This window comes from Lacerta agilis, chromosome 1 (genome assembly GCF_009819535.1).
Source record: "Lacerta agilis isolate rLacAgi1 chromosome 1, rLacAgi1.pri, whole genome shotgun sequence".
In the NCBI taxonomy this organism is placed as follows: Eukaryota; Metazoa; Chordata; class Lepidosauria; order Squamata; family Lacertidae; genus Lacerta; species Lacerta agilis.
In genome coordinates, this window is record NC_046312.1 from 53,000,178 (window position 1) to 53,072,266 (window position 72,089).

Genomic DNA, 72,089 nt, shown 5'->3' on the forward strand with positions numbered 1-72,089 from the left:
ATTATAAGGCAGCCAGTGTGGTGTAGTGGTTAAGAGCAGTGGATTCGTAATCTGGTGAACCGGGTTCGCTTCCCCGCTCCTCCACATGCAGCTGCTGGGTGACCTTGGGCTAGTCTCTCAGCCCAACTCACCTCACAGAGTGTTTGTTGTGGGAGAGGAAGGGAAAGGAGATTGTTAGCCTCTTTGAGACTCCTTTGGGTAGTGATAAAGCAGGATATCAAATCCAAACTCTTCTTCTCCCTATGTATCCAAGCTATTCCTTTCACAGAAGGACTTCTGCTTGCATTGGCATACTACTGAAAGAATGATTGGAATAAAGCAAACCCCTAGAGATATATCCTTCTGCTTAATGAAATATTGTCTTAACGTGTTTGCCTACATAGTGTTTTATTTTATTTGCTGCTAAGGAATTATCATTTTTTTATTTATATGTTATGCTATTTACTCCAGACAGATCTATTAGCCCGTGAGTTAAATAAGGAGCCTTTTTATTACACTATTTTGTTTTAATTCAAGAAATCTATATAATTTTTAGCTGCTTACCATTAGCTGGATTGAATGTTCTTGTGATGAAAGGCCCATTTAGATACAATGAACATCAACTGGTATCAAAGATGTTGTATCACATACAACATCTGTATGCATTGTTTAGAAAAGCCCTTGAGAATGGCTCCTTGACCAGAAACTGGCAGCATTTGAAGGAGATTTTCTTATATCACCTAGTGCTTGATATGAGGGAATAGCCTTGATGACAGGAGCTTAGTTGTTTATAAAATCAGAACTATTGAGAAACGAAGCCTTATTTGGCAAATATACACAGCTAAATAAATGACAGCATCATTTTAATTTCCTGTCACCCCGTCACAAAGGCAAGTCTTATTAGCAATGATTCTAAAGTTCTTTTAAAGACTCAGCATGTGGCAATATTGTTGTCTGCAGAAAATCACAGATCAAATGATAAAACAGATGGATCAAATCAGACAAATGCTCCGTTTCAAGAAAAAACTATTTTGGATTCTCTCACAAACACTGTTTCATCCTGGAAGCCACTAAGATCCGTGTGACAGATTGAACAAAGCATCTTCTATTGCTACATCAAATAGCTGTGTGTTTGTTTCTTAAAGGGCTCATCGGCATAGAGGCCAATATGAATGACAAATACTTTAATTTGCTTAACTGATGTTGTTACAAATCATTGCAGCTTTCTAAAGATGGTTTAAATAAATGCATCTAAAACCACAGTTCTCATGGGTGGGATCCAGACTTATACATGCTTAGAATAAACTCATTGAAATAAATGGGACTTAAGTTTGTCATGTGCGACTAAAGTTCCACTGATTTCAGTGGGTCTGCTCTAACTATGTCTAAGCTTGGATCCAACCTCACAGAGGTGGGGGATGAAGGCATCTGAAGGTTATCTAGCCCCTTACACTAGTTTATTTTAAACATTCTTTTCTCATGGAATCCTGTTCACTTCAGCTTGTCTATCAAGGGATATCTGCAAGTTGCAGATGATTAGGAGGACTGTGATTAGGAGGACACACCATCAATTTGAACATGACACTGACCATAATGGGGATGGTATATATCCTATCATTAACTAAACAAGTCTCAGTGCTCACACATTGCAAAGGGATGCAGGGGATGGCAGAAGTGGACAAGCTGTCTTTCTGGGAAGCTTGTCTGTCATTTTTATATCATATATGAAGGGTGAAAAAGTATGGCGCTGGCGGGTGGCAGAAGCAAAAACAGGAGGGAAAGGGAAGAGAAAGAGAGAGACTTAGAAATGCTCAGCAGTCTTACACCCCTTACTTCTGTTCTTGAAAGTCCCTTTGCAAAGCTTTGTTTATAGTCTACCTCAAGCAGAGAGCAAAAGTGATCAGTTAAAAGCAGAGGGACCAGGAAAAGAACAAATACATTTTATGGAGCATCTGTAGCTGGCTTAGGCAAGCGTCCAAGCCATGCATCATGCTGCATGGAAGACGGGATTGCTGTCAATCAATAAGGGGAAAGTCCTTCCTAACTAAACATGTAGCTATCAATTGAACTCCGAGGGAGGAATTCAACAAAATTGTCAGCAAAAGCTTTTCTCCTTCCTGATCGAATAATCTTCTCTCTCCTCCCCCTGCATGCTGTTCTGGGGGTTCTGAAGTCATTTTTGAGGGGTAAACAATGGGGAAAGCCCTGTTACTCTACCATAAGTCCTTGCATGGGCTTCCACTAGTGGGACTGGTTGGTTGAATATGTTTTCCTCAGGCTCCAGAATGTAGATGTCCTGCAGCAATCAGGAACAATCAGGGGGCAATGCGGTGATGGGATCCAGTTATCTGTCCTTCTTTTTCATTTGACCATACAATGTTACTTCTTACCCTCTTCTAGCTATGATGGGGAAGTGAAGCCAGACAAGAAGGTCAAAATGTTGAAGTGGTAAGAATAGTCATAGAAACAGTATTCATCATCCGCTGCTCTTTCGAAGCCTCATCCATCATGGCAATTACTGTCTTCAGAACTGCTACCATCTATTGATTCTGTGAATGCTCACAGGTTTGGAGGAAACTTCCTGAGGACCAGAAAATATTCTGGGACATACTGGATTGGATCCAGACTGGGTCAACTGAAATGAATAAGATTTAGGTGAGCCATGACCAAAGCTATGACCACAGTAGGCCATTCATGCAAAAGTAGATCACTCTTTCCAGGTGTGTGTTTGTGTGCCTTCACCCACACATGATAGATTTTTGGAGCCATAAAATAGAAAGCAATCTCAGTGTTTCCCACTGACTTTTGTAGGTGGTGCTTGATAGGATATATTCATCAAGTGCATTGTTGTCCCCTTCCCTCAATATGTACTGCCCCATCCAGTGCTTTCCTCCCCTAAAAATAATAATAATGTTTAGGTGTAACTCTCATTTTCCTACTCATATTGAAATACTGCCCCTCAATGGGGCCAAACTTAGATTCACAAAATGTTTAGGGGTATGCATACCCCTGTGTCCACCCAGAAAAAAGCACTGGCCCCACCCACCAAAAGCTCCTGAAACCTGGGACCCATTGTGAGCATGCATGTGCTACTTCTGAATGCATATGTCAACTGCATTGTGGGGCAGAGTGGTGGCCAGTGCTGGCCAATGCACGAGGCAAGGTAAAGTGACCACCTCAGGGTGGCTGTATTCAAAGGGGCAGCAGATCCATTTTCCAAGGAATGCACTACCCACTGGGGCTGCTGCAGCAGCCACAGTGCCAACAATGGCTATGGCTCACCCCCTAGAGGTTAGATCAGCCTTCTCCTTGGCAGGCCCCACCAATGCCGTCTCTAAGTGGTCTCTTGGCATATGGGAGGCGTTGCTGGTCTCCTTCCACCCTTATTCCCAATGTAGATATTCATGCCCCCTTCTTTTTGATGCAGATTCTCACTAACCCTTTCTTCTCTCTGGGAGGTGGGCATTCTGTGGTTTGCCTCAGGTGCCAAAATGTCTTAGCCCAGCCCTGGTGGTAAGCCCATAAAACACCAATCATCAAACCACTGCCCTGGTGTGTCTGTATACTACCCAATTCTAGATGCAAATACTCATGTATAACACTCAAAACAGCTTAGGGTCCAAGTATTTAAAGGACCACCTCTCCTTTTTTTTCCTTTTTTTTGCCAGCCTATGCTAGGGTTGCCATACACAACAGAATTTCCCAGACATATCCGGAACACTGCAGTTGGCAGTGTCTGGGCAGAAATCGGCAAAAAGGTCTGGGAAAATCCAGATGTATGGCAACCCATGTCGACAGAGACAACAAATCTGGCCAGAAATTTAAAAAAAAAAAATCAAGATCGTCTGTGGGATACTGTTGCATGCCAGTAGGTTACCCTGCATGATAAACAACCTCAATGGGTAAGCTCAATTATTACCCTCCTTGACTTTTAAGCATCATTAGGGTTGCCATATTTTAAACAGTGAAAATCCAGATAGAAAAGATTATTATTATTTTTTGCTAAGTTCTTGCTTCTCTTTATTCAAACCTTGGGAACATAGTTTGAGGAACTCATCCACCTAAAACTAACTGACAATTGCTCCATTTACATTGTTACGCCAGAACCTATAGACGTTTACTCAGTACTGAGTTCCACCATTTTGTTATGACTCACGTGCAACCAAGTCTATTTAAGGGTGAAACTTCAGATTTATGCATGAGTATCATAGTTGAAACCCACTATTTCCAGCAATGCATTTTGAAATTCTAAACATTTTATGCTTGCACTCAGCTCATATTCATATCAGGTTCTGCTTGCTGTTACAGGAATCAGTATGTGCCTTACCAGCACTGGTGAAAAGCAGAGCCTAAAATAACATCTTGAGGTTCCAAATTTGTTCTGTGAAAGTGCTATTTGCTCTTGTCAGTTTAATGGTGGTGCTAATTCAAGACAGCATATAAACAGACAGGGTGTGTCTTTCATCATATAGCATATGTTGGAATGGGGGCTTGTTCTGAAATGATATTGCTGTATTACTTATGCAATTTTTAGCATTTTGGATGCACCCCACGAACTGTAGGTCATGTACCCATCTTTAATGGGTACAAAAAGAGTCACCCTTCTAACCTTTGAGATGCCTGCAAGGTTGGATGATGCTGGTGTGTATCTGGACTTACATGTGTGCAACCAGCAGTCTTGTATGTTCATCTACACACTGTTGAAAAGCTCTCATAAAGAGGAATAAAAACAGCTTGGTTTATTACATGAAATAAATGTGACAGTGTATAAATGCTGCTTCAGACAGCAAAATTACATTTTAAGTTGGCAGCAATTCCTACAACACACATACACACACACACACACACACACACACACACACACACCTTGATCAGAAGAGTGAAAGATTTCCCAGCTATTTTTAAAAGCCTACAAAAATGTGAGTGTGGCAATTCAGCCAGCAGGACCAGTACAGTGGTACCTCAGGTTACGAACTTAATTCGTTCCGGAGGTCCGTTCGTAACCCGAAACCGTTCTTAACCTGAGGTGCGTTTTCGCTAATGGGGCCTCCCACAGCCGACACACTGCCAGCACGGGATTTCCATTCTCATCCTGGAGCAACGTTCTCAACCCAAGGTACTACTTCCAGGTTAGCGAAGTTTGTAACCCTAAGCATTTGTAACCCGAGGTACCAGTGTACTAAGAACAGAAAAATTGAAGGGGAGACTATAAGCTTCTCAGAGTGGCTGGGGAAACCCAGCCAAATGGACGGGATATAAATAATAATAATAATAATAATAATAATAATAATAATAATAATAATAATTTATTTTATTAGACCTGTCCTTAAACCTAAGCAAGCATGTGCTGTTCCTTGAGAGCATGGAGAAAGAGAGTTCCTTGTAGGTAGGATACCGGTAGGTGGCTGTGGGCTGTGAACTGAGTGATTTCTACTATTTCCATAGGTCTTCCAAGAATTTTCTGCCCAGTTCTCACCTCACCCATCTTGCTTAACAAAAGGTGAAAGACTGTAATCCTAGCAAAGCCATCAAGCAATCAACTGGACATGGCCATCTTTTTGTCAGCTATCTGCCTTCAAATTACCTAATCATTTTGTGAATGGGTCCCACTGAGGTGTTGAGTATTCCATATTTGGCAACCCAATTTGCATGTGTTAATATTTAGGTCAGGTGTGCCACACTGTGGGGGAGCTCAGGATATGCCTGAATGCCTTTCAGGAGGTGAGGCTGGAATCAGGCATGTACCAGGGTCACCAAAGTTCATCATGGAGGGTCTCATGTCATATTGGAGTTATGTCAACCATATTATTAATGCCATGATCTACAGTGTTATTCCATGGAAATAAGTTCAGATTGACACACACATATTACAGTGGGAAGCAGCTCCCCAATATGATCAATGGGTGAATTAGCCCCATGTCTCAGATTTCAACTGCATTCTATTTTTTGATGGAATGAGAATGATAGAGTTGTTTTAAAAGCACAGTGATAGTCAAAACGGTATCTAGAGCTCAACAGTCTCTCAAAGAAGTTTAATTCCAATGCTCTGTCCCTATTTTTAACGGTGTTATTACTGACAATTTTCAAGCTGTCAGTAAAACACTTGCTAAACCAAAATAATTGTTGTGCATAGCTTTTTTATCTTTGAATCAAGTAGTGATGTTCTAATTAACAAATGGAAATATGCAGAACTGACACATGTTAATTATCATCCTGTGCTTGCTATAGATAGTTTAACAGGGCATTTACTATTTCAGTAACAAGCTTGTATTTAGAGAAAGAGATGAGGAAAGTAGAAGGGAACAGAAGATAAACAGCATAGCATATCAATCAAAACAATTTAAATTTTTTAGTAAGGGTTTTATGAAATACAGTGATGGGTAAGGAAGAGAGAGGACATGACAGATGTGTATAAAATTATTTATAGCATGGAGACACTGAGTTTTTAATACTAGAATCAGGCATTATCTAAGAAAGCTGAACTTTGAAAGGAAAACTCAGCACAGACAAAAAGGAAGTACATACTCATATAACACAGAAGGGAGGGGAAAATACGGTATATTTCCCTAGCGGGTCAGATCTGTATCTGACCTACCGCTCACAGGCCAAAAATGTCTGCCCACCTGTCAATCACCTGATGTCACAATGACATCATCATGAGCCTCTTGGAAGCTGTGCTCTCTGTGCTCTTGAGCTGGAAAGAGCTTCAAATATCCACAAACAGTTATCAGGTATAACAATGGAAGAATCAATTGTCGGCTCTTTAATTTCTCTCTAATTTCCAAGTGGGATGGGAAGCTGAACAATCATGCTGGAGAGCCTCCATACAAATTGGAATATATTTTTCATTTTAAAAAAACAACCAACAGAAACAAGTTAAACATTTATGCTCTCAACGAGAAGCCAGTTCCCAGCCAGCAATCTCCTTCACTGTCATATTTTTCATTTTTTTATTCCTTTACTACAATGGTATCTATCTTAATATTGTGATTTTTTTTATACAGAAAGAATATTTTTCCCTGATAACACAGCAGGCTAATGGATTTCGCAAGAAAAATGTGTATAAAATGTCAACAATAGATAAATACTGGAAATATTCAAAGAGACAGTCTCAGCAGAGTCCCTGATATACATCTGTTAATATCTTGCACTGGATATGAAAGGCTGTTACTTTTAGGAAATCAGGTTATATGTGTGCTCAGTTGACAACACCACCCTGGCAGCTGGTTCTCTTTCTTTGAATAGGTTCATGCCATCTCCACTCCCATTGCAAATAGAAAATCTGAATCTCTTATTTTAGCAAATAAAATATTTTCACTTGGCTACATGATTAATTTCTGTTGGGAGCCACCCAGAGTGGCTGGGGTAACCCAGTCAGATGGGCAACATCTACATTTGTTGTTTGTTTAGTCATTTAGTCATGTCTGACTCTTCATGACCCCATGGACCAGAGCACGCCAGGCACTCCTGTCTTCCACTGCCTCCCGCAGTTTGGTCAGACTCATGTTGGTAGCTTCAAGAACACTTGTCCAACCACTTTGTCATCCCCTTCTTTTCATCATCTTTTCGAGGAAGTCTTCTCTTCTCATGAGGTGGCAAAAGTATTAGAGCCTAAGCTTCAGAATATATCCTTCCAGTGAACACTCATGGCTGATTTCCTTAAGAATCTTCATGCAGTGCATGGAATTCTCAAGAGTCTCCTCCAGCACCATAACTCAAAAGCATCAATTCTTTGCCAATCAGCCTTCTTTATGACCCAGCTCTCACTTCCATACATCACTACTGGGAAAACCATAGCTTTAACAATATGGACCTTTGTCAGCGAGGTGATGTCTCTGCTTTTTAAGATGCTGTCTAGGTTTGTCATTGCTTTCCTCCCAAGAAGCAGGAGTCTTTTAATTTTGTGACTGCTGTCACCATCTGCAGTGATCATGGAACCCAAGAAAATAAAATCTCTCACTGCCTCCATTTCTTCCCCTTCTATTTGCCAGCAGGTGATGGGACCAGTGGCCATGATCCTGGGTTGTTTGTTTTTTGTTTGTTTTTTGAGCTTCAGACCATATTTTGCGCTCTCCTCTTTCACCCTCATTAAGAGGTTCTTTAATTCCTCCTCACTTTCTGCCATCAAAGTTGTGTCATCTGCATATCTGAGGTTGTTGATATTTCTTCTGGCAATCTTAAGTATGTACTTAATACATTAAATAAATAAATAAATAAATAAATAAATAAATAAATAAGATTGAACATCACTGCTCTTTCCTGTAGCATGTCTGCCTTGGGGGTTAGGGCAGAGGAATGCACTGACATTGTTAGGATGGATAGTGTATGTATAGACACATAAACAATCCTTGAATAAACAACAACAACAACAACAACAACTTATACCCCACCCATCTGACTGGGTTGCCCCAACCACTCTGGGCAGCTTTCAACAGAACATAAAAACACAGTGAAACATCGTATATTAAAAACTTCCATTCTTCATTTCTTCTACTCCCCCATTAAAGTCAGTGGAGATAACCAGGGCTTAGCTTTATCAAATGAAATGTCAAGCCTAAAAAAAAAAAAGAGTTTTCCTGTGGCACTCAAAGCCACATTCTGTCCCACACATATTTCACAATTTATTTGAACTTAGAAAGCCTCATGAACAGGTAAAGTTCTATAACACCACCAAGTACTAACAGAAGTAGGACCCCATTTGTCTGAGTGGCCCCTTGCCTGGATCTCCCCACTTCACCACAGCCTGCAGTTCAGGGCTCACATACAAACACAATGCCCTGTAGGCTGATCACAAAAAGCACAACAGAGAGCTCAGAACCCTTTCCTAGGTGTGCAAGTTTTCTCGCTCCAGGGAGGTTGGCTCTCATTGGGGATCCCCAACCTATACAGAGTAGCTATGACTCATGATTCCCACCCTATTTAGTCTGCATCTGGCCAGTGTCAATCTAGGAAGGCTCCCCTGGTCTCATTGCACTCCCATTGATTGTGGGAGGCTACAGGACTGCATGGAGCAAGCTCTATAAGGCAGCAAGACCTGCATTCAATGAAATCACCTGCTGCTGGGCTGGACTGACCCCACCAGAGTGGAGCACCTTAAGTGCACTGTAAATGGCAGAAAAACTGAAGACTTCTTCTTAGAAGAAAATGCTTGAGAAAATGGAGGACAGGCAATGCCGGATTTACGTATTAGCTAAACAAGCTATAGCTTAGGGCCCCACTCTCTTGTGGCCCCCCAAAAAAAATTAAAGGAAAAAAAACCCTGGATGTACATTTCCAAAATATAAGATAAAAAACAATTGTAGAATTAATTGTATTTCAGTTCAATAATTACTTTGATAAAATACATATTTTGTTATGTGCAAATGGCTTTAGATACTGGTCCATAAATTACCATATAGCATATGTTCAACATAAAAACCAGCAACAATTTTTTTGTTGACAAAGGACAGCTGTCCATATAAAGGGCCCCATTACCTTCAGTAGCTTAGGGCCTCATCAAACCTAAATCCGGCCCTTAGGACAGGTGTCAGCACAGCATTAGTAGTCAAATTTTCCTTCCTCCGTTGTTGTAATAGATAGGCTGCTAAGCAAGATCCAGAAGGCTGAATGAATTTCAGCCTCGAATACATGTCTCATTTTCTTTGCCAGATATATGACTATAACCCAAGGCAGTTAGCTCATATTTTAAAAAGTAAAAAAAAATTAAAGAAACATCCGAACGGTTGAAATATAATTTTTAATACCATTACTCCTGTTGTCTCGGTTAACAAATTGTGTGGGCATTTTAGATGCCAGAGGAGATATGTCTACTTTCACTTTTCTGATTACTCAAGCCAAAGATTACAATTGAGTTGAGGGCTAATGTTAATGAAGGCAACCATTAGTAGAGTACTAAGGTTAAGAGTTGAGTACGAAGGCAGTACTAAGGTTAATGGGGGCAGTATACAGACATTAAAATATGTGGGAGATTTGCCATTCAGTGGGATATGTATTGCTCCCTAAAACAGCTTGGTTCCACTTTAACTTATCAAAACTCCCTGTCCAGCATCAACAATATTTTTTTATTTTAAAAAAAATCTGTAAAAATATTGCGTCTTATTGATTTAGATGAGAATTTCCACCCCTTCCATGCACATCTCTGAAAGTGAATCGCAACAATTAAAACCAATACCATCATAAAACCACAATATTAAGCAAAATAAAATAGGCAATATCCAACTAATTCCTACTGACAATAGACACATTAAAAACAATTAGTTTAAGTTGCTTAACCCCTTGATTTCAATGTGTCTACCTGTTTGAGCTTTAATGAAGCACAAACATAAGCATTATTTATACACATTTTCAAAGCTCGGCAACTATTTGCAATAATGTGAGTTCATCATGGGCTCTGGTTATAAATTCAAGATAGACATGAAGCACAAGCTACTGATACTGTTTGGGTGTCATTATACACAATGAAGCCACCCACAAATTTAAATCTCGGGTATTTATTCTTTAAATATCTCATGGGAATGCCTTCACCAAGGACCACTTCCCATATTAAAATCCTGGGTCACCTGAGTCAAAACTCCTACACTTAAAATGTTATTGCCAAAAAATTAATATAAATGCCCATTTTATATGTGGAGTTGACAGTGGTGTGCAGAACTTGTGACGGGCCCTTTCAGTGTCCCACCAAGAGCCCTCACAACTGTAAAACGTTTCCCCTGACTGTGTCTCTCCCTAGGGTTCACCGACGACTAAAATGAATCCCCACAATGATGTTATGAGAGAAGTCCTCGGGGTACCTCAGTTCTCCACGTTCTTAAAGTGAAACTCCTGCCACCTTGGGATTCTCCCACCCTGGGTTCCCAAACTGCTGCAGCTTGCCCTTTCTTTCTGGCAACTGCGTGGCACCTTTGGCTTCCCTGCCCAGTCCTCTGTGTGTTAGGGAAAATAAGCCACCCGTCCCCTTTCCTCAAGGAAACCTCTATGTGCTTTTCCCCTCAACCACACCTCTAAAGGTACTGACACACTGCCAGAGTCCACGAACGTTAAACAAAACAAAATATGTTTATTGAGGTAACATTTAAATCAAGGATGTTAAGGTAGAATGCGGTTACAATGTTTTTCTATTAGGTTCATAAGCTTGGTTACAACATGAAATCAGATAAAAACTTTCCTTTCCTAACCTAAGCCTAACCTCCAACCCGCTCTCCCTCTCACCCTCACTCCCTGACCCACAACCCACAACAACCCCCCAACTGCCATTCTCCCCTTTTAAAAGGTGGAAAAGACCCGCCTCTGCGATTGTGCTGCCAGTCATCTAGAGTGGGTGTTAACTCTTCGAGTGCTGGGCACCTGCTCACACCCAGGCACAGGGTTGGTCCGTTACAGAACTATCTTTAGATTCTTGGATGTTTGTGCCCAGCATACAAACGGTTATATCTATAGACCATTCTTGTGTTATACTGTGAAAGTACAAATACTGTGATATGAACCAAGCAGGTATCTGGAGAAAGGGGGATATCTTCTGTCCATAAATGGTTTAGGGATATCTGTGATGTTGAGATACATGTATATGCTTACAACCCAGTCTGGAGGGTATTGCCTGAAAATGTCATGCACTTCTGTGAAAAAGGGTGGGAGTCATAGCCATTTTTAGATTCCTCATTATAGTGAATGGAGGAAAGACTGAATGTTGTTTTTAACACCTCAAATTTGATTCCCAGATAACATGCTGAACAGGAAAAACCAGAACAGCTGCAAAACAAATCAGGCTGCTCCCCAAAGCTGCAGATAGGTCAGCAACAAAAAAAACAATAAATCACCCAATTTCTTATTTAAGGAAACAAACCACAGCTCATGCCTAGTGGTCTCAGCAACTCGTCCTAGGAGGTCTTGCCCCGAAGACACAGTTGCAAGGACTGAAGGTCTCCATCTTCCCACCCCCCTCTAAAGCTTGTACTCTCCCGGGTTTTTCTCAATGTGAGTCTGCCCACAACTAATCTCTTTTCTGCTCTTTTCATTTTTCTGTGCATTCTCAAAGACTGGAGGGGGGAGGGGAGTTAGTTGCAGCAGGAGGGGAAGACTCCCTGGATTCTTCAGCAGCCTCTTGACCCACACTCTGCTCCAGCCGCAGAGTCTGAGCTGCACTCTGCCACAGACTCTTCCTGTTCACTAAACCCTGTTGCCCCTCCAGCTTCCGACACCACCTCCCCTCAGTCTTCTCCCTCTGACCACTCGTTGTCATCCCACCACCAATCCCCTGGCTTTGAGCCTTCTTTCCCCGGGGGTTCCCTAGAGTTCCCTGGCTGTTGTCTTCCACCACTCCTCTGCACCTAGCCAGTTCATGACAGATACATATAGAAGTCAATCTTGTGTGCAGTCATTCCCACCACCACCACTACACGGTGACCCCCATGGTAGAAGTGTTGACAACAGTCTTGACAATTTGAATTCTCCCTCCACCAAACTCAAATTCACCTTCACTGTTGCCATTAGGAACAGTTATGACTTGAAGCAGTTGCTGTTTGGAAGAGGGGGTCAGGGAAGATGTTCAAGAGATGCACAAGGCAGGGACAGCAAAAGTGAGAAGTCCTCTTCTCACTCTCAGGCTCAATCCCTACCCCCCAACAAGATGCAATAGCAGCTCAGGCAGGCAAATATGGAGGATTTGGGGTGGGGGAAAGTAAGGGTCCACAAGGTGGAAGTTCCCAAAGCTCAAGCCTGCTCAGTCCTCAAACCAAACCACTTAGCTTGCTGCTCTGCATGCAATCCCACTAGGACCATGCCATTGAATTGATACCCACAACAAAAGGCATACAGATAAAAGCTGATTCCTTTAAATCCAAGGCACCTTGGACCAAAAAAGGTTGTTTTTCAAACACTGAATTAGGGTCCAAATCTTGCAGTCGATGCACACCCCTAGTAGAATTATAGAATTGTAGAGCTGGGTGGTACCCAGGCAGTCATCTAGACCAACCCAGTGTAATGCACAAATCACAGCTAAATGCAGAAATCACTAGTACAAACCTTTAGGTAAGTGAACATATAATTATAGCCTCAGTGATGAAAAGAAATACATGTGTGAGAGAGAAAGAGACCTGTATGCACATTTAAGAGTGAACAGATGCAATAGAAGAAAGGATTCCTGCATCTTTAATTATTGGATAAAAAGGTAGAGGACCCCTTTCAGGCTACACTACAAACTTACAGTTTGGTGAATCATTTTATGCATTACCAATATCGATTTAACTTTTAAAAGAACAGAGTACTTATTCCAAGCTTTGTTTGTTCCTCTCTTGTATTTCATATATAGATATGCTGCTTGTAAACCAGATAAACCAAGAGAGAGGGCAGCAGTGCTCATTCTAATTTTCCTCAGTTTGGATCAGCTGGGCAAAGTGAAGAGTCAGCCTTGAGCAGAATTTGGTACTCAGAGGTGCAAGGTTAACTGCAACAAACAGAGGCCAGTGCTAAAGGATACTTTATAAATGGAGTGAATTTCATTTTGACACAAAATATTTCTGACACAGGCTGTCATAAAAGGGGTTTATGGGAGGGCATGTGTGGGGAAAGTAAAGTTGTCAAACAGAGTTTGCCTGATATAAACACTGAGTCCAGAGGACAATCTATAAAGAATATGGAGTACTTGTGTTTCAGGACAGCTAAAAATTTAGTGAATTTTAGAAGGTCACTTTTGCCAGCAAATATGGAACAACATCAGCTGTCTAATGCAAATCATGGATTTTCCCTGAATATTAGAATGTTTAATTTAGATTCTGTCTAGAACAAGATGGATTTGTTTTTCATTCCATGTATAACCTTCTGTGAGATTATACTATCTGCCCGGATAACCTGTTTAAAACTTTCAAACTTAAATAAGAGTAAACATAAATCCAGAATCTAAGTCCAGTACAGTGATATTTTGGAATTGAATGGAATCCATTCCAGAAGTCTGTTTGACTTCCAAAATATTCGGAAACCAAGATGCGGCTTCCGATTGGCTGCAGGAAGCTCCTGCGGCCAATCGGAAGCTGTGTCGGATGTTCAGGTTCCAAAGAAGGTTTGCAAACTGGAACACTCACTTCTGAGTTTGCAGCATTTGGGAGCCAAAACGTTCAATTGCTAAGGTGTTCAGGATCCAAGGTACGACTGTATATCTTAATACAAATGGTGGTGGCTTAACCTATATGATCTGAATGAACACTTGATAAAAAGTGTTCACTGTTTCACACAAACACTTAGGCATCTGTAGAAACAGCTTGTACCTCTGTTTGGTGAAAATGTGCAAACAACCCTGAAATTGTGCTTTCACAAGCACAAATGTACATGCACAGACCAGCAGCGTAGCTAGCCGTTTGGGTGCCCAGTGCAGCGCGCACGTCCTGCAGCCGGGGGCAGGGTGAGCCGGGCATGGGGGTGGGTTGATGCGATGGAACCCCTCTCAAATTCCCCGTTACTATTTATTTCTCTGTGGTGGTGGGCCGTGCACTCTTACACACCCACCCCACCTGTACTTCGAGGTCCGTCTAAACTGCCAACATTCCCCCCCTCCATTAGGGGTCCTGTAGTAACAATCCAGCTACCGTGGCCGGTTATATGCTTGGCTCTAGGCTACTGGGATGTAAAGTCCTTTTGGCCTATAGTCCAGGGATTCACTCACGTATGATCCCTCCCTGCTACTGTTACCTCAGCTCACAGGGCAACTATGTGGCACTTCTAGGCTTTTAGTCCCTGCACCCCTCCTTAGTGTAACTCCAGGACCTAACTTATCACCCTGTAAGTCTTTTGGTCCACTTCTCCGAGTTCACCCTCTTTTGAGCCCTCCTAACTTGCTGGATCAAATAATCGACGATATGTCTTGGCACAACAAGAACAAGGCTTTATTTTTCACCAAACATAACAGTCTTAATGTTTCTTTCTTTTTTTTTTTTTTACAAGCTTAGTTACGATAGAGCATATCTTTCTTCAGATGAACATCATTATTTCAAACCTAACCACCACTATCCTGGCCCCCGCACCCTCTACCTTCCAGTCACCACACTCTCGCCCACTCCTCCTGTCTCAACGGCTGCTCCCTTTTTAAAGTGCGGAATGTCCCACCTCCCAACAGTGAACTGTCACTCTAATGGAGTGCAACTTAACTCTTAACTCCCTTGGGATACTCCGAAGCCCTTAACCTAGGACCAATCCATTACAGTTGCACTGCGTGGAGCCTCTCCCTCAGCTTTAGGGAGGCTGAGGGAGAGGAGGAGGACAAACACAAGCACCATGTTGCCGTTTCAGCCAGTGCTGAGCCTGTGGGAGCCCAAGCCACCATGTCACTCCCAGGAGAGGCATGTGGCTCAGACACGCTGCAGATGCTGCGGTAAATGCCACCCCCCCATGGTGTGGTGCACAGTGCCAGCCACGTTTCATTACGTTTGTTGACTGAACTAAAAAGTTTTGTGAGACCATTAAAAAAAAACCTCGATTTTTTGTCATTTTGCCCCCCCCCCAGTGATGACACCCAGGGCAAACCGCACCCCACCCCCCCTTCCTCCACCACTGGCACAGACACAGATCCCAACATTGTTTCTTCTTGTTCTCCACTGCAGAGAGCTAAGCACATCTCTCAAACATCCATATATTTGCTGGGTGATTTGTGCAATCAAAAGCATTTGAACGGAATGTAAGATTATTTGCCTTGTTAGATTAGACCAAGCTCCATCTTGAAGGCATGGGATAAAAGTGCAGAAATTGAGTCATCTCATTGCTGTGTCAGTTTGAGCTATTTTGCTGTCTTCCTTGCTAAAGTGCCCTGCCATTATTCTGGCTGAGGTGAGTGTGTGCAGGGTTGGGAGGAGGGCTATATATTGCAGAGGTAGCTGGGGAGTCAGAAGGATTTTCTGCACAGTAACAGGGCAGCAGATAATCCTTGTCCCTCCAGCATTCATTTTATGTGTAAGTTTTGAATCTCACATTTAGGGGTAGGAGGAGCTCTCATTTTCTGTCTCTTTCAGTTTCTCATTTTTCCAGTCTTAAGGCTCCAAGTATCCTATCCAAGGTTTGATTTATTGGTTTACTTGCAATGAGAAAAAAAACCAGTGTGCATAAAACAGATGTTAAACATAACGAACCATACTTGGGTGGCAGAGCTAAAGAAAACATATTGTGTGAATTTAATGTGTGTGTTTTTAAAGGTGCCATGGTATTAAAATTGGATATTTTATTAACGAACCCTGCAGCACATGAAGGTAACAAACCAACTCTCTTCCCCTAAGAGCTGCCTTCTCTTTGGGGCAAGAACATTAATAGGTTCCCTCCTCCCAACATATGTAGAAATTTAAGGGACAGACCCTTTCAGGGCTTCAAAGGAAGGCAGCTAAGTCTTTTTAGATAATATACAGCAGAGGGAGGTGGAAAATGGACTGGAGCTGGATGAACCCTATTGAATATTTTCTGTCTGCAAACTTTCATTCTGGAAATGAAGCCAGTGATACTCGGGAGCATGGGAAATGGATTTCTTCAGTAGTTAAAGTGGCCTATTTTGAACCATTAGGATAAAATGTGTGACTTTCTGGCAGGCATCACATCTGCGAGACATAAGACTCTCCTCCACTCGAGAGGGTGATACTTTGTCTTCCTTTGCAGGGCCAAACTAGATGTGACATTAAATGGACAATTGCATTCAACAAGTCTACTTTTCTTCTTTTAAATAACAGATATGAAGGGGTAGGGTTATTTCAAGGTTGAGGGGATGTGGGGAGATAAGGTGACACACCCAGAAGCTTTTATTTGCCTTAGAAGTGAAGCTTCACTTGGTAGCCTATACAGTCGTACCTTGGAAGCCGAACGGAATCCGTTCTGGAAGTCTGTTTGACTTCCAAAATATTCGGAAACCAAAGTGTGGCTTCTGATTGGCTGCAGGAAGTTCCTGCAGCCAACTGGAAGCTGCAGAAGCTGTGCCAGACATTCAGCTTCTGAAAATAGTTCAAAAACCAGAACACTCACTTCCAGGTTTTGTTCGTTCGGGAGCCAATTTGTTCAGGAGCCAAGGCGTTTGAGATCCAAGGTACGACTGTAGAAACTTCTCTCCTAAAAATAGGAGAAGAGGACAGAACTCAGTGGTAGAGCATCTGCTTTGCATACAGAAGGTCCCACCTCAAAAAAAAAAAAAAAAAAAAAAAAACCTGGGAGAAAACTCTGCCTGAAATCCTGGAGAGCTGTTGCCAGTCTCTGGAAATTGTGTTTCTGTGATGAGGATAAGGGATTCCTATCAACTCTCAACATTCTTAACAAACTACAGCTCTCTAAATTCTTTGGGGAGTCTGTGATTGTTTAAAGTGGTATAATACTACTTTAAACTTATGGTGTGAATGTAGCCTTGATTCGTTAGGGCACCACATTGCTCTTTTTCCATTGTGTGGGTGGGTGGGCGTCCTTTACCTTTTAACTAGTAAAACTGATCTTCTAAACACAGTCAATCCAGACCCATCTTTGAATCTGGAGGGTATAGAATAATATCACATAATATACATGCAATCATCAAGGTCCTTCACCAACTGTTCATGCAAGTTATGAATTATGCACTTGTGTAAGAAACCCAAATGAATCAGACTTTAAGATGCCACAGGATTCTGTTTCTTCTATTCCACTTCAGTATTTGGCTTTTCAAGTTGCTGCTACATCAGTAATGTGCAAAAAGTCAAGTAAATGAATCAAAATGTGCATAAAATCCCAATATAATTCTCAAGAGGAGAGCAGAATTTCCAAGCGAAGTAAATAAATTACCAAAGTGGTAAATATTTCAGTATTCATGCTGCAAGTACCTTTCTTTTTCAAATCAATTACTGAATTCATTTTGAATTCCCAACCCTAAAGAAATAATAAAAAATAAGAATGGATAGTAAGGCTTCAGAAGGCAAAGCCTTAGGTAAAGGTAAAGGGACCCCTGACCATCAGGTCCAGTCGTGTCCGACTCTGGGGTTGCGGCGCTCATCTCGCTCTATAGGCCGAGGGAGCCGGTGTTTGTCCGCAGACAGCTTCCGGGTCATGTGGCGAACCAGGGCAGCGCACGGAAACACCGTTTACCTTCCCGCTGGAGCGGTCCCTATTTATCTACTTGCACTTTGACGTGCTTTCGAACTGCTAGGTGGGCAGGAGCTGGGACCGAGCAACGGGAGCTCACCCCGTGGCAGGGATTCGAACCGCTGACCTTCTGATCAGCAAGCCCTAGGCTCTGTGGTTTAACCCACAGCACCACCTGGGTCCCTAGGCAACTTTGTGTAATTGAATTCAATGCTACTTATCATAGAAATTAAAACAATCTAGTTCATACCCTCACAAGATTCAAGTTCCCACATCTGATATTTTAGTTTCATATCAATTGCTGAATTCATTATTAGACATATAAGAGTTCTCAAAGATAATGTCCTATGGTGGGTCCGAACTCACAGTTGACAGCACGTCTGAGAATGTATTATTGTTGATGTACATCCACAATGATCGGAATCACAAAGAGTGGGATTCAACTATCCAGTCCCATTAGAAGAAGCCAACACAGGAACATTCCCTTGCACAAGAAGACTCCTCCTGCTTCTCCTCTGGATTTTTGATCTTCTACTGATAAATGTGTCTTTTTAACTTTTTAATGCAATCTTCCTATATGTCTGTAGCATGTTATTTAACTTTCTTAAGAAGGACAATGCCTGAGCTCTTAAAAGCCAATGGTTCTCTGTGTAATTACAGATTTATCTCAGTGAAGTGTCCATCTATCATCTTCTGAAGCAGCTTCCGGCATGTATTTAGAATACGAGATTGGATTATGTACAAATTTTCCACTTGATCCAATTTGGTGATGTAACTTTTTTTCTGATGTTATTATGTCTACTGAGGCAAAATGGATTTGGAAAGTTTTGGGCATCCTGCAATTATATGATTTAGCCTGAAACTTGATTGCGTCTTCAACATTTGTCATTGATGTGCATTTTCTTTCGTTCATTTGTTTCAGTTGAAGGTCACTTTATAAGAGCCATTTAAGTAACATTACTGCATTGTTCATATTATTATTATTAGTAGTACATTACTTACTTTTTCATTATTATTATTATTAGTAGTAGTAGTAGTAGTAGTAATAAATTTATCCCATGGCTGTGCAAGCAAAAGGCATCTTGTACAATCAATCTGACACAAGAACTCTCTGCCCCATTTCAAGTGCCCTGCTCTCTCTTCAGGGATAAAGAGAACTGCCGAAGGAAAGGCATATATTAGCTGCACAAAATACCTCCTGCTTGAGCAACAGTGGCATATTAACCCATTATTACAATTTTGCTATTCTATTCATAAATAAGGACTGCAATACATCATGTATTTAAGAATGCTTTTTCCACTCCAACAATTTCAATGGAAATTAATCATAGTTAATAGTGAATTGAATTCAGCTGGAATGTCTTTTCCTTTTTATTTCTTTAGATTTTATCCTACATTGCCGAACCTCAGAGGCTTTGGCTAGGCTACAAAGCATTTAATACACATAAAATAGCCAAATTCAAATTGATAAAAGCAGGTAAGAATAGTAATGTTGCGCTCCTCCCTCCTATCAACATGTGCTATTGCAATCAAATGCCTGTCATGGTATCCATGTGCAGTTTCCATTCACTTTAACGAGGCTTCTGCAGAAGAAATTACTACAGATTATCCTTTTGGCTCACCAGGCACCCCCAGTTCCTAGATCCAAAATGATGCATGCTGGAGGACAATCCCTTTTTAGGATTGCTCCACACCACACACAGGAAAGGGAAAGCCGCAGTTCAAAGTGATCAGATCATTTCCCTTCCTGGGCAGTAACACCGGTAAGTGAAAATCATTCCCAAGTCCAGGATTCACTTTGGTACCCCTGAGTTTGTTCCATGCTTTGTCTACTGGGTCAGTGAAGGCCTGTGCCAAGGCAAGGCTCCCACCCCTGGCCTCATACAAGCTCTGCACAGGCCTGGGTCAGTGACTTTAGTGGAGAAATGTTCCCTTACTCTTCTGCTGTTTGATCTGCAAATCAATCAGAATATAGTCTGTTAAATGATTTTATTTTCCTCTCCACACACCCCAAGCAGCTTGGCAAATAGCTTGCCTATGCAACAGTCAATCCAGACAATGGAAGCAAAGAATATTTCCTAGTTCACGTCAAATTTCTGCTAGGCAGTGTTGCCAAAATGACAAAACAATAGCAACCCCAGCTGCAGCATCTCAATAACATGAGGTTTAGAACCCACTAAACAATGTAGGCAAACCCAGTCTGCATTATGCAGTGGTAATCCCCCCCTCCAACATGAATTAATTTATTTAAACACAACTTAGAAACACAACCTGAAGATAATGATTGTACATCACCAATTAAATGGAATTAGCTAGAGCTATATTATCACAACAGAAACAATAATTGGTTCACTCTCTTCTTTCTATGCTTTTGCAGCGATAATTCAGGTGGGTAGGCCAGAGTGTCTTATCATTACACAATCAACTTGGGTATCAATTACTTCTGACAGATTTGGGGGCCCTGTTTAGGTTCTTATAAGATGCCTCCACTTGTGGGTCTAAGATTAGTCCAAGATTATTGCAACAGTTTCCAAAACTATTAAGAAATCTCCCCGCTACTCAGTGTCAGAAATACGATTGCATTTTCAACATACAACTTGACAGGCATTTATTGCACTGAATGTCCACAAAACCATAAATTTTAGTGGGGAAATTACAGAGTTTTCAAAAATAATGTTGAAATGGGAATATATGGTCCCTGTATTCAGAGTCAGGGAGGAAAGTTGGAGGTTCAAATCTGCATGACGGAGTGAGCTCCCATTGCTCTGTCCCAGCTTCTGTCAACCTAGCACTTTGAAAGCATGCCAGTGCAAGTGGATAAACAGTTACTGCTGCAGAGGGAAGGTAAATGGTATTTCTTTGCACTGTGGCACTCGTGACGGTGTTCTGTTGCACCAGAAGCAGATTAGTCATGCTGGCCACATGACGTGGAAAGCTGTTTGTGGACAGCTGTTTCAGGCTCCCTTGGCCCGAAAGCAGGATAAGCGCCGCACCCCATAGTCACCTTTGACTGGGGGGAGGAGTCCTTTACCTTTTACCTTTACCTTATACAGACAAATTGTTCTGTCTTTAGGTTTTTGCCTACCTCATAGCAATCATCACAACTTTTGGCAGATTAGGCATTGGGTTGGATCTGTAGTCCATTGGGTACCCCGCTAAAGTGTCTAGAAGAGGCGCCTGCCTAGGGGCCCACACTCATGCCACAGCGCAGAACCCAAAAACGTGTGTATTTTTGTCCTGTGCTCTGGCACAGGCAGAGCATGGGAGCCAAAACAGGACATCTGGGATTGGGATCAAAAACCAGGAATAGAAACTTCTGTTAATCTGAGATATCCTACTTAAAATGGGACAGCTGCACAGTATGAGTTATGGAAGGGAAAACATTTACATAAAAAAGTCAAGTTCATGGCCTCACGTAGAATCTCATCCATATATTGTAGTCATAGCCCCATGAAGTATTAGGCATCTATTTACAGTGGTACCTTGGTTCCTGAACGTCTTTGTTGTCAAACAAATCGGCTCCCGAACACCGCAAATCCAGAAGTAAGCGTTCCGGTTCATGAATGTTCTTCAGAAGCCGAATGTCCAATGTGGCTTCCGCTTGAGTGCAGGAAGCTCCTGCAGCCAATCGGAAGCCGCGCCTCAGTTTTCGAATGGATTCGGGAGTTGAATCAACTCCCATAATTGATTAAGTTTGATAACCAAGGTATCACTGCATTTATTTATTTATTTTGCCCCAGAACTCTCCAAACTATTGTTTCAATGTGAAAGCTTTAAAATAGGTTGCTGTACATGTTTGATTTGCTAGGTTTATTTTGTTGCAATGTCACCAGAAGATCAGCAGGGCGGTTGTGCGGGAAGAAATCTAATGAGGAGCCAAGGAACACATTATATTTGCATGGAGTAATAAGATGAAAAATTTTATTTTGTGTGTGTATGTTATCTACTGCTTGCAATAACCCCACATACTTTACTGCCTTTGAATGACAGTCACGGTTTGTATTCTGAGTTCAGCCTTTAAAGAAAGAAAAAATCTCATAGGAACAGTCACAAGTAAAACCTACAACATTTTGTTGTTGTTGTTCTGAGCAGGAAATCAAAATTTTGAGTTGACAGTTTTTAATCCGCTGCTCCTGCAGCACTGCATTAATTTAAGCGGTAATCCTAGCTGGATGGGAGGAAAACTAAATCCTTTCTCATTTACACCATCCTCTTTAACTGTGAAACTGGAATAAAGCTTTCTAAGCATGAAACACTTTCCTGACAAATGCTACACATGAAGGACACACACACAATGGGCTGAATCCAACAAAATCATAAACAGAATAGACCCATTGGAATCAATGGACTTCCTTTGAAAAGGTGTGCTCCAACTATTAAAAAGGTCAAAACAAAACAAAATAAAATAAAATAAAATTTCTTCCAATAGCACCTCAGAGACCAACTAAGTTTGTAATTGGTATGAGCTTTCTTGCAACTCATATATGCAGTATTTATTTAATAAATCAATTGGTTTGTTTTATTTAGGTTAGAGATTTCTGAACCACCCTTCATGCAAAATGATAAATGGCTATGATGGTAACGAATCTAACATAAACAAAACCCATAATAAAGAGTAAAAGCTAAAAGACAACAGCTAAAAACCAAAATGAAGATAAATAAAAAATGCCCGGGTGAACTAGAATTCCTTAGCCACATGCAAAAGACCTCAATCCTGACACCAGTCAAGCCTTTCTATGAAGGGCATTCCAAAGTCAAGGAGCTACCAGAGCAAAAGCCTATTCTGTGATGCAAGCAGCAGCAATTGACTGAAGACTTTTGAGGCTCTTTCCCAAATGCAAGTGAAGACATAGCGCAGATTGGCAAGAAAGTACGGTAACTCACTTAGGACTCAGCTATACAGATGCAAAGAAAATGTTTTAAGTGTGTTTTAAAGTGCAATATACAAATGTGACACTAGATGGCGATGGTGAGCTATGGCAAATACAATGTGTGTGTGTGTGTGTGTGTGTGTGTGTGACACTTTTTTTTTTTAAAAAAAAAAACATTTCACAGTGTTTTTATATGTGTGTAGATTCCACCTTAAAATTCTACAAGGCAGGTGTGGAACGAGAACTCCCAGAAGTGTAATGAGGGTGAAAGAGCAGAGCGCAAAATATGGTCTGAAGCTCAACATCAAAAAAACTAAGATCATGGCCACTGGTCCCATCACCTCCTGGCAAATAGAAGGGGAAGAAATGGAGGCAGTGAGAGATTTTACTTTCTTGGGCTCCATGATCACTGCAGATGGTGACAGCAGTCACGAAATTAGAAGACGCCTGCTTCTTGGGAGAAAAGCAATGACAAACCTAGATAGCATCTTAAAAAGCAGAGACATCACCTTGCTGACAAAAATCCGTATAGTTAAAGCTATGGTTTTCCCAGCAGTAATGTATGGAAGTGAGAGCTGGACCATAAAGAAGACTGATCGCCGAAGAATTGATGCTTTTGAATAACGGTGCTGGAGGAGACTCTTGAGAGTACATGGACTGCAAAAAGATCAAACTTATCCATCCTTAAAGAAATCAGCCCTGAGTGCTCACTGGAAGGACAGATCCTGAAGTTGAGGCTCCAGTACTTTGGCACCCTCATGAGAAGAAAAGACTCTCTAGAAAAAAACCTGATGTTGGGAAAGATGGAGGGCACAAGCAGAAGGGGATGGCAGAGGATGAGATGGTTGGACAGTGTTCTTGAAGCGACTAGCATGAGTTTGGCCAAACTGTGGGAGGCAGTGAAAGATAGGTGTTCCTGGCGTGCTCTGGTCCATGGGGTCACGAAGAGTCGGACACAACTGAACGACTGAACAACAACAACAGATTCCACCTTAGAGAGGCCTTCTTATGTCACAGTCAGGAGGAAAAATCATTCAGGTATTTTTGTCCCAAACCATCCAGGGCTTTTAAATCTAAGCACTGGAAACTTGGATTGGGCCTGTGTAGTTCTTTAATAATTGGTGTAATTTAGCTTTGCCTACCGACAGCAAACAGAATTCTCACAGCTGAGTTCTGGAGTAATTGAAGCTTCTGTGTCATGTTTCAGTACTCTCCCGCATATAATGTACTGTATTACAGTAGTTCAAACTGAGATATTACCAGACCACGAATCACTATAGCTAAACTAGCCTTATCCTGAAGTAGCTATAGCCGGTGAACTGCTTAAACTGAAGAAAACTGCTTCTATATTGTTTTTAGATATAGAATTTTTTATATATGTGGCTGTAGAAACCTATATGTGAACAGCTGCTATCTTGATGCAAACACTGTGGGTGGACGGGTGTGTGACAAGGAATTAGCTAAGTGGATCTCTCTGGCCAGGAGATGAATGGCGCATCCAAAAAGACCCTCTACCAACCAAGCACATTTCTGAGATGTTTAAAACATAGAATAAGTTCTCGCTTTCTGATCTGAGGAGGAACAGTGTGCCGGCTTAGTGTGCAGGCCAAATTTCTAAAGGCCTTTAAACAGGCTGTTCCTGCTTTTAAATGAGTCTTTAAGACTTGAAATGTTATGACCAGAACTTGAAATGGATTCAAAGAAATCAACAGATACATTCATGGCTTTTTGTAAAGTAGAACCTAACCCACTGTTGCATGCTTTAAAGTTTTATTTTAACTTGTTGCTTTGTCTTAAAACATAGCCAGAGTTCACAAAGAAGCCTGTGAATAAGGCTTCATGTGGTGATAAGCCTCTGGGAGACTGTAGCAGTTCCATGTGCTGCTGCTACATACTGAGAGATTCTTTCTAGCCCTCCCCTAGCACTGCTGCTGACACTGACCACCCACCTTCGTACTCACTATTCTTCTCACAACGCCTGGCAGATTCCAGTTTTTGGAACTGCTGCAGGCAATTGGAGGCTTCTCATCATGCTGAGTCTTCTAAATGGGCTCCTGTGTGGCAAGGAGAGCTAAACGGATCTAGCCAATACAAAACAGATTGTCAGTTTACATTGAAGCCTAGCACTGGTGGTCATTTGTTGAGGTTTCCCTCAATAAGAAAACAGAACTCATGCATAGTAGTCATGTTCAGAATAGATTGTGCAAAATAGCAGGGCAACATTCTGAAGTCAAAGTTGGCTTAGGACACTTTGTTTGCTTGTTCCTTGCCTTTCAGTTGTGACTTCCACTACAGCCCTGTCACTGCTAGTGGATTCAGCAAAATGTCACAATGTATGGCAGTTAATTTATGGTGGTGGTGGGGGGGGGTGAATCTTTCTATTTGTGGGATTTACTCTCCTGGAGTCCATGCACTCCTTGGTTGATTTACATTTGTGAAGGCTACATGCTAGACAAATGGGGCCCATGAAAATGATTCAGAGGACAGAAAAGAAATACACAATGAATAAAACAAATGACAGGCATCTCATAAAATTACTTTTCAGAAATAATCACCAGGGTGAAAACAGGGAGGGAAATACTAACTTTTTATCTCCTAGACAATATGCACTGCTTCACCTTCTATGCATCCCCTTTCTTTAGTCATCATTAATCTTATCAAAACATCAAGTACTTCAAACCAGACCTGAATATGAAAATATAAAAAAGAATTAATGAATTGGTTTGCCCAGCAGTAAGGATGATTCAGTCTATGTTCTTGTCTTTACTTGTACCATAATATATAAACCACACACAACCTTGCAAAAGGATTTATCAGTTCAGACTGAGTTCAAAAGTATTGTTTGCAGCTTGTTACATAATTTAGCACATAATTTAACAATTATAAGTTGAGATTTATATGAATGCCTTTGGATCACACAGTGACCTAGATTGCACAGTTCAGCTACAGAGATTGTATTGTATTTTTATTTTATTTTTTACTTTAGTGATGGGTGGGAGGAATGTCAACATCACATTATGCTGCTGCTGAAAGATTTGTTCTGGCTTCCGATCAGTTACCAGGCCAGGTTCAAGGGGTCCTGTATGGTTTGGGACCAGGATACCTAAAATACCATCTTAGTTCCTACATACTCTATCCATCACTGCATATTGTAGGAGAAGGCTTCCTGCAGATATCATGCTATCAGGACATCTATTCTACACAGTGTCCCATTGCAGCATCTTGAGTCAGTTGGCCCTTGTGAGCCTTCCAATGGAAGTGACCAGTAAAAGAGGGCCTGGGTTATGCACCTTTAATAGTGGTATAGGAGAGGGGAATTTGAGCAGATACATTCCACATAATAAACTGTGCCTGCCAAAATAGTCTCTCCTTCACAGCTCTTACAAGAGGAGAATTGGCATATCTTCAGGAATTCTTTCAGCTTTCTGACATTATGAATATAACATGATGTCTTTCATGAATGCACCAGTTTATACAATTTCTTCATTGTCACTGATTAATCAGGAATAATTTGTCTGGCAAATTATTGTTTCAGATGCTCAGTCTCTTTAGTTTCTGTTATTCTCAGGGTATGTTTCTGTTCAGAATAACAATTGGAATTACATAACAAAAAGGGCTAACTAAAAAGGTACCCATTCAAATTGTCCCTTTTGTTTTGCTTTTAAAGATCAGCTTCTCGTTTCTGTGTTTGTGCTTCTTCTTACCATCATTTCCATCATGTGGAAACAGGAAAATGAAGCAATAGGCAACATCAAATGATGCCCACCCATTTGCACAAGAGAAAACTGATTGAGCAACACTTTATCACACACCCCTTCCCAAGTAGTCTCTAGGGCATGGGTAGGCAAACTAAGGCCCGGGGGCCAGATCCGGCCCAATCACCTTCTAAATCTGACCAGCGGAGGGTCCAGGAATCAGAGTGTTTTTACATGAGTAGAATGTGTCCTTTTATTTAAAATGTATCTCTGGGTTATTTGTGGGGCCTGTCTGGTGTTTTTACATGAGTAGAATGTGTGCTTTTATTTAAAATGCATCTCTGGGTTATTTGTGGGGCATAGGAATTCATTCATATTTTTTCCCCAAAATATAGTGTGGCCCACCACATGGTCTGAGGGACAGTCAACCAGCCCACGGCTGAAAAAGGTTGCTAACCCCTGCTCTAGAGGGTCTCAAACCCTCTGGAGGAGTTCACTGTGGGCCATCCTCTAACCCTACATCAGTATTTGGCATTCCACTAGCCCCCTATCTGTTTGTCCATGCATTAGTGTGATCATTTGCAACCTATCAATGAGCAGCTGAAATTTGGCTGACCTGTACCAGGGGCTGAGCATTGCCAACAATGGTTCAGCAGGAGTAAGCGCTGCCCATTTTTAGATGTCTTCCGTAAACTGTGTTATTCAGACAGGCCTTTCAAACCTGAGATTCTTTGCCAGCCAGCTTTTACTGAGGTGTTTGATGTTGTTTAATTGTTTCACTGTGACATTTTTATTTTTATTTAGGTTGTATGTCACCTTGTGATGTTTTATGGGAAAGTGTGGGTTATACGTGCTTAAATAAATAAATAAATAATAAACAAGGTGTTCCTGTGCACAAGAAATAATGTTGGTGTCCCAGTCACATGGAAGCTTACACAAGAGCAGCTGCTTCACCGCATACAAACACATAACTAATGTGCTGATATCCATCCGGAGGCAGGGTCAGCGGCATTCACAGTGCCAGAGTTGGAGCTAGGAGCATGGCCCCATTCTGCAATAACAGTGCAATGCCCCCGTTACATGAGTAACACTATGGGGAGGGGGTTTAAGTATGCTTGAGCCAACTGAAATCAGTGCTTCAGGCTGCTTTTATTCTATTAACTCTACAGAGCACACAATCCAGCAAAAGTGTGCTTATGTTCTCTGGAAGACAATGGGATGTGTGAATGTAACTGATACTTTCCTCCTTTCTATGATGGTCCCCAAATCTGTGGGCAGCACCCCAAGGCTTGGGCTGGTCCTGATGGCAGAACCAGTGTACTATTAATGACCTCACACTGGCATCTCTAAAGTCCCCCTTTCTCACATGGGTACTATGAATTCTCTGAACTCAGCACATCAGTTCATATGACTGAGTTTAAATCAGCATAAGTCCTACTACATCAGTTTAATAGCACCAGCTTAAAATTGTCCATCTAGCTATTAAATATGGATTAGCTATACCATCTTAAGCTAAATACAAGTCATATAATATGCTTTAATTCTTTCCTTGGAAAAACTAGGGCTGTGCTGACTGAAAAAAATCTACTTTTAGTGAGTGGGTGTTAGAAAGATTCTTCTGCCCCACCTCAAGATCAGTTTGAGAGAATAGTCACAATTTGTTTGTAGCTCTTTCTGCACCATTTATCATTCCTGGCTAGATCCCCCCCCCCAACTTGGTAAAGTGATTTCATCTAATTAGGGATCATGCTAGCATCATTTTGTGCTGGTCAGCTTTTATTTTATCAACTTTTCCTTATTGCTTTTTTCTTATTACTTAAAAAAAGTAATAAGCAATTAAGGAACCCGTAATAAGAAAGCAATAAGATAAAGTTTAGAAATTAAATAAGACCAATACAAAATGATGCTCCCATGATCCCTAATTGGATAGGATCACTCTACAAAGCATCCTGGAAAGATAAATGAAGACAGAGTGCATGCATGCTGCATTACTCAAATAGGGGCATAGTTCATAGAACTTTAAGATAGTTCCAGAAATGGTAAGCCCCCTTTTCCTTCAGCAATAGTTATTGTGAGCTATTTTTTCCCCTCATTGGAAAAGAAAAGAAAAGAAAGATCTGTAAAATCTCCCTCTCAAGTCAAGAAGAAGACATCTCCCTGTAATAGAATAAGTTAACTTACCCATACTTTTCTTGCCTAAAATGTTTCACACTGTGATTTTCCTGAAATCAGGAGAGCTGTTTGTGAGTTAAAGGGGACAGCCTGGTGCTTTCTGGGGATGAGGGACACCTGGGATGAGGATGAAGCCATGTAAAAGGACTGCAAGACTGACACTGTAGGGAGATCTAGAAAAAGAAGGGGGATCAGCCTTAGTCATTTTGTTGCCTCAAGCAGGGAGCATTGACATTTCCCACCAAACCTCAATTGGGGCAACACTTTAAAAGGTATTATTGCACAAATTAGACACCAATTATTGCATACACACAACAACAACAAAAGCATGGTGCTGTCTGAAGCATATTATTTCACCCTGCAACACAGCAGGGCAGACCCTGAAATAAAGCACACTGTTGTTGTTGTTGTTGTTCAGTCGTTCAGTCGTGTCCGACTCTTCGTGACCCCATGGACCAGAGCACGCCAGGCACGCCTATCCTTCACTGCCTCTCGCAGTTTGGCCAAACTCATGTTAGTAGCTTCAAGAACACTGTCCAACCATCTCATCCTCTGTCGTCCCCTTCTCCTTGTGCCCTCCATCTTTCCCAACATCAGGGTCTTTTCTAGGGATTCTTCTCTTCTCATGAGGTGGCCAAAGTACTGGAGCCTCAACTTCAGGATCTGTCCTTCTAGTGAGTACTCAGGGCTGATTTCTTTGAGAATGGATAGGTTTGATCTTCTTGCAGTCCACGGGACTCTCAAGAGTCTCCTCCAGCACCATAATTCAAAAGCATCAATTCTACGGCGATCAGCCTTCTTTATGGTCCAGCTCTCACTTCCGTACATTACTACTGGGAAAACCATAGCTTTAACTATACGGACTTTTGTCGGCAAGGTGATGTCTTTGCTTTTTAAGATGCTGTCTAGGTTTGTCATTGCTTTTCTCCCAAGAAGCAGGCGTCTTCTGATTTCGTGACTGCTGTCACCATCTGCAGTGATCATGGAACCCAAGAAAGTGAAATCTCTCACTGCCTCCATTTCTTCCCCTTCTATTTGCCAGGAGGTGATGGGACCAGTGGCCATGATCTTAGTTTTTTTGATGTTGAGCTTCAGACCATATTTTGCGCTCTCTTCTTTCACCCTCATTAAAAGGTTCTTCAATTCTTCCTCACTTTCTGCCATCAAGGTAGTATCATCAGCATATCTGAGGTTGTTGATATTTTTTCCGGCAATCTTAATTCCGGTTGGGGATTCATCCAGTCCAGCCTTTCGCATGATGTATTCTGCATATAAGTTAAATAAGCAGGGAGACAATATACAGCCTTGTCGTACTCCTTTCCCAATTTTGAACCAATCAGTTGTTCCATATCCAGTTCTAACTGTAGCTTCTTGTCCCACATAGAGATTTCTCAGGAGGCAAATGAGGTGATCCGGCACTCCCATTTCTTTAAGAACTTGCCATAGTTTGCTGTGGTCGACACAGTCAAATGCTTTTGCATAATCAATGAAGCAGAAGTAGATGTTTTTCTGGAACTCTCTGGCTTTCTCCATAATCCAGCGCATGTTTGCAATTTGGTCTCTGGTTCCTCTGCCCCTTCGAAATCCAGCTTGCACTTCTGGGAGTTCTCGGTCCACATACTGCTTAAGCCTGCCTTGTAGAATTTTAAGCATAACCTTGCTAGCGTGTGAAATGAGTGCAATTGTGCGGTAGTTGGAGCATTCTTTGGCACTGCCCTTCTTTGGGATTGGGATGTAGACTGATCTTCTCCAATCCTCTGGCCACTGCTGAGTTTTCCAAACTTGCTGGCATATTGAGTGCAGCACCTTAACAGCATCCTCTTTTAAAATTTTAAATAGTTCAGCTGGAATATCATCACTTCCACTGGCCTTGTTGTTAGCAAGGCTTTCTAAGGCCCATTTGACTTCACTCTCCAGGATGTCTGGCTCAAGGTCAGCAACCACATTTCCTGGGGTGTATGAGACCTCCATATCTTTCTGGTATAATTCCTCTGTGTATTCTTGCCACCTCTTCTTGATGTCTTCTGCTTCTGTTAGGTCCTTTCCACTTTTGTCCTTAATTGTGGTAATCTTTGTACGAAATGTTCCTTTCATATCTCCAATTTTCTTGAATAAATCTCTGGTTTTTCCCATTCTGTTATTTTCCTCTATTTCTTTGCATTGCTCGTTTAGAAAGGCCCTCTTGTCTCTCCTTGCTATTCTTTGGAAATCTGCATTCAATTTCCTGTATCTTTCACGATCTCCTTCGCATTTTGCTTGTCTTCTCTCCCCCGCTATTTGTAAGGCCTCATTGGTCAGCCACTTTGCTTTCTTGCATTTCTTTTTCATTGGGATGGTTTTCGTTGCTGTCTCCTGTATAATGTTACGAGCCTCCATCCACAGTTCTTCAGGTACTCTATCCACCAAATCTAAATCCTTGAACCTGTTCTTCACTTCAACTGTGTATTCATAAGGAATTTGATTTAGATTGAATCTTACTGGCCCAGTGGTTTTTCCTACTTTCTTCAGTTTAAGCTGGAATTTTGCTATAAGAAGCTGATGATCTGAGCCACAGTCAGCTCCAGGTCTTGTTTTTGCTGAGTGTATAGAGCTTCTCCATCTTTGGCTGCAGAGAATATAATCAATCTGATTTCGATGTTGCCCATCTGGTGATGTCCATGTGTAGAGTCGTCTCTTGTGTTGTTGGAAAAGAGTGTTTGTGATGACCAGCTTGTTCTCTTGACAGAACTCTATTAGCCTTTGCCCTGCTTCATTTTGATCTCCAAGGCCAAACTTGCCAGTTGTTCCTTTTATCTCTTGACTTCCTACTTTAGCATTCCAATCCCCTATAATGAGAAGAACATCCTTCTTTGGTGTCATTTCTATAAGGTGTTGTAAGTCTTCATAGAATTGATCAATTTCGGTTTCTTCAGCACTGGTAGTTGGTGCATAAACTTGGATTACTGTGATGTTAAAAGGACTGCCTTGGATTCGTATCGAGATCATTCTATCATTTTTGAAGTTGCATCCCAGTACAGCTTTCGCCACTCTTTTGTTGACTATGAGGGCCACTCCATTTCTTTTACGGGATTCCTGCCCACAGTAGTAGATATGATAGTCATCCGAACTGAATTCGCCCATTCCTGTCCATTTTAGTTCACTGATGCCTAGGATGTCAATGTTTATTCTTGCCATCTCATTTTTTACCACATCCAGCTTACCAAGGTTCATGGTTCTTACATTCCAGGTTCCTATGCAATACTTTTCTTTACAGCATTGGACTTTCCTTTCGCTTCCAGGCATATCCGCAACTGAGCGTCCTTTCGGCTTTGGCCCAGCCGCTTCATCAGCTCTGGATCTACTTGTACTTGTCCTCCGCTCTTCCCCAGTAGCAAGTTGGACGCCTTCCGACCTGAGGGGCTCATCTTCCAGCGTCATATCTTTTATATGCCTGTTGTCTTTGTCCATGGAGTTTTCTTGGCAGGGATACTGGAGCGGCTTGCCAGTTCCTTCTCCAGGTGGATCACGTTTGGTCCAAACTCTCCGCTATGACCTGTCCATCTTGACCTGTCCATAGCTTGCCTGAGTAATTCAAGCCCCTTCGCCACGACAAGGCAGTGATCCATGAAGGGGAAAGCACACTGTACTGTCTCTAAAATAAAGTTTTCTTTATTTTTCTACAGTAGCTTAGGTGCCCCTGCTGTTGCCCCGCACTCGTAGATCCCACACTTGCTATCCAGAAAAACCCCCCGGTATTGTGCTGAGCTTGATCTGACGAAGAAGAGCTGGGTGTTGGGGGCTGGTGCGGGTTGCTTTAAATCCTCTGGGAGCAGACCCGAGGGACGCCTGATGGTTCCCCCAGGCCTGCCCCCAGAGAGCCCAGCCCATTGTGCCAGCCTGCCATTGGCCAATTTGGCAGGCTGACATGGAGCAGGATTTCAAGCAGGGAGCATAAGCCAAAGCTCATGGTCCGACAAGGAGAGACCCCAACACATAGCTGCCACAACTCTAAAAGGGGTAAGCGGATTTGGTGAACATGTTATTCCTGCACTGCAAGGCCACTCCCCTGTATTGCACGGATATGGGATAGCATAAGCTATACAGTGGTACCTCAGGTTAAGAACTTAATTCGTTCTGGTGATCCGTTCTTAAGCTGAAACTTTTCTTAACCTGAGGTACCACTTTAGCTAATGGTGCCTCCTGCTGCCACCGCACAATTTCTGTTCTCATCCTGAAGCAAAGTTCTTAACCCAAGGTACTATTTCTTGGTTAGCGGAGTCTGTAACCTGAAGCATCTGTAACCTGAGGTACCACTGTGTTCAGTCATTCAAATGTATGTGAGAATAATCATTATGATTATGGAGGGGAAGAGTGGGGCTTTGACTGCCTGTCCCCAATGTTCATGGTTCCATCTCCAATGTTCATGGTTCCAGCTCACGGAAATATAATAATAATAATAATAATAATAATAATAATAATAATAATAATAATAATAATAAATTATTTATACCCCGCCCATGTGACTGGGTTTCCCCAGCCACTCTGGGCGGCTTCCAACAAAATATTAAAATACAATAATCCATCAAACATTATAAGCTTCCCTAAACAGGGCTGCCTTCAGATGTCTTCTAAAAGTCTGGTAGTTGTTGTTCTCTTTGACATCTGGTGGGATTGTGTTCCACAGGGCAGGGGCCAATACCAAAAAGGCGCTCTGCCTGGTTCACTGTAACTAATAGCCTACATCTGTTTGACAGGCTGCCCTAAAGCAGACATTTGTTCAACCTATTTGCAATCTCAGTGAAGGGCTGGCCTGAAATGCAAGAGCAGAAGTGTGGCGTGGCCCCTCTCCTCTTGGAATGACAGTTGCTTGTTTCTGAGTAATTGAATAGGGCTATAAAAACCTTTTCTTGCATAGAATACTTTATAGCCCTGACTCACATATTTGAACATGCATGCATTCTTTAAACTCAATGGGCATAAAGCAAAATAAAGGTAAAGGTAAAGGACCCCTGGATGGTTAAGTCCAGTCAAATTCAACTATGGGGTGCAGCACTCATCTCCACTTTCAGGCCGAGGGAGCCAGTGTTTATCTGCAGACAGCTTTCTGGGTTATGTGGCCAGCATGGGTTTTGGTGCACCACGACGAGTGCCTGAACACACAGAAACGCCATATACCTTCCTGCCACAGTGGTACCTATTTATCTACTCGTGCTGGTATGCTTTCAAACTGCTAGGTTGGCAGAAGCTGGGAGAAAGCAACGGGAGCTCATCCTGTCATGCAGATTTGAACTGCTGATCTTACAATCAACCAGCCCAAGAGGCTCGGCGGTTTAAACCACAGTGCCACCCACATCCCTTGGCCATTCTGAAAATGTGTTTGGAAGCACATTTAGTGGGTGTGCTTCTTGACAGGCTGGAGTTTGGCAAGCTTCCCCCCCCCATTGATGGCCACATGTCCTATATAAATTGATATCACTGCAGAATACATTCATGGCTCATTAGCTGTTGCTCTTCTTTTTTATTAAGCTTCATTTATGAAACTATCAGTAACACCTTCTTTTTGACAGTATCCTTAAAACACAAGCCCTAAAACTTTGCTCTTAGCAGCTACATCTGTCTTTGTAATGCAAAATGACCTGGCTGTGTTTTATGAAGTTTAGAGATGGGGGTTCTCATTTTGCTCTTGTGTATAAATCACTTTATAAATCCAGTTTACATAGCCTGCCCAATTTCTTTCTTGCCACTCAGTGACTGAACATCCTGTAATATCACTAAAAATATGTTTTGGTTCTGAGCAGAAAATGATTTATTCAGTAATATTAAACTCAATCCTGATTTAACAGTAGATGGTGGCAAAGTGACTCATGATAGTATCTCAATTTAGCAAACTCCTTGTCCTGAATAGAGGTCCCAATGGACAAATCAAGGAGCTGAAAATAATCTACTCTCATCCATGAAAAACATACCTGCCTTCTCTTCCACATTACAAGCAGGCTTTGAAGAGTCCCTTTCAAATGACTGCATCTGGGTATCACAGAGAGACAGGATATGCACTCAACTACCACCAGCTCAACATTAGTCCTGTTCTAAGCTCTGAACAGAGAAATGTCCCTTTGGATTTCATTAAAGGATAGTTTAGATGTTGAGTCCACATGAAGACAGCCATTTTTAAATACTCACGATAAACGTTCTATACTAGGGGCATAAATCCCAGGATTCCTTAGTTGTGAGCACATTTTCACTTTCTGCAAATTTAGAGAGAGAAAGCTCAGATTTGAATTTGGGTATTTTGGTATTCAACATTTTCAGATCTGAGTTTTATATTCTGAGCCAGGCATGGGGCACCAGATGTTATTGGACTCCAGATTCTAATACCTTTGACCATGCTGGCTGGGGCTGATGGGAGTTGGAGTCCAACAACATCTGAAAGGCCAAGGATTCCCCATCCATGTTCTGAATTGTTAGTGTGCCTTGGTAGTTCATTTCATGCTTTGGTATGTATGAGTCAAAAATTGGAACCATTACTCAAATCTGTAAGCCCTGGCTGATATAATGGCTAAGAGTTTCTGCTGTGTGTCCTCTGGGGTTGCTCAATTAGAAATTCCTTATCCCAGTTGGTGCAGAATTCATGTCTCAGGCTTTCTAATTTATTTGATAAACACAGCTCTTGGCATTCCACTGATGTTATCAGTTATCAGCACACACAGCAACTGAGGGGTTTTATACAAAAACACTTATTTCAGGAGGATATCAATGTCTCCCAAACTGCGGAAAGACTGTAAATAGAATCTGGCTGCAGCAACTGTTGTGTATAAAATTAGCATAGATTAAAATTCACATCCAAACATAGAGATGGTATGTTTATTTATTACACAGGGCTTTTTGTGTATCTGCAATATGTGAAATGAAAAGAACAGAATATTTGAAGGACCTGCCAGCCATTCCTCTCTCTTTTTGTACTTTGCAAACAAACTGTTTAAGATGCATGAGCAATCAGAACATTTACCAAGGCACTGAAGCATTTTTTGAAAGTAAAATATCTATAGCTATTAAGACTACAGGCCTTTTTTCCAGAATGAACTCCTTGGACAAAGGATACGAAATAAAATCAGGGAGCCTAGGAAGTATATACGACAAGAAGAAAATAAAGCAAAACAAAGAATATAAGTACAAATGTGCCAACTCCACCTGCAAATCTAACACATCAATCTATCTCTGACAGTGACTAGTCAAATGCTCCAGGGAAGTCTGCAAGAAGATAAAATCGTGACAGCTGTTCTTGTTGTCTATATGCAGTATCTGCAATCAGAGGTACATTGCCACTGATTGAGATGTTTCTATTTCTAGGTATCAAGCTAATAGACATTAGAATTTTAAATAAACTGTCTATGACTGTGGCCATCACAACCTGTAGCAATGATCCATTTTCTGAAGGACTTTGTAAGAGCTTCCAAACTCTTATGATTCCCTTTATCTGTAACTGGGGAGAAAGCCCAGAACAATGCCAGTCGTTTAGTCTCCCAATATATCTAATCCATATTTCCAAAATTTGGGGTTATCCATCTGACTTCAAAGTTCCTATCCCTTGTTTCATTATGATAAAAAAAAATGCAAGATGTATTTTTTTTTAAATATACATCTATTCAGTTTGTCTTCCTAGAATTTGAAATGAAAAGGCGTTAAGGGTAAGTTCAGCAATCCAGAAATATGTAGCTTAAACATATCCTGGCATATTCTGTCTAATGTGTGGGGTGGGGAGGAGAGGCAGCAAACATAGACATCCCCAGTGTTTCAAGTGAAATTCATCTTTTTTAAGGGAAATGGGCTTTGCAAGCTCAATGCCAAATGGCTAAAAACGCTTTCTTTTGAAATCCAAACCATTTCAGAAATAGGCACAGAAAACAGACTGGATGGCCCTTGTGGTCTCTTCCAACTCTATGATTCTATGATTCTATTCTATTTCAGATGGTTACTATTTTTAAATTGGTTTTGAGCAGAGCTGTTGCCTTATATTAAGCAGCACTTTTTAGAAGAGGTTTCTTGGCCATGAGCATTGAGAAGGTACAGAAAGATGTCTTTCCTTGAGGAAAAAAAGTTATTTGAAGTATTGAGAATGCATTTCTCTTTCCTTCCACAGTTGCTCTTGTTGCTTTCTTACATATGCTTTTCTGTATTTTAATTTGGACCAAGAACCTATATAATATATAGTGCTTAAAGATTTGGCATGTTTCGCTTTCCAACATGTGATAGTTTAAAAATACATACCCAGAAACTGAACCCCCTCAACAGTGTTTACTTTTTTAATTATATTGCACTAATTATTATCTGACCACATGCCTTTGTCTACATATAAGCTACAGGGTAGGCTCTAGAGATATGCCAGCTGAAGGAATTCCAATGATATTGTGAAATATTCTGCACAATATTGTGAAAAAGCTATTGGATATCATCACGCAAAAGGGATGGGAGATGTCAGGAACTTGGGTGAAATTAGGAAGAGAACCTTCTGTCCACCTACTGAAGGACACCTCTAGATCCACCCATGGCATTAAAAATGTTTATAATTGTTGTCATACATAACAAAACTTAAGGTTTTATCCACTGCTGTGTACTCCACTCATTCGACAGACTTTCACCTGTACAATGGGGCTTCCCATTCCTCTCCCCTGTAGCACACCCTCAAAATCTGCTCCAGGGGATCCGGGTGTGCAGAGAGAAGGAAAGGAAATTCCTTTTGCTTTAGTGGCATGCCACTCATGCAATCCCTTAGTCTTTGATCCGGCTATTTAGCACTAGCTTTGCTACATTAGTGTTACAGACGGTTGGTCATTCTGTATCCAACAAGAGTCCTTGTGCTTCTTCAAGGATGCGCAGTCAAACCCCACAAAATCAGTGCACGTACTTCAAGTATGCTGACTTTCCACAGGGAGAAACTCATATTGTAACTAACTTAGGGATGGGGGGACCTCTAGATGTTGTTCGACCACAACTCTCATCACCACTGACCATGCTGGGAGCCCTCAGGATTAAATCCTCTGCTCATCAGTGCATTCCCCACAAACGGAATTTAGTGTACAGGCATCATAACCATGAGCCTACTGATATCTCCCTCTTGTGAGTGGTTTCATGTGTGGCTTCTGGCTACATAAGAACCCAAAGTAAAAAACAAAAACAAAAACAAAACTAGTTTGCTATTAGTATATGCCCTCTGTCTATTAATTTGGATTGACAGTACAATATTCTAGTGTATACATGGATGCAAATAGATCTGTGGCAATGCTGCATTTTGTTCAAAAGGAAATGGCAATCCTTTGAACCATGGCAAACCTCATTGTCACTTCACAATGATAATGATTGCATTTCCCCCTCAATGAAAAGTTTTGTTAATAAAAACTTTATTTTTGTTTATTGGTATAGCTTTCTCTTCTACAATCAAAGCTTAGCATGTTGCCTTTATGCATATAATATTTCCTTTTCCATCATTGTCCTGCTTTAGTTCTCTTTATTCTTGGGGAAAGGAGGTAGACTCTTTGAAGTGCCCTTTTGATGACTGTTCATAATTGACACCCCAAACTCCACACCTGTGCCTTTGAACATGGATACAAAAGAAAAACAAAATTATGGATATAGCAATCATCAAACTACTGGAATATTTGTATTATCATATGAAACTTTTTGAATTTGGGTGCAGTTTTCAGTGGTTCATGTTTCAGAAAATAAAGAGATGATTGCGGTTCACCCCAACTGTTCAGATGCCCCTGAGAATATATTTCAAATAAAGAAGAGCTTGATCTCGTGCTTGGTTACTCAAAAGTACTCAGTTCAATAGGATTAAGGTCTGCTTCATATATGTATATTCTTTGCTTTGTGACTACAGATTATGTAACACACAGGCACCTGCACAAACATGTGTGTGTGTGTTGATGTATCTTAGGCTGCACACAAGGCATCTTACAGATTAAGAAAATTACGTAAGACACATTAAAGCAATAGATTCAAACAAATATAGTTCAGTGGCATAAAGTTAATACATATGCAAGATAATGTCCAACATTATTAAAAACCAGGTGTGTACATCAGTGTATCCCTTTGCATGGGAGGGGGGATAATGAGATAAATTGGAGTATTTGGGGAGCATTTCCTTCCCCCTAAGTCAAAGTGTATTGTCAAAAACCTAGCCAATAGACTCAGGGCCCCACAAAGCCTTGTATCACTCTGTTGCTCTGTTTCTGTGCCATATATTTCAAGGTCCATGGCATTTCCAAGAAGTGTGTTTCTCCCAAATGTTGTATGTTAATGTCTGGAAAAAGAAATGTTGCTGTTGTTAAAGCACGGCAGTGAAGTATTCTCTTTTTTTCAAAAATTAAAAGCTGTTGGGTTGTTGCTGTTGTGTTTTTTTACAAAAACCTTGCACTGTTCTGCTTAAACAATAAACAAATAAATCTAGAGCTCTTCAGAACTCATATAGGATTCAAGACAGCCTCACAAGGCAAGGCCTTCTGAAAGACAAAAACAAGCATCAGGAGAGCCCAGGTGAAGCTGCAAAGTTTTCTAAAAATGCATAAGCACAAATACACACCACTGAGCTATTTTTCTTTTACTTATTATAAGGTAATAAACAATCCTCCACTCACCCCAGCAAGAAGAAAAATGAATCCGTATTACTTTTCCCAGCCTTAATCTAGTCTGGAGGTTCGCATGAACCTGCAAATTTTATCCTCTCTGGCTGAAGGGGGACAAGTTATAGCTTGTTTTACATTCCCTATTATACTGAATGAAGGGCATGGAGATTTGCTTTATTTAGAGTGGCTTAGAACTGTAGCACATATTGAACCCGAGAGAGCACAGAGCTACACAGAATGAGAATCTTGGGATCTATGTAATGAATCTTGGGATCTATGTAAAACAGTTTTGCAAAACCATTTAATAAAAACAGACATTTGATCTCTTAAAGATGTGTCATATCACACACAGACACACACACACACACACACACACAAATTAAACTACTCAACAATGTTAAACCAGCAGTACAAAGAGACTTGAAGAGAAAGAAGTAACAGAATCTTAGAACTGTAGAATTGGAAGGGACCTTGAAGGTCATCTGGTCTAGCACCCTACAATGCAGCTATCCAACTAAAGCATCTGTGACAGATGGTCACCCAACCTCTGCTTAAAGCCCTCCAATGAAGAAGAATCCTCCACCTTCCGAGGCACTCCATTCCACTGTCTAACAGCTCTATTCTCCTTTCTTGTAACTTGAAGCCATTGGTTCAAGCTTGCTCCATTCTTTCTTGTGACAGCCCTTTAGATATTGGAAGATTGCTATCATATCCCCTCTTAGTCTCCTCTTATCCAGTCTAAACATACCCAACTACCTCAACCATTCCTTATAAGGCTCAGTTTCCAGTCAACTCAAAACTGCTAAGTTTTAACACACAAAAAACAAAGGTCATGGGGTGGGACAGAAATCTGACAGCAGCACTTTTAGAGAACTACGCTGTAGTAAGGACTGGATCCATTAAAATGCCATGCCCCATATGCCCAACTTGGCAAGTTATCCCTGAAGGATATCAGTAGTATGTAAAGCCACTGAGAAGTGGCTAGAACTGATTGGGTTGTATGTCCCAAACATCCCAATCCATATTTCAGCCTAGGTCATCTGCAGGAGCAACCAAGGCTGCTTCAGTTCTGAAACCAAGCCTGAATCCAGATTGGAACTTATCCAAATAATCAGGATCCTCCAAAATCACATGGTCCACCGTTAGATCCTGAAAGTGACTCAAAGAAAATATCAGTAAAACACAACTTAAAGAACCCAAAACCCTAAATCCAATGACCGGTGCATAATTAGAATATTGATCCAAACTAAGGCTTCCAAGAACACCAGCAAGACCCCCGTTGAGTGAGGCCTTTAAAATGTTGTTTTGAAGATGAAGAGGTGCAGAGTAAGGCAGGGGTCCTTGGTTGATGCTTTAGGGGTTGGGGAAGTAGGGAGAAGCTCCCTGCCACTTCCATAACAAGTGCTCTCCATTACCCTTAAATCTTTTTGGGGTGAAAAACCATCGCCTTCAAAATGTCATCGAAACATTTGCCTACAATTTTATGCACACCACTATTTCTGTCCAACTCCCAGAACGGAAGGGGGGCTGTTTTGCAGAAATGGCCACAAATGCACCATGCTTACAATGTATTTGTCTTCAACCAAAGTAAATGAGAAGAAGGGTTAGCTAAATCAAGAAAAATGAAATGTGGGTCCAATTAATGGGGTAATTTGTTTTGATTATAGGTTTAAAAAACAGTGAGTACAGAGAAAAAATGTATTATATATTAAAGTAGATTGAAAATTATATCAAACAGAATATTATCCATCCTGTTTGTATACTATATTGTATTGTTTTTTTAAAACAAAAACAAAAACAAAAAAACACGTTATGTGAATCCTTGAATACTCTTCAATCTAGGGGGTCAATTTCTATTTACAGCTCAATCAATATTATTTTTGTTGCATGGTGCGGTGTGGAAGTAAAAACAGATTAAAAAAGGAAACACATTGAAGATATATCTTCACTTAACAGCAGTTTAATGTTTTTTGTCACTGACACCTCAACCTCCTCTCTTTTTATGGAAACTTCTATTGCTCCCAACTGGGCATCCAATCTATTTCTATGGCATCTAGATTTGCAACGCTGCTGGCACATACTCAACTAGGACAGGGTGTTTATCAGGCAGTGCCCAGACATTTAAATGCCCTGATATGCACTAGAGATTGTTTCCTTCACAGTGTACAGGTCATAGAATTGTAGAGATGGAAGGGACCCTAAGGGTAATCTAGTTCAGTGTTTTTCAACCTTTTTTGGGCAAAGGCACACTTGTTTCATGAAAAAAATCACGAGGCACACCACCATTAGAAAATGTTAAAAAATTTAACTCTGTGCCTATATTGACTATATATAAAGTAATTTTTCAATTTTTCCCACGGCACACCAGGCAACATCTCGCGGCACACTAGTGTGCCGCGGAACAGTGGTTGAAAAACACTGATCTAGTTTACTCCTCTGTAATGCAAGAAGCTCACCTAAAGCATCCATGACAGATGACCATTCAACCTTAAAACCCTCCAGTGAAGGAGAGTCCACTACTTCCTGAAGGAGTCCATTCCACTGTCAAACAGTTCTTACCACGAGAAAGTTCTTCCTGATGTTTAGTTGTAATATCTGTTACAAGTGTATACCTGGACACTACTTTGCTACATGTGTAACTTGAAGTCATTGGTTTGGGTCCTCCCCTCTGGAGCAGGAGGAAACAAGCTTGCTCCATCTTCAATGTGACAGCCTTATAGATATGTGAAGATGGCTATCATATCTCCTCTCAGTCTGCTCTTATCCAGGCTAAACATCTTCAACTGTTCCTCCTAAGGCTTGGTTTCCATACTCTTTATTATCTTTAATACTTCCCTTGGCTGGGACACTATACTTCTGTGGATGCAGCCTAGAATAGCATTAGCTTTTTTTGTTCCTGCATCACACTGTTGACTCATAACAACAACAACAAAAATCCTTCCAGTAGCACCTTAGAGACCAACTAAGTTTGTTCTTGGTATGCACATGAAAGCTCATACCAAGAACAAACTTACCGGGTAGTTGGTCTCTAAGGTGCTACTGGAAGAATTTTTATTTTATTTTATTTTGTTTTGTTTTAACTATGGCAGACCAACACAGCTACCTACCTGTAACTGGAACTGTTGACTCATGTTAAGCTTGTGGTCCACCAAGACCCCAAGATCCTTTTCACATGTACTACTGGCAAGCCAGGTATCCTGCATCTTTTATTTGTGCAGCTGGTTCTTTCTGCCTAAGTGCATAACCTTGTATTTGTCCCTATAGAAATTCATTTTGTTACTTTGGGTGCAGTTCTCCAATTTTTTAATGTCATATGAATCCCGATTCTATCTTCTGCAGTATTTGCTACCCCTCTCTGTTGGCGTTATCTGAAATTGGCTGAGCATCCCCTCAATTCCTCCTCCTAAGTTCTTCATAAAGACACTAAACAACAACACCCTACTTGTCACTTTTTTCAAGGATGACAAGGAACCATTAGTCAGCACTCTTTGGGTTTGGTCACTCAACCAGCTTCAAATTCACCTTTGCATCTATCAAAATGTAATGAGATTCTTCTGGCATGACTTGTTTTTGAGAAACTTATGCTGGGTCTTAGTACTCACAGCATCCTTTTCTCGGATGAACTGTTTAATAACCTGTTCTAGGACCTTCCCTGGTTTTGACGTCAAGATGACTGGTCTGTAGTTACCTGGGTCTTCACCCCACCACCACACACACACCATTGAAGATGGAGATAACATTTGCCTGCCTCCAGTCTGAATGATAATTCTCCAAGTGTATTCAAAAATTATAGACAGAGGCTCTGACATTACATCCACAAGCTCCTCTAGTACAACTGGGAACAGATCATCAGACCCTGGGGATTTGAGTTCATTTAAAGTAACTAGGTGTTACTTTCTTTTTAAAAGAAAGGAACAAGAGTAAAGAATGCCATTACATTTTCATTCCTAAATCATGTTCATTGCAGGAAGAATGCATGCATGCCCAGAATGTTTTTTACTGCCTCCAAGAGCTGTCAGAAATGCATGTCCATGCTCCATACATATAGATTTTGCAACTCTCTGAGAAATGCTGAAAGAATATTTTTAAACAGGGGATGGGGTGCATACAAAAATGTGGCTGTTCAAAATTCTGTATTTCTTCAGAACAAAAGAGGTATGCATTTCTTCCTCAGGGAGAAAATAATAATAATTCATTTCTAAGGGGGGGGGATTCCTGTCATTCTGTTACAGGAATTCAGTATTATCCTCTCTAACTTCCTTGTCAGGATTGTAGGAGTTGGTAAAGAACCTTGTGATTAGGCATCAGAGCTCCATTTAGGAGAAGGACGTTGAACCTGTGGATCTTCAGAAGTTCTTGGACTACAACACTTGATGGCTGGGTCTGATGGGGATTGTAGTTCCAGAGGGCATCAGGTGATCTGCTTCCTGCATGCCAAGATTCTAGATGTAAGTGAATGTCCCTTAAAATGCTCCTTCTGGTTCTAAAATTTGAAAGAGATCAGAATGTGGGGTTTTTTTGCGACCAGGTATCCATATTTTCTGCAAACAAAATGGGCATTCAAAGGAAATGGAACCTCTCCAGGCTATACCATGGTTTATGGGATCCTCTGCACATTTACTTGGGCCTAATCCCCACTGAAGTCAGTGGAATTTACCTCCAAATAAACATTTTCCTGCTTGCACTTTGAATCCAAAATATGAGGCTTTGTGTACCGGCACATTTGTGATTATTCCCTTGGAATCCATCCACTTCCATTTGCAGTGTTGAGAAGATAATGCACCTAAATCAGGTTTGTTGTTGTTTTTAAATAATTCATAGTGTGAGATTGGGTTCCCCAACCCTTATAAAAGGCATAATTAAGTTTGTACAGGGAACAGCTATTTACTTTGCCATTTCAATTTCTGATTAATTGTTTACATTAATAATTGCCAATGGTTATATATTTGTGATTTTATGTTATTTTTAATGCCATTTTATTTGCTTTAAGTAAAAAAAAAAAAAAAAAGGTGTCACTGCTGCAATTACCAGCTCCATAATTACTTTATGGTGTGTCACTAATAAAGTGAAATTACTTGCGAAATTTTAACATAAATCCCCATTTTATGGAATCATTACTTGGATCAAAATGACTAATTTAAGTGATTCGTTGTTAGACAGTTGGGTAGACTTTGAGTAATGCTTCAAATTGCAGAATTAGTGCAGTAATAAATTTGTCATTCCTGTGAGTACCGGTACATTTTTATATTTAAGAGAGCACAAGAAAAAAATTAATAGTTTATTTAAATGTGCCTTATGAGTAAAATGAATGAGTCATACAGTGTGTGTGATTGCAACTTAATCTTTGTATTTCATTTTCCTGGATTAGTAGGATTTTTTACGTTAAAACAGACTGGACAAATCCATTCTTGGATGGATTTACACCCAAATGATAAAACTTGCACTCATGCATCCCTTCAGTAGAAAAAGGGGAGTCAGGTTATAATATTATGTTTCCCTTTCTTCCTCAGTTTAGCCTTCCCGAAAGTTCAGTTCAGATCACATTATCGTCTACAGAGAAAATTTAAACTATTATGGATTTGATTTCAGTTATTACATAAAAAGAAAGAATGCCGATACAGTTGAAAATATAGTGATGGCAAAACTGAGAAAGCAAGAGGACACAAACTTTATAAAAGAATGGGGGAAAATTTAAAGTTATTTAGGAGACCACTGTAAGCATATGAAAACACTGGCAGGATTATGATTGCACTTGTAGTGTAACAATTACCATGGACAATATGGATTGATATAAAGGTTAGAGTGTGGAAGAATATGCAGTTTAAAATGTTTAAAATGGGGTCCCATGGAGGTGGGGGAGTCCTGAGATTCGGAGAAATCTCTGCATATGGATATATATAGTTGGATTTTTATAACTTTGTATTTGTAAAACAAATAAAATATCACACCACACACACACACAGAGAGAGAGAGAGAGAGAGAGAGAGAGAGAGATTACGAGGCCAGAATGCACACATCCTGTTCCTCTACACATGTTTACATTCCCCATTAAGGCAAAAGTCTACAGATTCTCAAGCACTGAGAGTGAGAGGTAGCCTGTTGCCCAGACCCAGTGTCCTTCAAAGAAATCCTTCAACACTATGGGGTTATACTGTGGCAAGTGGCACAAGGAAATTTAAACACAGCAAAATGTCAACCCTATGTGCCAGCTTCAGTCACATTCTGCTTCATGGGCCTTCCACACAAGCTAGTATGGTGGCTGGCAGAGAAGAGGCACAGTGGTGTGAACGCTGTATTGGCTGCATCACTTCATGAACACCATGCCAACCTCCTTACTGTCTTCCTTGTCTTCCCCTCTCCATCATGGTGTGCTCCCCCTTCCCTATGGTTACCCCAGGTTAGAGTGTTGGATGGCAAATGGGGAGATTCAGGTTCAAAGTCCCATTCATCCATGAAGCTCACAGGGTGAAATGGTTCACTCCCACCAGGGATGGCCATTCTCCTTAAACCATGCATGAAGCTTTGGGAAAGATAAACATGGGGTGAGGTGGGAGAGAGGGGACATCTGTGTAGCCAGTCCATCAGCTTGGAAAGCTCTGGCAGTCAATGGGGGACACATCGTCACTTACATAACCCTGGCCGGTCACTACATCTCACTCTAACTTTCATCACAGCACAACCTTCATCTTTGCTTTGAGGACAAATTGACTGGGGACGGAACTATGCACATCATCACCTTAAGTTCCTTGGAGGAAAGGGGAAAATATAAATATAAAAAATAAGCAGCAGCACAATCCTAACCATGTCTAATAGATAAGTCATATTGAAGTCAATGGGGCTTACTCCCTGGTAAATGAGTTAAGTCTGCTGCCTAAGTAAGTAAATTTGGATTTTTAAATTTGATTTATGTCAGATCCCTTGTGGGCTGTTGTAGCAGGAAAGAAGCATAGTGGTTTAAGAGCTGGACTAAAGATCTGAAGACCAGGGTACATATCCCCACTTAGCCATGAAGCTTACTCGGTGGCTTAGGGCCAGTCACAGTGTTTCAGCCTAACCATCGTTTCAGCCGGGACACTGAGGTCCAGCTCTGAGGGCCTTCTGGTGGTTCCCTCACTGAGAGAAGTGAGGTTACAGGGAACCAGGCAGAGGGCCTTTTTGGTAGTGGCACCCACCCTGTGGAACGCCTTTCCGTCAGATGTCAAGGAAATAAACAACTATCTGACTTTTAGAAGACATCTGAAGGCAACCCAGTTTAGGGAAGTTTTAATGTTTGAGTATGTTTTGTCGTGTTTTTAATATTTTGTTGGGAGCCGCCCAGAGTGGCTGGGGAAACCCAGCCAGATGGGCGGGGTTTTAAAATATTATTATTATTATTATTATTATTATTATTATTATTATTATTATTACCTACCTGACAGGGCTTTTGTGAGGATAGAAGGGGGATAGAAGACTTAATGGACATACATACATTCCAACTATATTCACCTACAGATACACAGAAAGTAAGTCTCAAGTTTTGCTCATTGTTATTTGCGAGAGTTCTGAGGCACAATATTAGATGACTTGGGATTTTGCATAGGTATAACTTGTTCCTAGAGCTTTGTTTTGTTCTAATGTGTGCTGCTGTCTGCTCTCATACAATGGCGGATCTTGCTCCCCAGTAGATGCTAAGGAGCCAGATATGTATAGCTGAGTTCTGCTTTATAAATCTTGTCAGTAAATCTTAAAATTAAGTTTTGATTTACAAAACCACTGCGTTCAGGATCAGATTTGGCTACCCGATTGCTGGAACACTCCTCTGATTTATAAGGGCTTTATATTTGCTGTGAATGTGCTTTGCTCTTTCCTTCTCCCAGCAGTGTGCACAATTGCTTGCCACTTTTTTGTAATATTGCTGATTTGTTGGAAATGTTGTTGGATCACAAAAGCTCCCACCACCACCCACAAGCCAATAAAGAAAAAGACTAAGGACCTATGAATTGCCTTGGAAGATCCTACTAAAATCCATCTGAGCGACTGATCTATTTAGTAGTCAGTCAGTTGACAATAGGCATCCACAGCAATATAGGAGGCCCATTGTCTTCTGCCATTTGTTTCTAACAACTGGCACTCTTAGAATCTTTGTTGTTGCATGTGTGAAATACGGGGATTATTGCAGTGCTGATAGTTAAGGAAACAATTTATATAGCTACAACACGTAGCTAGCATTCAGACAGCATTTCATTCCATCTTCATCAGAGGTACCGCTCCGGCGGGAAGGTAAACGCCGTTTCCGTGTGCTGCTCTGGTTCGCCAGAAGCAGCTTAGTCATGCTGGCCACATGACCTGGAAGCTGTACGCCGGCTCCTCAGCCAGTAAAGCGAGATGAGCGCTGCAACCCCAGAGTCATCCGCAACTGGACCTAATGGTCAGGGGTCCCTTCATATTTTCCTTTAAGGCCTCTACACCACTACTGATCCTTTAATGCAATATTTTCATTTCCCTTCTTTTCTGGAAAATCTCCTATGAATCTGGGAAGCAAGAAAGCAACAAACTAAAAAGAAAGTAGAAATGTACTTCTATGACACTCAGATCATAACATGCCATTAAAATTAAACTGGATTGCTTGTAGAGTAAGCTGTTTCTGTGCTTTTGCATGCCTTCCAACCTAAACAGAATACGTGCAATCTATCCTTTTATATTTCATTCACTTTCCCAGACTTTCCCCGCTAATGTGACTTGATTATTACAGGCATACTTCTTTTTTCTTCATCACAATTGTCCCCCCTGTCCTTTCTATTTCCTCTCATTTGTGATCTTTAATAACTCCAGTGGATAATGACCCGAAGAATTCATTAATGCTCCTAGAGATGTCTTTAAAATATCTTCCTGGTTCTTTGTGTTGTTTATTCAAATAAATTGTGCATTCATGTCTATTGTCATTGAAATACTCAATCATCAAGATGATGGAAACAAAGCTACTTTAAAGAACAATATTTCTTGCTTTCAATCTGTGTTGCCTAACTACCACAGTGGGTTTAAGTTCAGCGGTAAATCCTTAGCTCCCCTACCTCTCACTGGCCAAATTGAACAGGTGGGCAGGGCCACCAGCCTGTCAATCACCTGACATCGAAATGGCATCATTAGGACCAGCAAAGAGCCCCCTGTGGTGCTTGGGAAAACAGCTGGTCAGCAGGAAGTCATTGCCTGTGATGGGCGGTGACCTCAATCCTGCTTTCTGCAGGAATTGGCTGTGCTATTAATTTCCCCATAGGGAATTTAACCATATAGCTGAACTAGCTATGTCTCTACCTGCCCCACATCTGTCACATGTGATGACTGGTGTAGGGCAAGTGAGCATGGTTTGGAGACAATGGCCTTGTGGGTCAAATTGAGACCATTGTTTAGTTGATCATATTCAGCTTTAGCAAAATAGTTTTAAAGTTGCCACCAAATTTTTGCCAAGGTGAGGTTTCAAGGTGCGGGCTCTCGCCACACCTTCCATTTATTTACTTACTATTCCTACTACTGCTACTACTATTGATTCACCAGAGGCTTGTGTGCAAAATAAAAATACAGCAGTCAATTCTAGTTTGATGGAAATGAATTCATGCAATATGCTTTTGGCCATTTGGGAATGGTTGGTCAGTTTGCCCCACCCTAACAGCAGAAGTCCCTTGAGAGATTTCCCTCCATTGCTGAAGTTGCTAAGTCTGGTGAGTGCGCCCTGCACATTGAGAGACAGTGATGGTGGGGTGAAGATATCAGATTCTCCATCCCTGCTGCTCTAAAATACGGGGAGATAAAATTCATTTGTAGTCATCACTCCTGGTCTGACTGCACTGTCTACCAATTCGTTTCAGGGCCGAATTCAAGGTGCTGGTTTTGACCTATAAAGCCTTAAGCAGCACAAGACCGCAATAACTCAAGGACCGCCTCTTTCCATACGAACCTACCCGGACCCTGAGTTCATCTTCTCAGGCCCTTCTTCATTTGCCTCTTCTCGAGAGGTCCAGAAGGGTGTCAACACGAGAACAGGCCTTCTCTGCAGTGGCTCCCCATCTGTTGAATGCTCTCCTCAGGGAAGTTCGCCTGGCACCTCCATTAAACACCTTTAGGAGCCAGGCAAAAACGTTCCTTTTTAACCAGGCCTTTGGTTGACCTGATTGACATCCTATACCTTTTAAAATGTGGCTCTTTTTTGGGGGGTATTGTTCTTATTTTGATTTTATATATTGTGATCTTTTCTGTGAACAGCCCTGAGGCCTCCGGGTATAGGGTGGTATATAAATTTATTAAGTAAGTAAGTAAGTAAGTAAGTAAGTAAGTAAGTAAGTAAGTAAATGGTGATTTAGCCAGCTAGGGTGATCTTGCCCAGGGTGGCACTCAGTGTATGCATGGTTGCCTCTTGCCAGCTCTCTTGCCAATGTGGTGTAGGGGTTAAGAGCGGTAGACTCGTAATCTGGTGAACCGGGTTTGCATCCCCGCTCCTCCACCTGCAGCTGCTGGGTGACCTTGGGCTAGTCACACTTCAGTGAAGTCTCTCAGCCCCACTCACCTCACAGAGTGTTTGTTGTGGGGGAGGAAGGGAAAGGAGAATGTTAGCCGCTTTGAGACTCCTTCGGGTAGTGAAAAGCGAGATATCAAATCCAAACTTTTTCTTCTTCTTTATTGCTGCAGATCATCGACGTATAATAATAATGATAACTTCTATGCCATTAACTTGTCTATCAGCTCTTTACCTTAGGGTTTGCAGGCAATGTGAGCTGGTGAGATCCCTCAATGGGACATGTGTCAGGCAGGGTGGGATCAGAGATCAAATTAGATGACGTAGGAAATATGCAGATCTTCTCAAATGGTGGCACAAATGATTAGGCCAATGGAATTCATACAGATATGGCTTTTTGATATGAATATGAATATTCAATATTCATTTATATGTTGCTTGTGTGCCCCTATCATATTGCATATGTCTGCTTAAAAAAAGAAAGGAAAAGAGCAACCTGGATAAGCAAACAGAAGCTGACGAAAAGCAAGAAAAGCACTTGTAAGGGAGAGGTAGAACATACAACATTGCATGGTTTGTTAAATGCTGGTGCAATGTGCACAGATTAACCAGGATAATTTGCCAAGAATGATACAAATAGCAGACAGGAATAGGGATGGACCAATTAGTCTGTTTGCAGTACATGTTAATTTCACAGCTGTTCATTCATAAAACTATTCTGTCTCAATTTCTACCAAAATCTGAGAATTAAATAACCATTGCACAAAACTTTGCTTTAGATATTTTGAGATAGACTTTTGAGCAGATTTTGTCACAAATTGCAGTTGTCTAAATGTATTTTCTCTCAAGATACAATTTTAAACACATATCAGTCTTTCTTTTGAGCCAAGAACTCCATGCCAATATTATGAGAAATGCAGAAAACTGAAACATAACTAGGATCTGATAGTAATATTAGTTCTGGAGACGCAGTTCAAGTCAGTTCTTAGAATTCACAATTTTCAAGCCTTCTAGTGCCCCAAAACAAAACAAAACAACAAAGTTTCCTCTCCAAAAAGAGGGGGAGGAATATTGAATAATTGAACAGTTTCACTGTTCATAATGAAAGCTTATTTCTAAAACTACTAAGCTATCGTTATATAACAACCAGGAAAGTTAAAACCATGTGGCATGATTCATGTAATTGCTAATATTACAGCAGAGCTATTTAGAAACAAACTTCCCTTGTGAGAAAGAGAAGAAAATAACCGTACATTATGCATTCTTCAATTTCTCCCACCCAGCCCACATGCTCCTACTATTTGTAAAGGTTATGTATGGGAGAATTTATGTGTGCTGAAGATAAAAGATAGCTTTGTGATTCACTTAGCTGCTCAACATCTAGGCCAAGTGGTGGTTACATGACTGATGCTAAGGAAAGACGAGATAGGGATTCCCCCCCCCACCAAGTCAGGTCCCACTAGTGCCAAGGTCAAGTCCTCAGGGTAGCAGTACTGAACATTAATCACTTCCTATATTCTGTGGTGGCTTACTTCATGGGACAAAAGTCTGGGAATTCAGGGAACTATAGCCATGGCTTGAGGGCTCACAGAAAATCAAAGACTGAAAACACTTGGCACCATCCCAGTTTACCTGTAATTGACATGTTTGACAAAAACACACATACACACATCCCTCTCAAGCCACATACACGAGAATATATATAGCAGGAAGAAATCTAACGATTCTAGGCCATCTCACTACAAAGGTAATAATATATGGTAATACACGCACAGTATCTCTTGCATGTAGAGGTTTGCTCTAGGTTTCAGGACTGGGAACAGCTCCGATATGTTCCACGAGAATGTCTAAATTGTAGGTGCCTTCACTCACTTCAGGTGAAGAAAGGGACAATCACACATTCCCTTTGTGCAAATAGACCTGTTCCCCCATTAATACAACTATGAGAGCCTGTATAGGATAGGCTAAGAATTGAGGCAGATGGCATTCTGCTCATCATTTATTGTAGGGTTGAGAGAAAATGGTCTCCCAAAATAATTCATGCTATTTGTGGGTGGCAAGAGAGAGTATTTGCAGGAGTATTTCATCAACTGTTCTTGGGGTTGAGGTGGCGGTGGAATTCAACATTTTGAGTGGGGACAGAAAAGAAAATTCTCAGAAAAATAACTCCGAATATATTTTGACCCGCTCTTGAAATGCCTGTGTGTACTTTTATTTAATTCTTTGTTGTCTTTAGTCCCCCCCCAAACCACAGTGAACAGAGGAACAAGTTGCTTTGTTGCCTAGGCAGTGTGGAGTCTTTCCTACCTTCCCACACTGTGCTGCTGAACAGAAGACAGGAAGGAGTTGCCTAGGCAATGCAGGGATATTTCCCAGTCTACTCACACTATAAGAAGAAAGAGGCAGGGGGGATGTCTCTGAGGATCACTAAGGCTGCAAACTGCAACATAAGATATAGGTGAAGGCATGGGCAGCATAAGTGGGGCAAACTTTATCCCCCCCCTTCCAGAAGCTGAGACAAAATGGGGGCTGCAACTTAGAAACCTGCAAACAGGTTAAGCTTAATAGGCAAATTTTGGCTTAATTCAAGTATCACCACATGCCATGTTTCTGAGGCTCAGCTCCACAGTTGAAGGACAGATCTGGATTAGATGATCCAGCAAATCAATTCCTATGTTCTTGTTCTACCTCCAAAAATCCCTTACAAAACAAGGCGCTCCTGTTCTTTTTCATTAGCACACCACAATAGACACTATTCTTCAATTACTATGGATACATAAGCATCACTTAAATGGGTTGGATTTTCTGAGCACTTGATCTTATTTGAGTGCTTGCAAGAGCTCAAACCTTTTCTGAGTGCTCTGTTCAAGCACTTACTCAAGGCTTACCTCTCCTGCCTGCTCTCTTGTCCTTGCTAAGGGCCCTGCAGCAGGGACAAAGGAAGATGCAGCAGGTGTTCCCATACTCATTCTGGGCATCCATTCTCACTGGTGATGGGACTTGCACTGGTGATGGGACAGTCCTAGTTGGAAAAGATGCTCTGCTAGGACCTCCAAAGCAGGAGTGTCTGCTGCTACCCAACTTTTTCTCCGGTCCTATGTACTCCAAAGTAAGCAACTGGAGCATGGAGCAGTGACTGGCGCTGGAGGCTTAGTCTAGCAAGGATCTATTGGATCCTGAGCTGGCCCTGCTGCTGTCATGTGATGCAATTGGGCCCAATTTGGACCAATATGCTGCCACCCCTTAACCTTCCACCCTGGCTGCCAACTGCAGCCACACCATCCTGCAGTGCTCTGCTGGGCTGGAGAAGTTGTAATTGCAGCCTAGTACCCTAGTAAACAGAGCAGGCTCAGGCACTAATAGGCAGGAAAAGCCTGAGTGAACAGGTGAACATTCAGCTGCCAGAGAGGTTCATAAACATCCAAGGAGTGATAAGAGGATCAGGAAGGAGGAGGGAGGCAAGGAGGTTGCAAGCTTGACAACATGATGGGCAGGAGGAACTCAGGGAGAAGCAGCCATGAACTAGAACAAGGCTTTCATGAGTTCTCTTGTGAAAACTGTTATGGTACAGACCTATGAGAACACTTATTAGTTGTGCAAATGTTAATTGGGCTTTTATTTTGCAATTGTTGTTGTTATTATTATTATTATTATTATTATTATTATTATTATTATTATTATTAATTTATTTATTTGTACCCCACCCATCTGGCTGAGTTTCCCCAGCCACTCTGGGCAGCTTCCAACAGAGATTAAAATACATGAAAATATCACACATTAAAAACTTCCCTGAAGGGCTGCCTTCAGATGTCTTCTGAATGTCTTCTGACATGAGATAGGAGGGTGTTCCACAGTGCGGGTGCCACTACCAAGAAGGCCCTCTGCCTGGTTCCCTGTAGCTTTGCTTCTCGCAGTGAGGGAACCGCCAGAAGGCCCTTGGCATTGGACCTCAGTGTCCGGGCAGAGCGATGGGGGTGGAGACGCTCCTTCAGGTATACTGGGCCAAGGCCGTTTAGGGCTTTAAAGATCAACACCAACACTTTGAATTGTGCTTGGAAACGTACTGGGAGGGTTAATAGTGGGAGGGTTGATTAGAAAGCCCTCAGGTGTACGGGTCTGGAGTTGCCAACCAACCAGGGGTGAAATGAAGCCTATCCCTAGGTTTAGACTGCCTCCTCTGCTGTAGATGTTCATTAGCTGTGAATGAAACAAGATGCAGGTTCTGCTGAATAAATGAGTTCATTATACTGCCTTTCCCAATATGTTATTTTACTCCTTTATGACCTTTAGAAATGTAAGGATTAAACTCAAGTGAACTTAATAGGCTGAAATATTTCTGTACAAAGTGTTTTCCAATAATTACCATTAAACTTACATTTAAAAAGCACACTGGGAGAAGAAACAAGTTAATCAGATAAATTATCCATTACAGTTAGTTTGCCCAATCCTTAATAGAATACAGAAGCCTGACTCAATTTCCTGCTGCAATCATTTGACTACAATGTCTTCGCTAATGTGAGTATGTCACCCTTATGCACTGAAAGGTAATGAAAGTGAAATATGCAGATGCCCCATCCAGAAAAGTCCATTGCTGTATTTTCCACACAACCTAAGTACTCAAATTGCCCAGGGATGTACTGTAATGCAATACAGATAATGATTAAAAAAGCAAAATGATACATGATTATCTCATTTCCAGTGACAAATTGTATTTTTATTTCCAAGAAGGAGGTACCACAAGGGAAAAAAAGGAAAAGAAAACTTACGTGAAACGTGCTGGAAATCACTCAACATAACAGGAGAAAACTATCTGTACAAGGAAGGGATAATGAGATTATCCTGCATCCCTGATGTATGGTGGATGACCAGAACCTATGTAAACAATATTAGACTCTTTCCGATTGCTAAGCTTCCTGTCACAACTTAGAGTCATTAAAAACAAACTATTTTACAAACTGTAATCTGATTACCATGCACAGAAAATGATGAGAGATAGATGATATAAATATATAAAAATAGTTCTCTCCTCCTCCTCCCCCATGATTTTTGGAATGGTTACTTTCTGGTGGCTTGAGGCCAGTTGTCTTATATTCTGTCGTTCTAAAACTGTATTTCATTCCCAGCACTCTAGCTAACTGCATTCAGCTTTGCAGCTTGCCTGTTTGCATTTGTAACCCACATCCTTTACATAGAAAGCAGCTCTTTCCTTTCCCCCCCTGTTAAGTCTGTTTTCCTGTTAAAGTCCCGGGCTTTAAATTAAGTAGAAAAGAGCAGGCACCTTTTTCATCAAGCGATAATTCTGAGTGCATTTCCCAGCTAAGACTAATTCCCATGCAAATTCATTGTAGGATGGCACCGGACAGCAGAGTAGCGTGTCAAACGGAATTGGGTGTGAGCTGCACTGTATGACAATGCAGAGGAAAGCCTTCTTGGTGGTGGTGCCGAGCTTTTGGAAGTGCCTCTGTGCCGAGATATGACTGGTGCTTTCTCCTTAACCTTTCAATACTAGCTGAAGATCTGGTTATTCCACAAGGGTTATTTAGTGGAAGTAGTGATGGCTTCTTTTATTTGGCTGGTTGTAGCTTTCTGTCTTGTTCTTAGAACCACTATGATGTGTTTGAATTTGCTTTCATTTGGAGCACAAATTTCATTTGTGATGAAGAGCAGGTAAAAATGCTTTGAATTATTTAGTACGTATATGTATATATGTATATAATAGACATATGTAGTATATTTTATCTCTGCAATAATTAAGATGTGAACCAAGGAAAGATCTATAATATCACAATCTTTATGCTATTCTGTTGTTAGGACAGAATCCTGATTCTGCTATTGCTATTGTCATAGTATGATGCAATGTCTGCTACAAATGATGTCAAAAGGAGATGTGATATCATCATATGTACTGACCTGCGTCTGAACTCTTTCTAGCCCACTTGGTGGAAGAAATGCTCGTGAATAGCCAGAGAAAGAAAAGGAACAAGAACAGAAATAAAGCTATTCATGGCAATTTACTGTACACATTCAAGAACTAAGCAATGTGCTTTCGATACTGTAAATCACTGAGCGAACACCAATGTGTTGGGCTTTAAATTAAGTAGAAAAGAGCAGGTCACCTTTTTCATCAAGTGATAATTCTGAGTGCATTTCCCGGCTAAGACTAATTCCCATGCAAATTCATTGTAGCATGGCACCGACAGCAGAGTAGCGTGTCAAATGGAATTGGGTGTGAACAAAACAAAACAGTGGTGTTTGTTTGCATGTAGCTTATGAATATAAGCCTTGTCGACCTCCAAGGGCATGTTTTATAACATTAAAGCACTAGAACCACCCCAATGGTTCTGCTGATCAAGCCATCCTATCTAGTAATACCAACTTTTCAGAGGAGGCGCATGAGAAACGATGGGGCAGTTATGTTTGAATTTCAAAGAGAAGAGCAACATTTTCTTAACAGAGTCATGAATGTGAAAAAAGATCGAATCAAAAATTGAGTTTTTGATTGCCCTTAAGCCTGACTGGCTGATGGATCTGAATGTCACTGTGAGGAGAAGAAAAGGAAAGGTTCTGTGATTGCTCTGTCACTCACAAGATCATATCTGCAAACTACTCGGGACAACCTGACTAATAATGTACAAATAGCGATTCTCTCCCCCTCCCCCACTGCCCAGGCAAGATCCTCAAGGATGTTACTCACTACACACAGAGAGTTTTCCTTGGTCTTTCGTGAGAGCTGCCAGCCGCTGGCATCCCTTTGATAAATAGAAAGCAGCTGGTGTCCCAAGGATGGCTATTAATCTCCTCAGAAGATGAAAGTTAAGTGGGGGAAGCTGAGCAATGCTTTGTAATTACTGATTCATGCACTCCCTTCCTCGGGATAAAAGGAGTCTGAAACAGCTCCTACTTGGAAGATGGATTAGTTTTAATTGATATATCATCACTCTAAGAAATTAGAATAAACCGCATTGTGGCAAAACTTGAGTCAAAGCTGCTTATTTAGGACAACTATTAGCTGGAAACATGAATTTGATTACACTTTCTGCATGTCTGCACTAGGAAGATAGATGGGCTGGAGGAGCAGAAAGCAGCCTTGGGATGTAGGTCTTTTTAGATACGGTACTTTCCTCACTCTTCCTCCTTTTAAGAAGAAGGATTTCTAAGACATTAACATCATATGGCACTGATAAAGTTGTAATTGTTTCTTGTAGTTGTTGGTCAGTAAAGAAATTAACATGAAACTAAAATGGGCATTAACTAAAAACATGAAGTGTGTGCTAAATGTCTTACACTAACACCCAGACCCGCATTGTGCTGGGCTGGTGGTGGAATTGAATACAAGTGGGTGGCAAAAGTTCTGCTTTGGGGTGCCCCACCAACAGGATCTTGAAGTAAACCCCCCATGATGGGTCTTCTGAGCAAAGTGAAAGGCTGAGCTGACACAGAATCCACCGGAATGGAGCTTATTGCTGCAGCAAGCTCCAGGCTGGTACAGCTGCACACCATACTCTTTGGAGGCTAGATCTGCTGCCTCTTCAGCAGCCCCCAACATGCTGCCTCAGCAGTGGCCTCTTGCTGCTGGTCTCCTCCCAACCCAAGGGAAGAAATGACAGAGGCTGCCCTCTGGCATTTCCTGGGCCCCTGCAGCCACCGAGCATGATTCAGAGGCCCCCGCCACAACAGCTTTTGATTTCCACTTCAACAGTCAGGTATGGTTGATTTGACTCCCCCATTTCCAATGTAGAACTTAATTTACCTCCTTGTTTCCTGATGTAGATCTTTATTCCACCCTTGTTCTCAATGTAGATCTTCACTCCCCACCTGATTCTGATGTAGATCTTCACTCACTCCCCGCCCCCCCTGGTGGAAGCTATGGTTCACCTCACGTGCCAAGACGTCTTGGACAAGCCCTGAACCTGGCCTCTGTTTCTTTTCCCTTCTTCTATTGTTTCTTCTCCATGGAATTTTAGCTTATAAGCTACTTGTGACAAGGACCTCTCTTCTTGTACTTTGTGAAATGTGATGCACTCAGGCCAACATTAACTACCAAAGCAGATCACCTGAGCCAAATGTGTATTTGTGTACTCGATTCCTGATACACATGCAATCTGTTTCCTTTGGGCTGTCATTTTTGGAAAGACTACAGAGGGCAAGACTGGTCCCTTCTTGTTTCATACATCACTAAACCAGTAAACCAGTCATGAATAACTTCTCTGTTATGAACTGCAAATCGAAACTTGCTTGTTGCATGCAATTAAAATACATCGCAAAACCAAGTCAAGTTAGCTATTCTCTAGTTAAGCTCTACTCTGCACTGGTTTTAAGATGCTTGAATTTTACTGGGATAAAAATATGTTGTGACTTCTCAGCAAGTATTGATTACGTTTGTGTCTTAAAGTAACAGAATAAGACCATCAGAGTTCATTCTCTAAATTACAGGCTTATTGTTGCTAATGAGTGGAGATTTAAGATTCCTCTTGTCCAACTTTCCTCTGATTCTTTTGTTGTCCATTTTCATTTGCATATGTTGTAATCTTCCATGGGCTAGGTCAGTTTCATGCCAAGTTTGGAATGTCACAGCCGTGGCATTTGCAGACCCCAAAGGGTGGCAGTAAATCCCACAATCTGTCTATGAAAAGATTGTTCTTCACAGAAATGCAAATACAGGATTTTATTTTGTTCCAGTCAAAATAATTGGCTCAAAATGGAGCAACCTTCAGGGAGCCAAGTTCCAAGTTTGCAATACCATGTGAAACAAACACATTTTGCTTCCCTCCCCCCCCAAAAAAAAAACATAAATGAAATGAAATGAAATGAAATTACAATGGTGTGGATATGACAAACCTCCAGCCCATGTTATTTTATACCGTTCTTTATCTTGTATTGCTTAATCAATGGTTATTCCTCCTATAAAAAGTTAATTGTTCCAAAATGTCACTGCCTGGCATTTATTCAGAAATGGCAGGATTCAATTCTCCGCCCCCCCTCCCCCCAGAGTTGTCCCAAAGCAGGAAAATATTTGCTTATACTACATTAAACAAAAGCACCACATACGTGGATAAAAATGTCTTTGAAGTCAGATTGGCTGCGACAAAGGGTGTTTTCATTTCCACTTATAAGAAAAGAACTTGCTCCCTTAAATAAAGTAGCAAAGCACCCTTAGAAGAATCCTTACTCTCCTTTAAAATGGGGAGACTGTTTTCAAGAAGTGTTTTGCTCTGCTTCTCCTGTAAGTAGCCAGGCAGCAGCAGAGATGGAAGGGGTGGGCAGTGGTAACAGCTGATGGGTGAGTAGGCATGGTTTTGGGGAAAATGGCTTGATAGCCCTAGACTGGCTCACAAACTGAAGGATCCTCACCCTGGATTTCAGATATTTGAATTTGAATTTGCTTATTACTTGCCCAGTGTCCATGCAGTCTTCCCCCTTGTTGCATCATGTTGCTTAACCATGTTTGGTGGGAAGCAAATTTGTCTCTGCACATGTGAGGAATTGTGCAGCCATGGTGGAGTTGGGATGCTACACTGGTGTCAGTCTTCTTTGGCATAGCACCGCATCCTCCCTTCCTAGTGTCAACTTGGGCTTTGGCTAGCTGATCCTTTGGAGGGGCTGAGTGTGAACTTTTGAGAGGGCTCCCTAACCATAGCTGTCAACTTTTCCCTTTTTTTAAAGGGAAATTCCCTTATTCTGAATAGGATTCCTCGCAAGAAAAGGGAAAAGTTGACAGCTATGTCCCTAACCTGGTCTTGTGGGCTCCTCTTTTTTGGCCTGCTCCACCCTGTCTGTCTTAGGCTATGATCTGGCTCATTGGCTTTGGTCACAGCTGGTGGGAATTGCATGGTAGGCTGAGTTCACTGGCAAGGTACCTTGAGGCACCTACCTGTATAAGATGACTGATGGTCGCAACACACCTCACAGCTGGCTGGCTCAAGGCAAGTTGCATTGAGGTGGTCCTTGGCTCCATTGGATGTTCCCTGCTGAATGCTGATCAGCAAGGATGTGTGCATGCACACGAAAGCTCATACCAAGAACAAACTTAGTTGGTCTCTAAGGTGCTACTGGAAGGATTTTATTATTTATTTATTTATTTAGTTTTGTTTGTTTGTTTGTTTGTTTGTTTTAACTATGGCAGACCAACCTGACTACCTACCTGTTCCTCAATTCCTCTTTGGGAGGAAGCAAGGAAGAGCAGGACTCACTGGGCAAAATATGTGAGTCACAATGTATCCTTTAATCTATGGGAAAAGTTATGGAAAGAGGACTTACAATTTATGGCTTGTTGTACATTGAAAGAGAACTGCATGAAAATGATGTACCATTAGTATTTGACTGCAGTAAAACTAGCAAAATGTATAAAAACACCTCCAACTTCTGCTGGAGGTGTAAAGATAAAGATGGCACTTTTTACCATATGTGGTGGACATGTAAGATAGTGAAAAGCTTCTGGGAAATGATATACAATGAACTGGAAAATAAAACGTTTCAGATAACCTTTATCAAAAAAAAACCAGAAGCCTTTTTACTAGGATTGATAGGAGATGAAATACCAAAAGAATTAAAAAGAGACTATTTATGTATGCGACAACAGCCACAAGAATGTTACTTGTGCAGAAGTGGAAGGAAGAAAACGTCCTGACCAAAGAAGAGTGGATAACCAAGATGATGGACTATGCCAAAATAGCAAAGATTATTGTGAGGATCAGACACCAAGATGAAGGAGGAGGAGAAGAAGAAGAAGAAGAAGAAGAAGAAGAAGAAGAAGAAGAAGAAGAAGAAGAAGAAGAAGAAGAAGAAGAGTTTGGATTTGATATCCCGCTTTATCACTACCCAAAGGAGTCTCAAAGCGGCTAACAATCTCCTTTCCCTTCCTCCCCCACAACAAACACTCTGTGAGGTGAGTGGGGCTGAGAGACTTCAAAGAAGTGTGACTAGCCCAAGGTCACCCAGCAGCTGCATGTGGAGGAGCGGGGTAGCGAACCCGGTTCACCAGATTACAAGTCCACTGCTCTTAACCACTGTACCACTACATTAATCAAGAGTGGGAAAAGTTTATAGAATGTCTTAAGACCACTGTGTATACTTAAAAATGTTAGCACGATTATTGTAACATGTATAATGTAATATTAGTTAAAAAGGGGGAAATGTGATAAAAAAATTTTTTTGAAAAAATGTAATTAGATGCAAAGAAATAAGGGAAAATTTGGAAATCAGAGGGTGGGGAATGGGAAGTCCAAGGGATTCAAGCAATTCAAGAAGTGTAAAATTTGAAAATGATAACGTATCAAATTTCTGTTTAAAAGGTGAAAATAAAATACATTTTTTAAAAAAGGAAGAGCAGGACTTATTCTATTGGATGGCTCATGGCCCAAACCAGTTGTTTTTGCCCTTTATTAGTCACTTAGCAATTTATGCCATCTGCCCACACTTCTAACTTGCAGTTTGGCTGCTGTTGCCGTTTTCTTGTTAATAAAGCTATGTCCATTTAATTCTACACGGTCATCACATGGTTTCATTCCTCCAGCAGGACAAGGGTGGGGATTTCCCTTGCTTCATTTGTAACAATTTTACCACCCCTTTCTTTCCCCACGGCTGCATGGTATAGTTACGGTCCTAGAGGGGGGAGATAATTCTCTTTTCCTGTGGATCAACACAATTCTACAAGTTTCTCTCCTCCTACTTTGAAGTGTCCATGAGTGTGTAGCTACTGTCGCCACGCCAATGTCAATCATTTCTGGTAAATGCCCACCAAAAGCAAACTAAAAGCTCAATGGTTTAAGTGCCAGCAAATGAAGACAAACAACAGATCCTGTATCAGTTCTGCTTGCAGCTGACAGTGTGTGCAAAAACGTTAAATGCTCTGTAAGTATTTTTAAGTATTTCCTGGCCCCATTGATGATTGTTCAAACAGTGAATGGACATGTCAAAAATACTGAAAGGCCCCTCTGCTGACATTAAATAAATTGCTGGCTTCAACATGCCACTTACAAAAGTACCAATGCAATTATCATCTCTAACGAAGTTCCTAAGTATGTTTGTGTCCCGTTAGAAAGGCAGGCTGTTGCCTGGAGTGAGGGCGGAGAGGAGACCCAAAATGTATTTTTCTCAGATTCAAAGAAAAGATGGAAATGTCATTGTAACAATGACCATACTTTGCAGGTACATTACACACTTCTTTTTATGTAGGCTACAGTGTATGTGCTTAAAATATACTATTTAAACAGTGCAAAATAAATTATTATTATTTTAAATATATATATATTAAATATTTATGTATCTATTTTAAAAAATGTGTGCACCATTATTCATTAAAAAAAATCAAAGTGGTTTACAACAAACATAAAAACCTTGTAAAATTTTAAAAATCAGGGGAAAAAACTATTACAGATAGATATCCCCGTGTTTGCCTAACTGGCAGCATAGAAACGTTTTCAGCAGATGTTTAAAAACTAAAATGGAAGGTGTCTGCTGTATCTCTATTGGCAGAACAACTTTTGCTTGTAATTTTATAATTGCAATTTGTGTGACCTGCTTGGAATTTTTGTTATGTTAAGTGGTACATGAATTAGAAATATCAGACAAAGCCATATATCAATCCCACGCATGTCTGTTCCAATTAAGCCCCACTGAGTTAAATTGGACTTACTCCCATGTAAGTGTGTTTAGTATTACAGCCTTATTTTGTTATACTTCCTCGTTGATTTATAACATTTTATTGTAATCTAATGTGTCATTTTTGTTTTAATATGCTATTCTCTGATTTGGGGGAGGTCTTTGGGCTAAACACAGAATATAGATAAGTTGTCACAACAACAGTGATAACTAAAAGCAACAAATTATTATTTAACACTTCTTTCTAAGCTTCTTTTAACTAATTATAGTCACATCATAAGAACTCTTTATAAAATTACGTAGGCTCCAGTTAGTATGCATTTTGCAACATTTCAAATAATATCTTATTATTAAGTATTATTATTTATAATTTATAATCCACCCTTTCTCCCCAAAGGCAGCACAGGGCAACTCACAACCATAAAATTACATTAAAATGATTTAAAATCTAATACATTACAGACAGCAGTTGCTACCAGCATGTTTTGAAGAATGTACTATAGATTGCCAAAAATTGATAAAGGCTTCCCAATATTACATTTCTGTCTACAGTCTTTAACTCACGCATAAGCAGTAACCTTTTCTATAATTTTCAAAGCATTCTCTATTATTGTTATTATTATTATAATTATTATTATTATTATTATTAGAATTAGAATTTATATACCACCTTATTATATACCACGTGGGTCTCAGGGCAGTTCCTACATTATGGCATATGAAAGGTGCCATCTTTGAGGCCACGCCATTGACTTATCTACCACAGATAAAGGTTGACTGGCAGCATAATGCCAAGACTCAGAATTTCCCCCAGTTTTGCCTACTGAGAACCTTGATGATGCTATGGATTGAATGTCACACTTGCACATAAAACATAAAATTGTAGAGTTGCAGAGTTGGAAGGGACCATGAGGGTCATCTACTCCAACCTCCTGCAATGCAGGAATCTTTAGCCCAATGTGGGGCTCAAACCCACAACTCATATGCTGTCCCACTGAGCTCTCTTCCTGATAATGACATTCTTCAACCACCTCTTTAAGGTTAGCCTGCATTATTATTTCATGATTGTAGATTTGGGATGGAGATGCTGGGAGAATACTGGCTTGCCTAAGTCATCTTAACAGATTCTTGACTCACCAGTAGGGAAATAAGTTGGGATTGTTTTCTGTTCCACCCTGTATCCATTGCATACAGCACCATTTCCATTTTACTGTAAGTCATCTTCTGCTAAAAACTAGTTACAGCTAGGTAGCCGTATTGGTCTGCCATAGTCAAAACAAAACAAAAAATAAAAATAAAATCCTTCCAGTAGCACCTTAGAGACCAACTAAGTTTGTTCTTGGTATGAGCTTTCATTTCCACAGGTATCTGAAGAAGTTTGCTAAAAACTAGTTTGTCTCAGCTTTTTTTGACAGAAAAAAAATATGTCACGTATGAGGTCTTTATGTTATGCCACCCCATCCATTTCATTCCAAAGGAAACACAATGCAGATAGTGGTGGTGGGAATGTAAACCTGTTATCTGTGGACTGAAAGCAACGGTAATAGCAAATACCATTCACATCCACTGGATTGATTTCCATTCTGGACATGGGACAAATAAGTGGACATTCTAATCCAATTTCTGCTTTCATCTGAATTCTATGACATCTGTACTGACAGGTATTTCTTGGCTCGCTGTCCACTGAATCACTTTTACGAGCTGTATATGGGCTTAAAGCCTATGTGGTTTCAGGTACAACATCATATAAAGGGTGGTGCTGTGGGTTAAACCACTGTGCCGCTTGGGCTTGCCAATCGAAAGCTCGGCGGTTTGAATCCCCACGACGGGGTGAGCTCCCGTTGCTCGGTCCCAGCTCCTGCCAAACTAGCAGTTCGAAAGCATGAAGTGCAAGTAGATAAATAGGTACCGCTCCCGGCGGAAAGGTAAACGGTGTTTCCGTGTGCTGCTCTGGTTTCGCCAGAAGCGGCTTAGTCATGCTGGCCACATGACCTGGAAAAACTGTCTGCCTAAACGGACAAATGCTGGCTCCCTCGGCAGCAAAGTGATATGAGCGCCACAACCCCAGAGTCGTTCGTGACTGGACTTAACTATCAGGGGTCCCTTTACCCTTTACCTTTATATGGGCTTAAAGCCTACGTGGTTTCAGGTATAACATCATATAAAATTTATAATAGACAGGAAAATTGCCAAAAATAATGCCATCTGCCTATACATCATGCTGATACTCGATCTGTAGACAGTAAGAACAGCAAATTGGAATGTCCATTTTAGCCTGAGTAATGAAAGCATATCCACAAGTACATCTCATCAAGCTTTCCACAAACACCCCAAATGCTTTGGAAATATGAAAAAAGTTTTCCAAAAAAATATAGTGCTCACTCATACAATTGTTGAAGCTGTAAGACCCCTTAAGCAACCCCAAATCATAATCCAACACTGGGTTAAGTATGATTAAGCCTATTGAAACCAATCAGCTTAAGATTTAAGTAGTCAGCTCTGTGTTGGATTGTGACCATGCCTTCAAGCCGCTTTGTGAATGCGTCATTTTGGCAAGAGATGCAGAGAATAATTATGCAGCTAGAAATAATGTATCACAAAGTTATGTCCACCACCAAGCATAAACTCTCTACTATTTGGAGACTGGAAGGCTAAAACATGAACAAAAACAAAGCAAGTGAGCCATACAACCAAGCAGAACTACAGCTCCCTTATAAGGTGCAGTTGTGCAGGTAAGGATGGGCAGGGGGGAGAAATTAGTCTCAGTTCACTTTTAAAGGTGAAAATTCGCAATATGTGAAACAATATGTGAACCAAAATAGTCATCCTTGGAAATTTGCACTTCTCTGAATTTTGCACTTCGGTTTTCTATCCAAGTAATGTACACAAAGATGCATTTGCTGGGTAAAGTGTACATAAAAATGCATATATTCATGAGAACAGCATACAAAATTCATGATATATAGAAAAACTGCATACCCCAAAAAAGGACATATTGGGAAAGGACCTTCCATGAGGACCTTTTTTAACACTGTGGAAATGTGGAGAACTGAATTTGAGGTTGGGAAAATGAGAAACGGCAATATCTCACCCATCGCTGCTCACAGCTCACATCCTCTAGACCAGCCTTTCTCAACCTTGGGTCCCCAGATGTTGTTGGACTACAAGTCCCATCATTCCTAGCCAGCATGACCAGTGGTCAGGGATAATGGGAATTGTAGTCCAAGAACATCTGGGGACCCAAGGCTGAGAAAGGCAACAACCAGTATCCTTAAAGATACATCAGCACTGTTTCACAGAAAGGCCTTCATACATAGCTATGGCTTTAGAGACCATTTTAAAGAGCTAAAAACAAGAGCATGGAAAGTCAGGACCTCACCTGTGATAGATGAGGGAGTTGACAACTCAGGCACAGCTGGCTTTTGTTTCCAGGTGGCATAGTTTGCAACTGAATCCAACCACAATGTTTTAGATCATATCAATTGGCAGATAAATAAACATAAATGGAATCTCGCCAGTTATTAGCTGTTATCTAGGATGATTATAGCAAAATCCTAGGGAACCATTATAGACTAAGAAAAGTGTGGGACTACATGGTTATGAACAAAACTGCAGAACTGGCACTATTATAAGTGACACATGATATCTGCTCCATATTTGTAAGAATTTTTTTTTTTTAATAATTTATTTTTCACAACTTCCTGCTTATTGTCACCAGACAGGTGCCTTTTCAGCCCCTGCTAAAAATATTTTGTCTAGGCAAGCCTACCCAGATATGGAGAATATTGACCTAAGCAGGTTTTTATTTGGCTTATTGTTGATTTTAATTATTTTTGAATATTTTCACTGGTTGTTTTTAACTATTTTTTTTTTACTGATAATTTCATTATTTCATTCTATGAACTGTTTTAAAGGGGTTTTTCTGGAATCAAGTGGCATATAAATGTTAGGAATTTGAGAATGGAAGTACAAGCAATTCACCCTTTCCAACTAAACTGGCAGCTTTTTATTAGGCATTAGAATAAAAAGAAAATGGGTGAGATGAAAAAATAGGCCTTCTTGGCATGATGCAACTGGATGATGTTTATTTAAATATCTGATATGATATGTGACCAGACCAACTCATGATTTAAGAATACTTCATTATTATGGGATTTTATGGAAATAATCAAAAGAAATAAAATAAAAGATATAGAAATTTAACACCTGGACAGCAGACTGAGCAGGCAGGCAAACAGCTTACATGATCGCAGTCTTGTTCTGCACTTTGGTGAGAAGAATTATATTTATGTTTCTATATTATTCTAAATATTTCTATTTCTATTAATTATAAGTGAATTCTGTAATTCTTTGTAAATTTGCATATATGTGTATATGTGTGTCTTAGGACAGGTCTATTGTATCTTACCCAAAGGAGCCCAGGGCAAAATCAAAGTTGCCCAGGGAACAAAGTTGCCCATTTGCAGTGAAGCTCTTTTGACATCCTCTCTTTCAGCAATGCAGAACTAGCTATGGAACTCCAGACAATATCTGCCTGGCTCACCTACCTAGAAGCTTTTGAGAACATTATGACATCAAGTTCTAAGCAGGCCTACAGAAGCCTCTGCAGCTTAACACAGAATGGTCTGGTTACAGGTAGGTAGCCGTGTTGGTCTGCCATACTCAAAACAAAATAAAAAATAAAAAAAATTCCTTCCAGTAGCACCTTAGAGACCAACTAAGTTTGTTCTAGTTTGCAAATGGTCTGGTTTGCAAATCATGGTAAGCCAAACGATCGCTTACTGTTACCACACAAATGTGAAGACTCCCATAGAGCATCTCACAACTGCTTTGCTACACCAGTCTTTTATTACTCCCGCATTACAGTGGTACCTTGGTTGTGAACGGCTTGGCTCCCAAACACCACAAACCCAGAAGTTAGTGTTCCAGTTTCCGAACATTTTTTGGAAACTGAATGTTCGACGCTGCTTCTGCAGCTTCCGATTGAGTGCAGGATGCTCCTGCAGCCAATCAGAAGTCCTGCCTTGGTTTTTGAACATTTCCGGGAGTCGAACAGACTCCCAGAACAGATTAAGTTTGACAACCAAGGTACCACTGTATTTGTTCTTGGCTAGAGAGTGTGGTTAGTGAGAAGAGAGCTTAACCTCAAGTTTGTGTTTGGATGACAAGTTAAGTCAAAACTTGGCTTGGTTTAGTATAGCACATTGTGGGAGACAAAAGATCACACTGCAAGAGCCCACACATTTCCATTGTCAAGGTAAACTACAGTTTGGTTACTGTGATGTGTCAAAACAAAGAAGGAAGCTTCTCTAAACTCCATTACCAAATTCCTTTCTCAGATCATAAGAGAGTTACACAATTTTAAAAGACCTTCTCAGTCTACAAGTTGCCTCCAGCTTATGTTTGAAGAAGTGTGATTATGTTATGTCATCGAACATACAGTGTGCGTCAAGTGAATTATACAGTAAAGATGAAGGTACTCCTTTCTCTTGGAATCAAATGCCTTCTATTATTAAGCTGACCTTTAAATGTACCATTACGTTAGGCAAACATCATTATATGAAATTAGTCACAGCTTTCTTGTTTTGTGCAAGCAAATTTTTGATTACTGGCCTTTCTATAATGTCACTATTCACTTTAATAATTCATGCTTCTCTGCTTATCAGCTTTTGAAATCAAATGGTATATTCTGCTATAAGTCATCCTCATTGCTGCATTTCATTTTAATGCATGGCAGCTGAACACTAACATAATTATTGCAATCTGTTATTCACAGATACACTTTGGCGCAGGTGACAATCCAGTTTTTGTATTATAAAAGGGGGGGACGATAAGAAGTAATTCAGAAAATAGAAGTTTGGCAACTCTATCAGGGTCAAGATTGGGCAACATTGATATTCACTTGAGGTAAACTTTGTGTCTAGGAGGTTAATACTCTATCAATGTGTGGGATCAAGCTGCATCTGTGATTCCAGCACACACACACTAGGGATGTTGCAGAATGGCCACTTACTCCTTTTCCAGGTGGTCAGCAGTTGCAGCCCCTTGCAGATTGGCCACCATTGCTGGTAGCCACAGCAAAGACCTTAACCATCAGCTTGAACCAAGGGAGGGTGAATGGAGGAACCTGACAAGGGAAAAGCAGGTAGGGCCCCAGGTGAGAATTGTTTAAATGGGCTTCCTGCTCCATCGGCTCCACCCCCCAGCCCAGCCCAGGTCCCAGTCTTGCATCCCCATTTGCCAATTCGGAATGCAGGCTAGCATTCGGCTTCTGACAGGTGGCGTGGGCTTACGCCAACACCCCCTATCCAAATGGAAATCCGATGTCACTATTCCCTCATCTGAGCCCTGGAGAAGCCACTGCCATCTTGCAACGCCGCCACATCAGAAAGGGTGATCGGACATGCCAAACACACATACATACACACACACCACACACTCTCTTCTACACAGTAGCAGCAAAACTTAGAGTTAGTTTGAACACAATGAAGCATTCAAACATTGCTTCACTATGTAACGTTTCACTATACCAATGGAGCATTTCATTAGACCAGTGAAGTCCTTGAAATTGGGTGAGCGTGTCTGGGTGGCTTTGCATGTGGAAAGTAGCTTTGTGTACCAAATTTTATTTCAATGTCTCAACATTCAGTGGAATTACCATGCTGCGGAACAAGCAAACTCTCGGGCACACCAAACACCAAACGAGTGAGTTAGTCCAAAAGCCCCATTTCACTCGGCCAATTAATCAAACCAGAAACAGTCTTCCTAGGATGTGAGAAGGCAGGTTGGCTTCCTGACATAGCATAGAAAACTGCCTCAGAGGCCACCCTCTGCTCTCGCTGATGCCACTACTCCCCAAAGCCAGGCCTGCTGCAACGTCTGTTTTGTTGACAACACTTCATGCTTGTGTACGATGGAGTGAGGGAGCACATCCCAGGCTGCCTTGGGCCAAGCAATGTCGGGGGAAGAGAGCAGAACTGCTAGTGCAGAAGATCAGTAAAGCTGCCAAGTAGCCATTGGCAGTGGAGTCAGAGGCAGAGGCAGAGGGTCCAAGAGAAGCATAAGGGCAGGAATCTGGATTTCTGTGTGTGGCAGCTGCAAAGTGATTTACTTGAAGGGCAATAGAGTTTTGCACATCAGATGGATTAATGTGGGAATGGAAATAGAAAGGGAAAGTAGCAACATGATTAAAATGTTCCAGTGTGGATAAAAGTGAGAGAAATGAACACATTCAACGTTTCTTCACAACAGCATATAGCAATCAGGTTTCATCAACATAGGAATGGTAGAGGAATCCATTTTAAATGAATCCATTGCATCCATGGATTTGACTAGTCTGAGATTTGTCCTGCATTCGAATGCCTCTTGCATTGAGGGCCTGCTTCTTTCCAAACTGGTCATGAATTGTCATAAATAAACTATATCCCTCCCCCCCAAAAAAAAATGTTATACAAAAAGTATTGGGATAAGGGATCAACTAGTATACATAATGTAAATTTAATGCATTATTGCTCATATTTAGCAGAACCAAGAGGGGAAAGTTCTTACTTCTAAACAAGGTCAAAGAGTGAACCAGGAAAAAGGGGGGGGGGGATAATCTGAATGGATTGATCCAACACCAAGAATTCCAGAAACTTTCATTCCCTACATCAGCACAAGTTTAAAAGCCTAAATAAGTGGCCCTAGTTCAATCCAGCTTCTGTGTCTGTCTCTTTATTCAGCCATTTGGTCACAAATATGTCTTTTGGGAAAGCTCGTCTGCCACTACTGATGTCCCCAGGAAAGGGTGCCGGATAAACTGCGTAATCACTGTAATGCCATTTCAAAACCATTGTGTAAAACTTCAGGCAGAATACCACAGGCAGTGTGGTATAAATGACATCACTTATTTCAAAGGAAAATAGAACTGGTTCAAGGAGGGTCTTCAAAGGAGAAAACACACACAGGCACATTCACTTTCATGAAATAAGCACCATTGGGCATGGTAGTTGTGGTGGTAGGGCTAACATTTCTCCTCAAGGGAATGCAAGTGGTCCAAAAACAAAAACAAACAACCCACACTTTCAAATATGTCACCTAAAAACCCATCTGTCTGATGACTTTGCATCTTTCAGCAACCAACATTTGGCTGATTGGAACTGAAAGACAAATGTATCAATTGCAGAATAATTGTGACCTACAGCAAGGTAATTTGTGGCCTTCATGCAGGTTGGGTTTTGAAGGGGATTTTTGTTTTGTTTTCAAAATGACAATGTGATATTCTCTCAAAAAGTAGAATCCAACATCAGGCAACAGCATTCCGCAGGAAAATGTTCACAAGTTAATTTTCTTGCCTTGCCAGGAAGACACTGCTACTTTCTAACAAGGAAACAAATGAATAAAATACGCTTGCCCAATAGACAGTAGAAAGTCATCTGGTGTCTGAATCGGTTGGACTGCCAGCATCATGTTCTCAGCAAATCATTACTGCCAGCACCAGGAGGGGGATTGGCATATGGGTGGCATGTGTTAGGATTGCTGAGGTCTGAAATAGAGTTTGCACCATTGAGAACATTTTTTAATTGGACCACCCAGAATTGAACTTACCACTACACAATGACTGACTCCCTTCTCCCTGCCTAACATTGCCGGCCAGCAAATTGCAGAGTTAGGATCCCTCCAGGCTTCTCACCAGAGGTCTAACCTGCTGTGCGATGGTACATTATGTCAGTGAAAACCACTGACACATTTTGGCTCGCAAAAGGGCCCAGTTCAGTGCTGTTTGCAGGATTCAGCATTGGAGCCAGCAGATGGAGTAGCAAACACATTGCCTAGGGTCGTGTGTTACACTGAAACCCTCTCTTCTTTCCCCGTTGTGGGAATGGAGCATGAAAAAGGTGAACTTGTGCTTGTTCCAGCAGGAGCTGATCTGTGTATAGCTCCTTGAAATTAAGACAGAAAACAGCATTAGCATGGAATCAATTCCAGACAGTTGATGGATGTCTTTGCCCTGAAGAAGTCCCACTGTTTCTTGAGGTTGTTGAGTTTTTACAAGGAATAAGACAGCTATTACCAGTACTTTAAAAACAAAACAAAAACACTGCCTAATTTCAAATGGATTTTGTGCAGGTCTTAGCTAATGTCAGCCTAACCTCACCAAAGGAGTAAAAACAGACAGGCTCAAATGTGAAATGATGGCCTCCACATTCGATCATGGGAGTAGACTGAGCAAGGGATTATTTTCAGTATAAAAATGTGATGTTAGAACTCGAAGCTGGATTATCATAGAAATTAGAGGCAAATGGTTAACATGGCATGAAAAGATACAGGGTGATGTGCATATGCGTGTGTGCATGTACAGTATGTCAATATACAGTTACAGGTAGGTAGCCATGTTGGTCTGCCGTACCTTCCAGTAGCGCCTTAGAGACCAACTAAGTTTGTTCTTGGTATGAGCTTTCGTGTGCACAGGTATCTGAAGAAATGTGCATGCACACATTTTTATTTTGTTTTGAGTATGTCTATATATTATTATAATTAAGAAATATTATATTTGGAAAAATCAAGCAAATCATTGGTTCACTGTTTATCTGCACACAACTCAGAAAACCACCATGTAAATATCAAATTTACAGCAGAGCACAAAATA